Source organism: Ambystoma mexicanum, chromosome 3q, assembly GCF_040938575.1.
Source record: "Ambystoma mexicanum isolate Mex_15411 chromosome 3q, UKY_AmexF1_1, whole genome shotgun sequence".
Taxonomy (NCBI): Eukaryota; Metazoa; Chordata; class Amphibia; order Caudata; family Ambystomatidae; genus Ambystoma; species Ambystoma mexicanum.
Genome location: NC_090926.1, coordinates 244,535,342 through 244,607,430, shown reverse-complemented (window position 1 = coordinate 244,607,430; position 72,089 = coordinate 244,535,342). Strand labels below are relative to the sequence as shown.

Here is a 72,089-nt window from a genome sequence, read left to right as displayed (position 1 = left end):
ATTAGACTACATCCCGGGAATGCAAGGTATATCTTTTAGTGATTTCCAAGTCAAACTGGCAACCTATGCCAATGATATTCGTCTATTTTTTAAGAGTCCTGGGATAAGTTTGCAGATTTTGCTCGACATTATATCTTGTTTTTCTTCAGCATCGGGTTATATATTGAATATGGACAAATCGGAAATCTTACCACTAAATATTTAATGTACTAAACATCTTGTTCAACCATATGGCATAAGATGGTGTCCTAAGAACATCAAATATTTACGATTACAAATGTATGCATCTGTCAAGGATATTATTAAAGAAAATACTAATATTACATTAACCAAAAATGTTATAGATTCCTAGTACCTATTGTTTTTATCCTGGTGGAGTCGTCTTCAAGCCATTAACATGATGATCTCCCCAATCATCTTATATATTGTATTCATGCTTACTGTGTCAATGTGTCAATTCCCAATAAATTCTTTAATAATAATTCTTTAATGTGATATAGATTGAAAATAAATTCAAACTTTACACATAATACACAAATTATATACATTAATGACAAATCAAACAAAGAACAAGCCATCAACAAATGTAATACACAGGAAAGAAAGAAAAACAAAAATATAAGAATATTTAAATAAACATGAAAATGAATCATATATTGCATTAGAAATGGGTATATATTAATTTCTTTTCCCAAAGATCTGTACAGACTTATAGGCACAAAGTATTAATAGAGCATCTTTCCAAAAGACTACTCATAACGAGGTCATATGTAGCAGGAATTGGCGGTAAACCTACACCAAGTCCAAATGAGACATGTCTTTTCTTGACACCACAATTCTCCGATTACTCAGATCAGAGAGCCCAGACTTACTTCACTTTGTTTCCAGACGTTATAAAGTGCAATAAACAAATGCATATTGCAGGTATTTGTGCAATAAAGCCAAAGTGGTGTTTCACAGATGGTTAAAGGATTGTGTGTAAATTCGCTGAGGTGTAATAAAATTGTGCAATTTAATGTCTGACATTCAGTTAAGAGATGTTTGGCTGTCTCCAGGCATTCTGATGATTTGCACAGGCAACAGACTCGCTCTTTAGCAGGGATATTTTCCCTGGCTCCCAAGTTACTCAGGGTGGGCAGTTGTTCCAATCTGAACAAGATGATAAAATGTCTGAGCCTTTTAGTGGGACAGAAATTCAAGCACGCTTCGGGTTTCATAAAGGTGTATAATCTGTATTTTATAAATTGATAAGTCTTTAGGGTGCTCAGATGTGCAAATTCTTTAAAGATGCTGATTCATGTCTTGCCAAATGCTTGTGGGGAAGAAAGAACATAGGATTTCCCTTGGTAGATTAAAGGAGAAAGTCACACGGGTAGGGGCAGACTTCCCAGATTTTATTAAATATAATTCTACCTTTATATTAAAGCAAGCACAGTGCTGGTTTCTCCAAGCTGAATATTTCTTTTTACCTGTCATGGGTTTGGTCAGAGAGAAATCTGTTTTGGTCTGTTTCTCTGTCAGACTATTAACATTTTTGATACTAAAAATAGATTTATTAAATGTAAGTATGTTCACATTATGGCCAAAAAGATTAGAAGGTATTTTACTTCTACAAATCCCTCCAAGTTCATATCATCGTTCATATGGTTTCACTGCCCTCCTGTGCCTGCACACGTAATCAGGCTCCCAAGGCCCTCTGCAAATAATAACAGTCATGATGGAAGCACCGCCACAGCGCGCCCCCAGAGAAATGGTACCAGTGTAACTGTCCCCCAGTGTTTCTATGTTTATGAAACCAGACTCATGCGTGTTTCCTATTCTCAATTACGGAGGCGAATGTGGCAAGGGGCTCCCCGCACTGTAAACTACTAAGCAGTGGACTAAACCTCACATAGAGGACAAGGGCTTGAGCGTGACTGTGCTTGTACATACAGTGGCCCCAGTTTTGAATGTCAATGATGTCCTCACTCCACACCTGAAGAGAATCCAAATAAAGGTCCTGTCATGACATATGCCATTGTTAGATGTGCTTTGCTCTTAAGAAGGCTGGGTTGATGGTTTACAATTGACCACAAAGACGAAACTCGAGTTGGCAGCCTGGCTAAAGTTTAGATATTAAACATTCAATAAGTAGACTTAGCCACAAAAATGGTTTAAACTTTGGCCAGTTGAATAATATGGCACCCTATGGGGAATTTGGGTCCAGGGCTGACATTCAGCACAGCCCACTAATGTTGAACTGGGTCAAAACTGCTATCTTGCACATTTTATTGTCAATTGTTTGAATGTGTATTTAGTGTTTGTTCAATGTCTGTGTCAGGTGTATGAGTGGGTATATGTGTCAGGTACGATGTTAGTTTGTAGCTAACATTGAGTGTATTTGTTTTTTCAAAATCGTGATGTATTACTGTTAAAAAAACTGATGACATTCTTTGTTTATTTTGTTTTCATTTGTCTTCCATCATCACAAATTTGTTGTTTGTTGACGTTATTATTATTGTATCTTACTGCTGGTTTTTTCAATAACATGATTAACTGATAACAACATTGAAATGAAATAATTTTCTAATTTCCAGCATAGACAGTTGCTTTTGTTTCTAAACATGACTCAGCAGGTCTAAGGGGACCGGGTCGGACATAGCCTCATGGTGAGGAATGATGTTAGAGCTGAAGAAGCAAGTGAATGGGCTGAGGAATTAGTGAGCCAGCACAAGGTATGGGGTCATGAAAGAGGGAGAATGAGGACTCTCAGCTGGGAGAGGAGAAAGTGATTGCCAAAGGGTATGGTGCCGACCAGCCAACCTTGTAGAAGATTGCGCAAGTGTGGACTTTAAAAATGCAATTCAGAGATATACTGTACAGGTGATAGATATAGGATGTCCTCAGAGGGGAGACCAAGGCTCCAGTGGCAAAGTTAAGGAGATAGTAATGCAGTTTTAAACCTCTCGTCATTTTGCTAATCTGCAGAGACGTTGCACGAGTGGGGGTCAACAGGAACTCATGAAATCAGAATCCACATTGTCATGGTGGTCGGTAGACAGATGGCCAGCAGGATTGTTGTGTATTCTAGTTATCTCCAGCTGTGTAGTCATTTTGCTTGAAAGCATGTAACTTGGGGCATGTATGAACAATTATAAAAAAAGTCTTTACCATCTACTGTGCAAGTCTGAGCTTTGAGCCAGGCTTATCAGTTGTTTTGGAACACCAAGGTACATTGCCAGTGTCATAGCTTCTGGGCTGTAATGCAGTGGTGTGGGATGTGTTCCAATAGTTCTTTTTTATATGTAAATAGTACCCTATGTTCTAGTAAGCAATTGTTACGCTCACCTGGTCTCTGCTGGGATGTTGGCCCACGGTTCGAGCCCTCCCTGGACTTGGAACCCTTGGATCGGCTCTCTCCCCAAGCTGCTGTGAAATCAACTGCTCTGGATTCTGGTACTGCCCCTGAGAGAAGATGAGAGGCAATGAGAATGGCGTGGTGGTGTCGTGATTCCCCTCGACCCTTTTGTGTCAGAATGAAGCGAGCAAGCATTTGCCCATGCAAGCTCACCTGTTTTTTCGTAATGATGAGCTCTCCGTCCTGCTTCTTGTAGCAGGGGCGCTTTGGGTGGACCTAGTTGCTTCACTGGTCTGTGGAAGTGGCGACCCAGACCGGCTGCGACCAACCACTTAGAAGGTGAATATTCTTAGCAATGATTATTGTTCGTATTCTTATTATAATGTCTTTTGCCGTCATTATAGTTCGTAATTCTTGCAATGTGTTTTCCCTCCTCTATAGGTGTGAAGATGGCTGCCCAGAGACATGGTGTTTGCAGCGAATCCAGTGATTCCCCAGAGGATGATGAAGCCTTAGAATTAGATGGTTGTTGGCTTTCAGGGTAGAGCGCTAGGCTCAGATATGGCGCAGCCGAGCGTTATTTATGTGACTTCTAACCTGTTGTGTTATTTTCTCTTGCAGGTGAAGTCTGGTGACGTCGAGCCGAGGATGACTGTTCGGAGGCCCGTCCGCGGCTGCAGGATGGAGGGTACCGCGAAGATGAAGAATGGAAGATAAGCTCCCGCATAGTGGGACATCGGACCAGGTGAGGAAGCGCTCCAATGACTATGGGAGTCAGGTAAAATGCGATGCGCTGCAGACTATGGAGTGCAGGAGACGGGTAAAATGCTCGTACAGCGGTGGTATAGCTGGAGTCAGGTAAGGTGCGCTTTCAGTGATGGTGTAGCTGGAGTCAGCTAAGGTGCGCTTTCAGCGATGGTGTAGCTGGAGTCAGGTAAGATGCGCCTTCAGCGATGGTGTAGCTGGAGTCAGGTAAGGTGCGCTTTCAGCGATGGTGCAGCTGGAGTCAGGTAAGATGCAGCTTCAGCGATGGAGTAGCTGGAGTCTGGAAGATGCGCAATGAGGTGGTGAGGTGGAAAACAGGTAAGGACGGCGGTAACATTACGCTGCAGAATGGAGACTAACGTGAAGTGCCAGTATGTGGGCGGGTTGGCCTTAAACAGGCTGGCCCCAGCCCCTCCCTTGGGCTCCACCTTGCCACTCCCAGAGGTTCTTGCATGTGCTCCTCAATGATCCTCTATGGCCACGCCCAGCCCTGATGCACGTGCCTTAGGCACAGAGTGTGCAAAGCACACTTTTTTATAAGCATGGTGCCAGAGGCACCAGGACTGAGTCCATTTGCACCCTGTAGGTGATAAAGACATGGGCCCTTGCCCAGTGGCCATGACAGCACTCCCCCTCAAGGCCCCCCTCACGGACGTTCTTCTCTCTGGTCCTGGTTTGGCACGGTTATTACGGTGGAACCGTCTGATTAATGGAGGTGCATGGACAAATTCAACAGGTTCCCAAGTGCGATCTTGAGGTCCGTAACCCTCCCAGTTGATTAAGTAGTACAGTTTTGATCGTACTATTTTGGAGTCCAGAATGTCTTTAACCTTGTACTCAGGTTCTCCTTCGATAATTTCAGGATCAGGTGATTTTTTAATCCTAGTGTCTGGTTTCACTGGTTTCAGGAGGGAACCGTGGAACATATTGGTGGGTAGATCTAATTTTACAGCGGCAGGATTGATGACGGCCTTGATGGGGTAAGGTCCGAGATATCTTGGACGCAAGACCCGAGATCCTTTTAATGGTATGGTCCTGGATGCCAACCATACTTTATTGCCAATTTGGTAATGCAAAGCTTCCCTTCTATGCCTGTCAGCAAACCTCTTCTGTTTTTCCTTGGCTTTGATTAGGTTCTTGGTTGCTTCCTTAAGAGTTTGAGTAATGGTCTTATGTAGAGAAGTGATCACCGGCATTTCTAGTTCATCAAGTGGATCAAAGGAGGATGTCCGAGGATGTCGACCATTCATGATATAAAATGAAGTTTGTCCAGTACTAGTGTGGATGAGAGATTGTAGGCAAATTCAGTGAGCCAGAGAATGTTTTTCCAGGATCCTTCCATCTGCTGCAGCATGCATCTCAGCTACTGCTCTAGCGTCTGATTGGTCCTTTCAGTTTGACCATCGGTTTGGGGGATGGTGACTGGTGGATAGGTGAAGATCGATTTGCGCTATATTACAACAACTCCTCCAGAAGGCTGAGACAAATTGCGTTCCCCAATCTGAAATCAGTACCGAGGGGCAACCATGTAGTTTGATTATTTGTTCTAAGAATACAGTAGCCAGAGTTCCAGTAGTAGGTAGCCCCTTTAGTGGAATGAAATGCGCCATTTAAATCTACCACGACTAGAATTGTGTTGAAGCCATCAGAGGGTGGAAAATCTGTAAGGAAGTCCATGGATAGCATATGCCATGGTGCTGGTGGTATAGCCAACGGATGAAATAATCCTGTGGGACTTGACTTTAGAGATTTTTGTTGCATGCAAACACCGCAGGTTGCAATAAACTAGACCACGTCCCTTCTCCAGGTTGGCCACCAATAGGTCTTCTGGATTTTGGCATGTGTTGTAGTAATTCCGGGTTGTCCCTCCATTAATGACTCGTGGTAATTTGCTATAATTTTGTTTTGTATTTCTTTGTCTTTAATGTATAGTCTTCCCTGAAAATAGGGTAAATTATCCTTGATGGAGAACTGGTCCCCTTTGTTCAACCATTCTTGTTGGGCTGTTTGGTCCATTTGAGACTGGAAGTCGGCCTTCAAGTCTTCCCAGCAGGCGGTTACTGCGATCTGGTTTTGAATTCGCCCCTCAGGAATGATGGGTGCTGGTTCCGAAGGTATAAATGCGTACTTGTCCTCTCCCATTCACGACAGAACATCTACTTTTCCGTTACGCACTCCTGGTCTGTATGTGATAACAAAATCGTACTCTGCGAAGAAAAGAGTCCAGCGAAGCTGACGTGAAGATTGGGCCTTGGCAGTTTTTAAATATTGCAGATTACGGTGGTCTGTAATAACTGTGACATTATGCCTAGCTCCTAGAAGGTAGTGTCTCCAGGTTTTAAGAGCTCCTTTAATAGATAGTAACTCTTTGTCAGTTATGGCATAGTTCATCTCTGGTGCAGTAAACGTATGGGACCAAAATGCACTGGGGTATAATTGCCCCGTGTCCGGGACCTTTTGTGATAAAACTGCCCCCATGGCCACGCTGGAGGCATCTGTTACAACTACATAGGGCAGGTCAGGTTGGGGATGCCGAAGAACGGGTGCTGAGGTGAAAGCCAATTTTAATTCATGGAAGGCTTATCCGGCTTCGGGAGACCAGGAAAACTTTTTAGTCTTTCTTAGTAAAGAGGTGATAGGATGAACGATCTGAGAAAATCCCAGGATGAACCGCTGGTAAAAATTGGCAAATCCGAGAACGCTCTGCACTCCCTTGGTCAATGTTGGGGATGGCCATTGAAGAATAGCTTCACCTTATCGGTATGTTGTGTTACTGGACTGGAAGACAACTGAGAGCCATCCACGGCAGTGACGTTTTCTGATTGTGGTTTTTGCTGAAGCGAAAGGCCTATCCGTGCAGCCAAATTCTGATCGATGTAATTTCCCACTGCTCCACTATCACTGTAGGCTTCTAGAGCATGTACTTTTGAGGGTTGTTGGTGGTGGATTAATAGTACCGGGATGACCAGGTGTGAGGTCTGTACAACTTTCTTTATTCCGCTCAACAACAGGACCCCTACACTTGCCGGGCGTCTGAGTTTTCCAACCTCTGTTCCTTTACTTTGTTGCCATTATCTGTGGCACCTACCATCTTCTAAGGGGGTTTTATAGGGCAATCTCGGAGGAAATGTCCAGCTTTTCCGCAATATAAACAGAGTTGTTGTTGTCTCCTTTTTTCCCTTTCAGCCATGGAAATAGGAGCTCATAATCCCCCAATTTGCATGGGCTCAGCAGGTTCATGAGTTCTGGTTTGGTTGTTCCGAGGTCGAATGTAAACTGACCTCCCTTCAGTCCTCGTGCGGTCCATTTTTTGGTCCTGTAATCTATGGTCCAATTGCACCGTCAGATTGATATATTCCGCACAACACTCGGGCAGGTTGACCACTTCAGCTAGCACATCTTTTAACTCACCACGTAGCCCCCGGTAAAAAAGTGTGGTCCTTTTTCTCCTCAGGCCAATTAGTCTGTGCAACAAGATGGTTGAAGGTGGCAATATAAGTCAAGAATTCGTGGCTTCCTTGTCCGAGAGACAATAATTTGTTATCTAAGGCTTGTCCTTGTGTGTGTCTGGCAAACAATTTTTCCAATTCCCGTTGGAATTACCCAAAAATGTCGAAGTATTGGATCATCCTGGGTTACTAATGGTATGGACCAGTCAGCTGCACTGCCTCCCAAATATGAAAGTACAAAGGCAACTCTTGCGCTAGCCTTAGGGAAAGCCCCAGGTCGACACAAAAAGTGGAGGCGGCACCGGTTCATGAATATGGCATATTTGTTCGGGTCGCCATTGAAACACTATGGCGGGGCCAGTGGGACTGCCCCTGGAAGTACCACTTGCACTGGTAGTGATGATTGTGACAAAGGAGTTGGTGCAATCCCAGGTAACGGAATCTGCTCTGGATGCTGGTACTGCCCCTGAGAGAAGATAAGAGGCAATGAGAATGGTGTGGTGGTGTTGTGTTTCCCCTCGACCCTTTCGTATCAGAATGAAGCGAGCAAGCGTTTTGCCCATGCAAGCTCACCTGTTTTTTCGCAATGATGAGCTCTCCGTCATGCTTCTTGTCGCAGGGGTGCTTTGGGTGGACCGAGTTGCTTCACTGGTCCGTGGAAGTGGCGACCCAGACTGGCTGCGACCAACCACTTAGAAGGTGAGTATTCTTAGCAATGATTATTGTTCATATTCTTATTATAATGTCTTTTGCCGTGATTATAGTTTGTAATTCTTGCAATGTCTTTTCCCTCCTCTATAGGTGTGAAGATGGCTGCCCGGAGTCCCAGTGTTTGAAGTGAGTCCAGTGATTCTCCAGTGATTCTCCAGAGGATGATGAAGCCTTAGAATTAAATTGTAGTTGGCTTTCAGTGTAGAACGCTAGTCTCAAATATTGGCGCAGCCGAGCGTTAGTTATTTATTCGACTTGTAACCTGTTGTGTTATTTTCTCTTGCAGGAGAAGTCTGGCGATGTAGAGCGGAGGATGACTGTTTGGAGGCCAGTCCACGAAGATGAAGAATGGAAGATAAGCTCCCACGTAGCTGGATGTCCGGAACAGGTGAGGAAGCACTCCAACTCCGATGATTATGGGAGTCAGGTAAGATGCGATGCACTGCAGACTATGGAGTGCAGGAGACAGGTAAGATGCGCGTACAGCGGTGGTATAGCTGGAGTCAGGTAAGGTGCGCTTTCAGTGATGGTGTAGCTGGAGTCGGGTAAGGTCCGCTTTCAGTGATGTTGTAATTGGAGTTAGGTAAGATGTGACTTCAGCAAGGGTGTAGCTAGAGTCAGGTAAGGTGCGGTTTCAGCGATGGTGCAGCTGGAGTCAGGTAAGATGTGCCTTCAGCGATGGAGTAGCTGGAGTTTGTAAGATGCGCGACGAGGTGGTGAGCAGGTAAGGATGGCGGTAAGCGTTATGATGCAGAAGGCACACTAATGCGAAGCCCCAGTATGTGGGCGGTTTGGCCTTAAATAGGCTGGCCCCAGCCCCTCCCTTTGGCTCCTCCTTGTGGGTCCACCTTGCCACTCCCAGAGGTTCTTGCACATGCTCCCAAATGATCCTTTATGGCCACGCCCAGCGCTGATGCACGTGCCTTAGGCACAAAGTGTGCAAAGCACACTTTTTTATGAGCCTGGTGCCAGAGGCGCCAGGTTTGGGTCCATTTGGACCCTGTAGGTGATAAAGACATGGGGCCTCTACTTTGGAGGTAGCCATGGCGCTACTGGGGAATTACCGGGCCATTCCGAGTTTGGAGGGCCAGGTAATTCCTCCTTCAGGGAACCCGGGCCCGGTCCTCCACCATTCCCATTTGAGCCCCCATAGGGCTCAATGGGAATGGGGAGGGAGCTAACAACGGGCCCACTCATAATAGGCCCGTTGTTAGCTCCCTGGTTCCCTCAAGGAACCTGATATGGACGTCTGGATAAACCACGTAATAGTGCAGAATGGGTTTAATGGTGCAGGCACCATTACTGGCGCCGTTAAACCCATTCCGCACATCTCATAATGAGGCCCATGGGCCCTTGCCCAGTGGCCATTACAGCAATAGCAATAGCTAAGCCTTAAAGACTACAATGGACTATAAGGGAAGATTGATGTGGCTTTCAGGCTAGGCCAGATGTGAGGGAGATTGTTGATTTATGGGCATGGAGATAAATAATCCAGGAGTGCTTGCAGTTAAATAATCACCTGGAGCCTGCAAGCTCAAATTTCTTCTGCAAATATAGCAAAACAAGTTGTTTACCAGAATCCTAGGGATTCTGGTAAACAAATGTGCTAAAAACTATAAAAGGCTAGTTTCTACTAGGGGGAGTCAGAGCTGTTCAAGCAATCCTGGAGATATGCTATCAGACTGGAGAGCAGATCTGGAAATACTCTCCCTATTATGGCCTATGGAGAGAGTAGGGGCTAATCTGTTCCTTTTTTCTGCATGGATTTTGAAGCATTAAAATTGCACTTAGGGCTCCAGAAGCTGGGAATGCCGTTCTGTTTGCTTTTTGAGAGAACTGCTATTTTTGAATGAGTTGCATAAGGTACCACTTCCACCCATTTTGTTCAGATTTAGCTCATGTTGGCATCATGATCAATTCCAATTGGCACCACAACTTTGTAAGGCTTTTCTTTTAATCTTTTTGTTGCTTTTTGCTAAGAGACCATGGGTTTTCCAATTGGATTTGATATTTTTGGATTTTCCTGGATTGCACAGAGAGCAAGCCTTCCTCCAGACTCGGGCTCACGACATGCAATTTCAGCTTGTTTCTCCCTACTATCAGAGGTTTGTAGTGAGTATGAGAGTCAGTTTTACCCATTTTTGATATCACATTAGGAAAGCAGAAAGGTATTAAGAAGCCTGTTCTTTTCATGAGGCTGTTTAGTGAGAAGTGGTGAGGTATTGACAAGGCGGTTCTTTTTGTGAAGCTGTTTAGTGAGAATTGATGCCCCCATAATTGCTTTTAAGGAGCTATTATGTTTTTAGATGGTTGACTCTTCTTGTGTAGACATATAGGCTAATAAAATGATAGCAGTGTGTTCATGTATAACCTTGTTCATATTGAGTGTGTTGTGTGCAGTTACAATAATAGTGCCAATGATTTTCTACTACTTATTTTTCTTACTAAGAATGAATGCACTTTGAAAGAGATTATTTGGGATTTGTTTAAATAACTATATACCCTGTGAAGGCATCATGACGTAAGACACAGAAAACAGACTTCAAATTCAAAGTAAAATACTTTATTAAATCAAATATCAGGATGTAGAAGGCCTAACGTGCCCTATACTAAGGTGGGATTTCCCGACCTGAACTAAACTAAAGAGTCAAAGAGTTCAACGTAAAAGTCTGTCTGTGTCCAAAACCTATGCTTACACTCAAATCTAAAGCTAACCAATGTTTAGAAGTGTCACAATCAACAAATATAGTGTTTCACTCAAAGTTCTGAGTCTCTTCCAATTCAGAGTTTTCTCTCAGCTCCCCCCAAGTATAACACAGTTCCATGAAAATGTTTCAGAGTTTACCTTCCTCTGGTTCAAGACAATATAGTTCAGAACCAATCCTTGGGGTTCCCTTCCACAAGTTTCAATTTACACAATCCAAAGCAAAAGAGTCTTGAGACTCCTTTCTCAAGAAAACAAGTGTGGTCCTTCAGGTCTCATGATTCCCATCCCCAAGACATCAACTTTGCCACATACACTTGTTTCAGACTTTCAAAAGGTCTTAACAAAACACTAGGTCACCTTGACCCTTGTCTGGCCTACCTTACCATATCATTTGCATTGGTTTCACTGGGCTGTTTAAAGGTGTCCTTATCTGTCAACATTCAGGACTCTCTGGTCTAGGCGCAGTTGTCAGATGGCATGGTCCTCCCATCACAGGTCAAGCAACCAGGATCCCTGGGCTCCTCAGCCCACACAGGTTCCTTGGCACTTGCTCCTGTGCACCAAGTCACATTCACTTAATTCCTTTTATTGGCCTCTTGGCTTAATGTTTAATCTTGCGCTCCTCTGGCTTCTCCCGGATAGCCCTGTGGCTCTGCCACCACGTGTCACACACCTCTTGCCAAACTGTTGCCTTGCTGCACTGCATTTACTCATTAAAGTTCACTGTTTGGCTCCCTTCAACCTTTAATGTACTTGACTTCAAGGCTTGAGTTAAATCCTTGTTTAAAATGTATTTAACATGGTTTACTTTCAGTTCAGTGTTCTATGTATTCCTATGTTACTCAATTATATTCCGTATTCAATATGCACTTGTTTGCTTCAATGTTAAGGTTCCATTTAGTTTGGTATTCAATATGCATTTATTTGCCTTAATGATAAGTTTTCATTTAGTTCGGTATTCGACATGCATTTGTTTGGATAAATGTTAAGTTTCCACCTGGTTCGGTATTCAATAAGTATTTGTTTGCTTATTTTCTCAGGCAGTTACTCCCTTGCGGTCTGTGCCCGGTACTGGAGCACCTTCAAGACACTCTCCAGCAGTCTTTGCCTCTCCCAAGTTGTTCCTCCGCCTTCCTCTTTGCTTTTGAAGCCAGGACATCCACCAGCATGAGCTCTGCTTGGTTGCTGTGTTTTTCCTTCCTCACACCACCACCTTTGATGCTCCTTGATGGACGGGGACAGCGTCCTCTGTGCTCCGGGCTCCCCAGCAGCTCCTGCTGCTCACACTAGACTATGGAGGCTTCCAGGCTTGTGGGAAGTACACGGCCCACTCAGTTCAGGACCCACAAGTCTTCTGGGATAACAGCCGGCGTCCTGGTTCTTTCCCCGGTCCAACCATGGCCTGCTGTTCTCCCAGACACCGGTCTTCCTTTTACTTTCCTGGTCGCTCTCTCACTTGTTGAGCTGGTCTATTTTAACACCTGCAGCACCTTGACAGGCTGCAGGTGTGCATGCTTCATTAGCCCTGTCTGACCACAATTAAAGGTGCATGCCTGACTCTCACTGCTCCTTGCAGGCATCGTTCTGGTTCCAGTACCAAAGTGGTGAAAAGGTATAATCTCCATCACTCTTAGTTGCCTCTTCTTCCTCCCAGTACTGTCAAGTGTCACATGTGGGAAAATTAGGGGAGATGGCTTATAATAGCCATAAAGGTTGGGAGAAGGTTAGGTTGGTTGTCAATAGGAAAAGGGGGATATCTTGTGAATCTCCCTTGCGTTTCCACCCCCAGTGTCAGGATCCAAGAGTGATGGCATTTCCCTTACCACCTGCACAGAGGACCAAAGGGGAGTAGGAGTGAAAATACCCTCCAGTTTCTCACAACACTCAATAAATTACATGACATTTGAAAATCAGTCCTGTGTGGAAGACTGACGGTGGCTAGCCCACTGCAGGTGCGCATTGCCTATTCTCTATTTTAATGCACAGTGACAGGTGTATACTTATCTCTACCTCTGTTCCTGTCACTACTGGGGAGGTTTAGCACACTAGCCCTGTGAGGTAGAGGTGATATGAATCACATCATTTTGGTGCCCGTGAAGTGGCCCAACAACTTAAACAACAATCATACACCCTAATATATTCTCCCTACATAGTTACTGAAGAGGGGCTGAAGGGGTTGCTACAGGCCTGGCAATACAACACATGTCTTTTAAACGTCTTAAAAACATACTCTAGTGAAGAGCAGCAATCTTGAAGCTATGTAGCTAAGAGACACTAGAAAGGCTAACCCATGTGTTGATGTTTCTATACCTGTAATTTGCCGCCAAGCAGTAACCAGATGGTTACATGAAGGAGGTGTTACGGTTGTTGACACCAGTTTCACAGTAGCAGTGGATGTGCCTGAAGGATTGCCTTGGGAAACCCTTTTTACATATATGAAGACACCTGCAGCAAGCCAGGCGACAGGTTTGACATTCTATACATTAGGAAGGACTTAGACCAAATACAGTATGCACCTTATAGGTATTCTGAGTTAGATTTGGGTTTGACATATCCCACCACCAGGGCTAGGCCTGGTCCTTTAGCTATGGGAGGGTTACCCTTAGAACTCATCCTTAGGTACCAACCAAATAGGGATGCCAATTACCCCTACTCCAGAGAACACTATCAAATTCTAAGGAGGCACTTTGACACTGGTCGTGCTCAGGCTGAAGAGTCACGATTGTGGGGGGCTGCACCCGCAATGCCTAGACCGGTATCAGAAGAGGAGGAAGGGCACTACCATTCAGACCCTGAAAGCCTTGTTGGGCACCTGCCCCACAAAACAAGAGGAAATCCCTAAATGGTATTCCACTAAATTGGATATAAGGTTTGGAGTGCACTGCTATTTGTTTTTTTTTAAAGTTTTTTAACATGCAATTCTTTTCAGTCAACATCAGGTGCTCATGGGTAAAGTTCTTGGCTACCCAGAAAGACCTACAAATACTCAAACAAGAAATGCCCATCATTGCTAATGTGGAACCCATTGGCACACCATTGGCACACCACCCGGGTTAACTTTCTGCACAATTACATCAAAGATGCAAGTTTCAATAATCACATGTAATCAAATTATAATTGTGCGTTTTAAATTTCATTAAGTGTCACTCATTATAAAAGTATGTTCACCAAAATATAATTTTTACATATAATTCAAGTGATGCATTTCAATGGGCCTCATTACACGGTAGGCGGTAACCATGGCGCTATTAGCGCCATGGTTGCCGCCTGTATTTTACCGTGTCCGCCTTGGTGGATGGCGGAATTACCGCCCTACTCCAAGGTGAGCGGGGGCGGTAATTCCCCATTCACCAAGGCCCTTCCCCATTCCCATTTTTGCCCCCATAGGTCATAATGGGAATGGGAAAGGCGCTAATTACGGTACCGCAAATTGCGGTACCGTAATTAGCACCAAGGTCCCTTTGCGGGTTGCTTTTTTAACGCCTGCTAAAAGCATGCGTTAAAGTACCAACCCGCAAAGGGACCTCGTAATAAGGCAGTAAGGGTTAACGGTCACCGGTACCCTTACCGGTGACCGTTAACCCTTATCGCCTACCGTGTAATGAGGCCCAATGACATTTATTATCAACAGTTTTCTCCTTTTTAAGAGCAACTCAATTTGATGAGAGATGTAAAACATATCCTTCTTCAGAGAACTAACAAAAATGGACTTCCTAAAAATAATCGCAAAGCAATAAACAATTTAGCAATAATGGCCATTTCTTATTCCACTAAATTGGGCCAGTTTAAGGATGCCTACTGTTAGGTTACTCCTCATCAGAGGCACAGGGCATTAGCCAGCAGGATGTAATCCACCTATAGAACACTGTGATAGTTGGGTTTCAGTGTATAGTTGGCTATACCTTCATCTAATAGGTTCTTCTTCAATGACAGCATTAACCCCCATTCTAGGAGAGTTAGTGAGTACCCAGGGAGAGGAAGCAGCAATGAGTTTAGGCGAAGCAATAGCTGGGGGCAGTTATCCCATAATAGAGGGGGTAATCATGACACTAATAAAAGTAGAATCAGTGAAACTAGAGGTCTTCAAGCACTTTGACACGTTGGCCGGTGAATAAGAAAAGAAAATACAGTTTGATAAAATTGTGACAGTTACCTATAGGTCCGTAGGTAAGGATCACCTGGGTAGTGTGAGAAACCTGATGGTATCCTCACACCTATTCCCCTTGGATACTCTTCTCAGGTGGCCAGGGAAGGGCCATCACTATTCGATCCTGCCCTTGGGGTTGGAGATGCGAGAGAGGAACACCTGGGTGAAGGGTCCTTGGGTATTGCGTGGAGGATATCTGCAGGCGAGACAGAGTACCGCCCTTACCCTCCCCCTACCTTGATAGGCTGTTGTATACCATCTCCCCTCATTTTTCCTCATTTAAACCATTATCGTACTGGAATGAAGAAGAGGCAACTAAGAGTAGTGGACACTATCAGGGAATTTCACCACTCTGGTACTGAGAGGAGGAGGGTGCCTGGGCACTGCTGTGAGGGACAGGCATTTCCCAATAACTATGGTCAGGCAAGTGAACCTAAGTGTTCACACCTGCAACCTGTTAAATGGTTGCAGGTGTATAAAAGATGTCAGAATCAGGAGATAAGAGAACCATTTGAGCCGGAGAGCGCAGCCATCCGACGTCGAGCGGGTGGAATATGGGCTGGTGAAAAGCACCCCGGCCACAGAGAAGCCAGGAAGATGCTTAGACCATTGCGGGCCACGAGAGGGTCTATAGCTGTGCAATGCCTGTTTCCCTGTGTTCCTCGTTGGGAGTGGGGAACACAGATACAGTGCTAAATATTGCCGTAAGAGCTGGAGAGGCTGATCACTGCTCGCCAGAGCTCATTAAGAGTGAGAGAGGAACGAGCGAGAACCCAGGAGCAAAACCAGAAGACCCGGAGGAGCGGATGCCCATCGCTGAGTGCAGGGAAGGTTCACTCAGGCTGGGGCGCTCTAGGAGCATGGTGTGGGTTACGGCAAATGCTGAACAAGCAATAATATACGGAAAAGGGGTCTGGAGACCAAAAAGTGAATTATTGAATACCAAACGAATCGCCAAGCAACTAATGGGTTTTTGAATACTGATAAATGGGTCCGATGACCAAATATGAACTATTGAAAAATGAACACTTTGAAAAGCACTGAATAAATTTTGAATGCAGAAGAAAAGTATATGAGAATATCGCACAAATGAAACTGGAAGTGAAATGCATTTGCGAATGAGAGGAATTTAAAGAAACTGTATTAATCTTGGGGAAGGGAACCCTGAGACCCTTTTGTTGGAACTGTCTTGAACTTGACGACGGGAGACAAGGGCAAGAATGGATCTGGAAGAAGCTCAGGACTTTAGTTTTAACATTGTTACTTTCGCTGCTGACATCCCTACACATTGTTTAGCTTTAGATGTGAGGGCAAATATAGGTTTTGGACACAGACAGCATTTTAAGTTGAACTTACTGACTTGGGCTATGCTTCGTTTATTTAGGTAGGGAAATCCTACCTTAGAATAGGGCAGGTTAGGCCTTACACCATCCTGACATTTAAGAAAATAAAGACCTTTTATTTGAACTTTGAATCTGTTGTCTGTGTCTTGCTTCCTGATGCCTTCACAGGAGAGGCCCCTGGGAGAGGACACATAAGGAATTAAGTGAAAATAAGCACACTAAAAGGATGCCACCTACTGGCACTGATGCTACCAGGCAGACACACCTTCTCCAGCCTGCCCCGTATAGGAGAGGAAGAGAGTGAGATCTTTCATAGCAGAGCAGTATCTGTAGCGAGGGATGGTACCGGGCCCAAAGCAGGAAGCTGGTTGGGGTAGTAGATCACATGAGGGCAGAAGTGGTGTGAGAAGTAACTATCACCACAGGGATAGGGCACAGCTTAGGTAACCACAAAGATAGAGATGAAGTCTATTCTGCTTCTACTTCACAGAAAGAGAAGAAACAGGGTTCAGCACCCAAGGGAGAACAGACTACTGCCAAAAGGGAGGAGAAGAAAGGGCAAAGGAAGCAAACTGCAGCTTTAACAGTGGACAATGATAATAGAACTAAACTAGACTCACAGGATAATACCTGTGTCTAATGTACCAGAAGACTGTCTAGTAGTACTGTTAGATTCTGGCACACAAGTCTCTATATTCAGAGAAAGACACAAGAAGCTCTTACAACACATCCTACTGATCAGAAAGGAGACTTTATTACTCCCATTGGAGAAGTAGTTGAGGACAATGAAGTGTACTTGGTTACCATACGGTAAGACGTTGTTACATCGGCAGGCCTTTTTTTGCAAAGATTTTTGCTGAAGGGTTTAGTCCTAAAGACTCCTATAAAATATTAGGGCTTGGGGGCTGTAAGGGGTAGGGGGGTGGGGAATAGGGACAAGATAATTGGCAAGGGGATTTTGAGGGGAACCCCACAAACATAAACACATGTATGAGTTTTATTGGCCAGAAATATTGAGCAACAAACTCTGTGAAAAGAAACCTGCCGATCTAAGAACATAGAGCATACATTACAACTTAAATAAGAACACCCAAACAAAATAAAGCTACTATTTTGGTCTCAGTTGCACATATCACAAGATGACTTTTTAGCAGAAAAAAACTGGCCCAGGCTTTAAGTTTTGGAACGCCCTAGGGGAGAACAGAAAATTAAGCAAGCCGTTTCAGAAGAGGTTGAATAACACTTTGTGAACATGGGCTGTTCTAGGTGCAGCACATTTTTTCAAGAATCATGTCATGTTTGTTTGTTTGTTTGTTTATTTATAATGCGCACCAGACCCGGGGTTATCAGGGCACAGGGTACAGAGAGGGTTACAAGATTACTTTCAGCTTAAAGATGATTAGGTTACAAGGATACCGAACAGCAGTAAGCACCACTCCCTAATAAAGAGCAATTTTAGGGATTGTAAACATAGTATACATGCAGGCAAATTACAATAACAATAATTACAAGCGAGCAGATATATTAGTATATAAAGTCAAGTAGTAATTACGTATTTACAGAGGTCAAAGGTGACTAAAAGCATTAATCAGTAAGTGGTAATGCGAGCCAGTCAGATTTGTGCAAGAGTCATAATGAGTCCTCGTTCGGGTTGGCAGTTGGATGGTTAGTGGTCATTTTCCCTAAGCCAGTTGATGGTATTGTATCTTAGTTTAAGAAAAGGTAGGGCAGAATATTGATTGCCCTCCGCATAGAATGCTGGTCTTTGCAACACCAAATCTTCAGAGACAGTATCCAATCAAAGCAAAGGCTAGTCCACATTTAAAGATAATAGTGGATATATTAGTAGACCTAGGGGTTGTGACAAAACAGTCAAGCCCACATAACACAGCACTGCAGTTCATATCCTCTGGTAATTGACTTTAGGATTCTCAATGCAATCAAACGCACAAAGTCTGCTCAGATCATACATAGTTCAGGCCTTTTGAGTAAAATACACAGATGTAAGTATGAGAGTATGTTGGATCTGGGTAATGGATTGTTTGCACAACCTTTGGATCCAGAGAGCAATAAATACACACCGATAACATTCAGAAGAAAACAGATTTGTTTCACAAGACTCCCACAAGGGTACAAAATAAACAGAATATAATCACTTTTAGAAGGCATTCAGAATTGCTGGACATATGTGGATGACATATACTGTCCAGATGATTTAAATGAACACTTAACAAAGGAGAATTTGAGCACAAGAACACTAGCAGCTGACGGCTACATTTTCAAATTTAAGAAATCTAAGATAGGACATAGAGAAATCATATTTCTGGGGGTTTCATTATCTGATGAAGGACGGGGACTTGCACCTCAATTCCAGGTGAAATATGCACACTTGCCGAGCCCACGCATACTTAAACCGTAAAAGGCCTTGCTGTTTGGGCGTTCATGTGTTGCAGAACATGCATCTTTAGTGACACCACTATATGACCCTTTGAACCCAAATCCTGTCCATCAGACTGGTAGGGGGAGCACAGACACATTGTGCAACACATTTACCAGCAAATGACTCAGAGTAGTCCTCTTCAGGACAGAAACATAGAAAAAGAATTGGAAGTTACATTGTTTTCTGATTTGAATGAAATTACATATGTAGTATGTAATCATGGTGCAACAAAACATCATAGCATACCATTCACATGATTATACAATTCCGGAGTAGAGGTTTTCTCCACAGGAGAATATTCTGGCTGCAGTACACATAATAGTGCAGAAGGAACAGACACTAAGTGCAAACATAAACACACCATTAGTGTAGTTAGAAGCAACTACATACTCTAGTATCTTAACAGCAAGGACACCACACTCGAGGTGGGTCCAATGGGCATCCATCCAAACAGCACCAGATATAAAATATAATTACAAGTCGGAACCACAAAAGATGCATGAACTGGAATGGTTTTTAAAAATAGCAGCAGATGCAGCAGCTCCAGACATCCTACTTTGGATGTGTTCAAATGTGATGTACTGTGATAGGAGTGTTGTTCCAGTAGTTGGAACATGCTCTAAATATTCTGCTGCCTGTGCTGATATAAAAGGTTGTTTCAACCATAAGAATGAGTTTGAACACCAGGACACACAAACAAAACATTTAAGTGATGCATCAGCTCAGGTGGGTGAGTACATTGCTTCCTCCTTACACTGCGACAAGTTGGCCCACATAAGCCCACATTCTTTTTGTGTGATTAGTACTATATGGCCTCATCACGGTTGGGAGAAGCAGTAAAAAATGTGACGGTAAAGCTATTACCGCTGCATTACCGCTCTGCTCAATCCCCAGTTTGGGTGGAAAGTTGGAAATTTACCTCCAGCTCTGAGCTGGAGGTATACCTTGCCACTTTCCACCCATTTACAGAGCTATAACTGTGGCACTATTAGCACTGCGGTAATAGCACCCAAAATGCCCCATTGTGTCCAATGGATCCAATGGGAATGGGTACTTACCTGTCCCCCGCAACTCAGCCATCAGCGCTAATACCACCGGACCGAGTTGCAGTAAAGTGCGTTGGGCGGTTTCCTGGCAGATTAACCGCTGGGATACTGCCCAACTTGTGATGAGGCCCTATGTAGGAAGAGGTTACACTTTGGCCTACAATGGTGACAAGCAAACTCATTCAGAGATTCCAATGGCAAACAAATATTGTCAAACCAACTTTGGACATCAAAGGAGCTAACCCTCTCACCTGGGTTATGCCTACAAATGCACACAGAAAGTATTCTGTGCACAGTGTAGGCAATGTGCTTGCTGATCATTCTGAAAAATGGTGGTGGCAGGGTTCACACACTCCCCTACATACATAGATGAGGACATTAAAGAATGTTTGGATGCAAATAGTCGGAGCCTAAAAGGGTTCCCCAATACTTATACATACACTGTAAAAGAGAACAGAGTGATAGTCACTATCCCTAGGTTAAAAGGAGACCCTGTTAACAGAGCACTTTTACATAAGCAGGATAGGTTGAAACTATCTCTTCATCACATGTAAGTGTATCCACAACCCACTTTGGGGTCCCGGCTATTACACAGCTCTTGCGAGACAGATATTGGTATACAGGGCTAAGTAAAAAAGTACAGCAGTACATAGCAAATTGTTCCATATGCTTGAAAAAACTGTGGACAATTCCAGAAAACCACAAGCGAGCACACTAACAAAGGTGACAGTGCCATCTGAATGCATTTATATGGATCACATAGGTCCACTGACATCTGTCAACAAATAGAAATACGTGTTAGTCGTGGTAGACTTGTGCACCAGATTTATCTTTTTAACTCAACAGAAGAAACCTAATAATTGTGAAGGGGGTCATAAAAGGATTGCTTGCTGTCCTTGGTAACTCTTCAGGGGCCTAGGGCCAAAATACCTTCAATTCTCTCTTCCTAAATATCTTCCTTCTCAAGCACTTCGCTCATCCGCCTCCAACTCCCTCAGGGTCAGCCGCTTGCACCTCCTCAGAGGTATCCTTCCTTTCCTCTCCTTCCCCCAGAAGCTCACTGTCTCCAGAGCCCTGGTTCTCTCGAAGCTGGACTACTGCAACAGCCTCTTTCTAAATCTGCCTGCCTCTACTCTCCGTCCTCTGCAACTCATCCAGAACAGGACTGCGAGACTTGTCCTTGGCCTCAAGCCCAGGGACCGTATCTCTCCAGGACTGAAATCGCTACACTGGCTCCCTGTGGCTGCGAGGATTAAGTTCAAAACCCTCTGCATTGTCCACAAGGCCTTCTGGGGCCTTGGGCCAAAATACCTTCAACTCTCTCTTCCTAAATATCTTCCTTCTTGAGCCCTTCGCTCATCCGCCTCCAACTCCCTCAGGGTCAGCCGCTTCTCCAAGCAACGAGTTGGGGGGGAGATCTCTCTCCGCAGCAGGGGCCTCCCTCTGGAACAGCCTTCCTGCCTCCCTGAAACTTGAGGAGAACCATCTCTGGTTCCGGAAGCACCTCAAAACATTCCTCTTTGCTTCTGCTTTCTCTCCCCCTCTCCCCTGCTAAATCACTGAAACTGTACTGAATCAGCAACTGGGCCACTCACCAATCTCGGTCCTTGGCCCAGCCACTCTCCCCTGTACTGCCTTCCTGGCAACCCCTGCACTGCGGGACTGTCTCTGTATCCCTACAGCCCCCCTTCCCAGCACTTGTCTGCACTTATCTTGCACTTTCCACCAGCTGGCCCTTATTATTTATCTTGTATGTTACTAACCCTGTACTGCATTTTCCCCTCTCCCTTTCCCCCTGCACTTTTCCCGATCCCCTACCCATGCACTTGCGCGATCTGAATGACAACTGGCCTAGTAGGATCGCTGTCTGTCTCCCCTTGTTCCCCCCTCCCTGCCTTGTTGCGCCTTGAAACACTTGTGTATAGGCGCGTTACAAATGCCATATCATATCATATCATGACAGCACATACATCACTCCAAACTTACAAATGGGCCAGCCTTTTCTGGCAAAGCCTTAAGAGATGCCCTGTCAAGGCGGGGTTGTAATTTGCATTTCTTAAACCCATTTTGGCCACACTCAAATGGGTTGGTTGAGAGAGCCAATGGGATAATCAAGCAGGCCGTCACTAAATGCACCCTGTCTTCTAGAGGTAATTGGGTAAATCATGTACCATGTACTAGTGCAGCATAGCATAAATACCCAACATCACCTTTCTCAGTGTGAGGGAGGGTAAAACCCCTTATGAGTTGCTATTTGGCACTCCCATGTACATGCCTGACTTATACAATCCTTGTAGTTCTCTCAGCAGGCGTGACCAGCTGCTGCTAACACATTTCATGAAGGACTCCATCCATGGTGAAGAAGTCTTAACACAGCACCAAGACAAAGACAAGTCACACAGCACCTGGAATCCTGAACATCCCTGCGCCAACAAGACCAACTCTATTGTGTGATAAATTGCCGTCCTGGGGTACCATGCATCAAGTGAAGCATCACTGGGTAAAAACCATCCATGAGGTACCCTACACCCATTCTTGTGTGATGCATGGGGATTCCACTGTTCACCATTATTCCCTGAAAGACTGTGTGGGAACACTTCATGTAAGATGCCAGGAGCTCGCAAATGTCTGCCCTTGTGAACAGAATTCAAACTCTACAATGTTTATATTGAATGCTATCCGAATGGGAACTTCCAGCAGCAAAACCCTGTTACTACCTAATGGTTCGTACATTGTGCAGTTCAACTCTTCCTGCTATGTTGCACCTGTGGGAGTTGCAGCCTGATCACTGTCTCAGAGGTGGTAAAATACTGAAGACTAAACTTGTACTAGTGAAGCCTCTTCAGTTCCCACAGTTATCGTTGAAGCTGGCATACCTCCTGAACATGATGATTATGTGGGATGTTTTTACCCATGCATCCAAGCCCTACCATACAACTGTGCATTACTGGCATTGAAAACATCATGATGGCCAGAACTCCCCAGAGAGTGCACAGGGAAAACATGAAGAATAGGCTGCCACCCATTTTTGCCTATGTTGTGAGCACAGGAGGGCACTGCCTAAAACCACCATTGGGCTACACACACAGTAGCCTGAAACCTTTGGGAATGGCAATGCTGATTGCCAAAAGCAACCCAGAACTGTGGGGAATTAATTTTCTTAATGTCAAAAACAGATGCAATACTGGTGCTCATCACTATCAGAAAGCCGGCGTTTTAAAACCACCAGACTTTTGTGCAAAACTGAACAAATGAACCCAAACCAGGCCAAAGAAAGACTTGCTAAGAGGTGGATACAATGTAAAACTATATTCTGAAATGACTTGAAGGAAGTAATTATTTAATGTATATATAAAAAATAGCTGGGGATGTCAGCAGCTTAAGTGAATTCGGGTTTAAAGCCACTAAAATTGAAATGTTTAGAATAAATGAGTGAGCTACTTGTGAGTGCCACATAGGTTGCAATTGTTAAATGTCATAGTTTTGAACTTCGAATCAGCATTCTAGCTGCATGTGTAAAAATTGTCAGTGTGATTTGAATGTAGAAAACTGGGAACTAAAGTGACATTTAGCTGAATTCTGCCTGACAACTACCCCCGACAGGAGAGGGAATTCAGCAGCTGTGTTCCCAGGCCTGGCTGCATCCTGCTGCCCCTGCCAAAAGGAGATGACACCTCTCTGATTGAATTAGGGGAGTGGCACCTGGGGACTACAGGAAACTAAACAAAGCCCTGTCCTGGACTCAGGCAAATGTTATATTGTGGGGGGTCGTAAATGGCTTCCTCTTGGGAGAAACTGGGAGGGGCAGTGCCTGTGAGAGCCAGCTGAGCTTGGGGGAAGTGGATAAACCAGAAATTCCACCATGTGCTTTGGAAGACCACACCCCTTTGGGGCCAGAGCATGATTTTAAAAAGATGGATGATTCACAGTGCGGACTTGTCAAAATTATATAAATAACATTATCATTCTTGTGATTTTTCTGTGCACATTTTAAGAGGTGTTAGGACCCTGTGGTATGTTCTTGTGGATCATGAGTGCACAACATACGGCCCACGGGCCAGTTGCGGCCCGCCATGCTCTTTTGTCCGGCCCGCGAGGCACAAAGACTTTCCTAATGGAGGACGGCCCGCGGCCGCCCTCCATTAGGAAAGTCTTTGTTGTCTTCCGGGCCGGACAAAATACTGGCCCTCATTGGCTCAGCACACACACACGCACCACGTCGCTCCTACGAGCCACGTAATGCGTGTGTGCTGCACCAATGGCGGGCCAGCACTAAGGCTGGCGTGGTCCATAAGGCTTGATGCCGGAAGGCATTTCAGCCTTGGACCACACCAGCCGTGGTACGATTCCAGCGTTCCAGCTTACCTGCCTTCCAGCCTTCCAGCACATCTCCGGTAAGTGCTCTGTTTGTGTTTGTGTGTCGGGTTTGTTTTGCTTTATGTTTGTGTGTGTATGTTGAGATGCGGGGGTGGGGGGGTGTGTCGGATGTGTATGAATGTTTGTATTTGAATGTATTTTGAGTGTATGTTGAGATGTGGGGGCGGGGGGTGTGTCGGATGTGTATGAATGTTTGTATTTGAATGTATTTTGTGTGTATGTTGAGATGCGGGGGTGGAGGGGGTGTCGGATGTGTATGAATGTTTGTATTTGAATGTATTTTGTGTGTATGTTGAGATGCGGGGGTGGGGAGGGGTGTCGGATGTGTGTGAATGTTTGTATTTGAATGTATTTTGTGTGTATGTTGAGATGTGGGGGTGGGGGAGGTGTGTCGGATGTGTATGAATGTTTGTATTTGAATGTATTTTGTGTGTATGTTGAGATGCGGGGGTGGGGGGGTGTGTCAGATGTGTATGAATGTTTGTATTTGAATGTATTTTGTGTGTATGTTGAGATGCGGGGGTGGGGGGGTGTGTCGGATGTGTATGAATGTTTGTATTTGAATGTATTTTGTGTGTATGTTGAGATGCTGGGGTGGGGGGGGTGTCAGATGTGTATGAATGTTTGGATTTGAATGTTTTTTGTGTGCTGAGTTGGGGGGTGGGGGTTCGGGTCTGTATGAGTGCATGTTTGTGTGTGTGCTGAGTTGGGGGGTGGGGGGTTCGGGTCTGCATGGGTGCATGCTTGAGAGTGTGTGCTGAGTTGGGGGGTTTGGAGTTGGGGGGGTTCGGGTCTTTATGGGTGCATGTTTGTGTGTGTGCTGAGTTGGGGGGTGGGGGTTTGGGTCTGTATGGGTGCTTGTTTGAGAGTGTGCTGATTTGTGAGGGTGGGGGGTTCGGGTCTGTATGGGTGCATGTTTGTGTGTGTGCTGAGTTGAGGGGTGGGGGGTTTGGGTCTGTATGGGTGCATGCTTGAGAGTGTGTGTGCTGAGTTGGGGGGTGGGGGGTTTGGAGTTGGGGGGGTTTGGGTCTTTATGGGTGCATGTTTGTGTGTGTGCTGAGTTGGGGGGTGGGGGTTCGGGTCTGTATGGGTGCTTGTTTGAAAGTGTGCTGATTTGGGGGGTTGGGGGGTTCAGGTCTGTATGGGTGCATGTTTGTGTGTGCTGAGTTGGGGGTGGGGGGTTCGGGTCTGTATGGGTGCATGCTTGAGAGTGTGTGTGCTGAGTTGGGCGGTGGGGGGTTTGGAGTTGGGGGCGTGGGGGGTTCGGGTCTTTATGGGTGCATGTTTGTGTGTGTGCTGAGTTGGAGGGTTGGGGTTCGGGTCTCTATTGGTGCTGGTTTGTGTGTGCTGATTTGGGGGGTGGGGGTTTGGTTGAGTGTGAGGGGGCCATGGGGTGGGGGGTTTGGTTGGGGGTGAGGAGGCCATGGGGCATAGTGTTTGGTTGGGGTGAGGGGGCCATGGGGTGGGGGGTTTGGTTGGGGGTGAGGAGGCCATGGGGCATAGTGTTTGGTTGGGGGTGAGGGGGACATGGGGCATAGTGTTTGGTTGGGGGTGAGGGACATGGGGCATAGTGTTTGGTTGGGGGTGAGGGGGCCATGGGGCATAGTGTTTGGTTGGGGGTGAGGGGGGCATAGGGCATTGTGTTTGGTTGGGGAGTAAGGGGGCCATGGGGCATAGTGTTTGGTTAGGGGTGAGGGACATGGGGCATTGTGCTTGGTTGGGTGTAAGGGGGCCATGGGACATAGTGTTTGGTTGGGGGTGAGGGACATGGGGCATAGTGTTTGGTTGGGGATGAGGGGGACATGGTGCATAGTGTTTGGTTGGGGGTGAGGGGGACATGGGGCATAGTGTTTGGTTGGGGGTGAGTGACATGGGGCATAGTGTTTGGTTGGGGTTGAGGGGGACATGGGGCATAGTGTTTGGTTGGGGGCGAGTGACATGGGGCATAGTGTTTGGTTGGGGTGAGGGGGCCATGGGGCATAGAGTTTGGTTGGGGGTAAGGGGGCCCTGGGGCATAGTGTTTGGTTGGGGGTGAGGGGGCCATGGGGCATAGTGTTGCACTCCAAGAGTGAACCCAATAATAAAGCTAAAACAGGCACAGTTAGGAGATGTTCATCTTTGGCTTTTTGAGGAAACCTGACTCAACGAAGGCCATACTCCTCTTGGGCAACCCAAATAGCAAACTGTAGCAGTCCAAAATAACGGCATGTCCAATCTAGGGTCAATAAAATATATATAAGTTAATTAAACAGGCGAGATACAATAACTAAATAGAAATAAATTATAACAATGGAAAATGTGTAGTACAAAATGTAAGTTTGAAATACAAATAAAAATCGTTACCCCTTAAAAACATTCTTTTCCCAAGTGTTTAGTACAACTTGGGGGTTTAAAAAGCCTCCTGCCACGCCCCGCCTACCGCCCCACCTACATTTACTTTTCGGCCCACTATAGCCCTCATGTAAGGTACTTTCGGCCCTCTGTCAAAATCAGTTGTGCACCCCTGTTGTGGATAGTAGCGGAAAAAAGGTTGTTACTCCAAATGTATGCATGTTAAAAATCTGACACTTTATCATCTGAAACCCATATCCCTGGTGCACATTTGTGTAAAATCTGGAAAGATTTAGAGGTCGTTATCTGGATGAAAAGGGGAGAATTCTGTCATAAGTGGACACGACATCGTACAAAGACAGGGATCGGATGGTTTGGTGCTACAGAAAATATGTTAACTGGACCTATAATATTACAAAAATGGTACATAGATAAATATGTATTTGGGTCAGAAATAGATGTGTGTGCAATTTGACAAGGGGAGGTTCCTCTGACCATAAAACCTACAGCATCACTCTGACACTCCATTTCTTTCCCCCAATCAAGGGAGAGAGGAAAGCTTGGCAAATGATAAGTGAGAGGGGCAAGCTTAGCTAGGCCCAGGCACACACCCATTTTCTAAACACATAAAAAAGAACATTGAAACCCAGGTAGAGACAGTCCCTTTCCACTTTCTTGTGGGACGCTTTGCCGGGAGACTTCAGACTTCACATCCAGAGATCCAGACTTCAAATCCATCAATCTCCAGAGACCAGAAATTAACTCCAGAATTTGTAGCAGAGAGGCCTGAATCCACAAGCTGAATCCTCTTCAGCAGGCCTCAAAACCAACCAAACTATTCAACAGCCGGGCGAGCTGTTTGAATTCTTTGCCAAGAACTTTTGCAAGAACCTGTAGCAGTATCCAGAAAGCAGTGCTGTATACGGAACCAGAGAGAACCAGAGACCAGATCGCTGTGAAGAACTGCTAGCAGAAGTCCAGCCAATCCTGACCCTATCGGTGATGAAGTCGCATTCCTGTCCAAAATCTAGTGTGAGTACCCAGCTAGCACTGTGCCAAAACCAATCTCTTAGTTTAAAATAATCTAATCCAAACTATTTTAGCCTATTAGAACTGCCTCCTAAAATCGTGTCTTTCGGTCATCTTTAAAACTGAAAACTGTCATCTGTCAAATTTCGAATCCGAAAAACGACCTTTACTAAATTGGCCATATCTCCGGAACCGTTTGTGCTAGGAGCGAGTTTTAACTGTCATCTTAAAGCTAAGATTCTAAGCTTTCCAACAAACCTAAAACCGACTTGCCCTTATAGTGCCTCCATAATTATGCTCGACGCACGCGACTAAATTTGCCGCAATTTGACATTTTGCTTAATTCCAGCCACGTGTGAAAATATTTGTCCTTGCTTTCCTTTGCTAAAATTCGTTTGCAACCTGACAATCATTCATAGAGCATTGCTAAAGTGATCCTGAACTAATACAAAGTAGCTGTCACCCACCCTGAACCTCTAGAGGGAATTAAAATCATTTTAGCATATTTTTCACTTCTTTGCATACCACATTTAAAGTACTTTGCCTGTGTTTAAAATCATCCCTGTTGCTCTAAGCTTGCTAGGGGGGTAACTGAATTATATCTGTTTGCATTCCTGAGAACTGTGTGCTTTCTTCCATCTCTTTACATTGCATAAGGGGGGTGGGTGAATTGCTACCAGGGGGAAAAGTGATTGCATTGTTTTGGTTGAAATCATATCAAGTTTATTTTCTGTACTGCATTTTCATTCATCATTGCATTGTCCTTGAAGCCATAAAAGCATTCTCAGCTACTTTATCCTCTCTATATCACTTCTAAGCCATTAAAAAGAGTGTACCACTATAACATTGTCCATTGTTGATCAACATCATATTCTCAAGTGTGATATCAAATATTAATTTACTATAAAAGTGTGATAGATATATATTGTTTAATTTTCAAATAAACCTTTTAATTTGCAAAACAAACCTACTTCTTGGCTCAGTGGGGTCAGGGGGATTCTAAGAGAGGGGTGTTATATAAGGGTTGTCATCCAGAGTAAACGAACTGGACATAAAAATATATCGATAAGGGCTTCCATCAGCATCCCAGACTAGGCATTGACTTAGCTGTAGTATTGAATTGAAGTCGCTTACAATTACCATGGCCAGCACCACGGAAACCTTTGCAGAAGCATCCAATGGAGCATTGCACTTGGCCAAAGCCCTGCTATAAAAAGCACATTCTTGACCAAAATGAGTTCAATCCCTACTGGACGTTCCACCCCATCAACCGGGAGCACCATTTTAGGGTCCATTATGGACTGGCTGATGCATTCAGTCTTTTCCTTCAATCCAGTGACAAGCATTATGGTCTTCATTGGGAAAATAGGCAAAGGGTTCTCCTATTTTCTGTATCCGCCCAGCTGGATTCATCCTGAACCTGATCATCTTTTTATTTCATTGTGGTCTATAACAAAGGATACCCTTAATGCACAAGAGCTCGATCTTGACTGACAAATGAGAACTATTTGCAACAACTTGTGCAAAGAAAATCTACCCATCTCTGTCAACATGTATGACTATTCTTAAATGGTTTTGCAGTGGCTACAATAGTGAACGGGCTTGCATCATGAACTAAAAGCGGTCTACAGTCCTCCCTCTGCCAGAGCCACTCTTCTCAATAATATATGTGTTTTAGATTTAATCATATTTTATTTCTAGGAAACAGTGCAGATCCTGAGAGAACCTCATCAGCGACTTGTCAAATGTTGAATACTTTGTTCTTTTGTGTCTTCACTCTTATTTCCATGATACCTAGACATCCTCCACAGCTTGTTCTATTTCTCATTGGAGGGACGGTGGTGTTTTGAATTCTAGTCAAACAGGAGATTGAGCATTATCTCAAACCATGTAGTCAATCAATCAATATTAGCCTTATTTCAGCCGTGCACCATAAAAACAGATCAAGCATACATGCATACAAAAGAGTAAAGTCACATTTCCTAGGTTTTTACATAACAATAATAATAAAATAATCAGAGCAAGTCTCAGCTCTCCATTATATTGTTAACACTTTCGCTCATCATAGTTCACGGTTGAGATGTGGCATAAATCAACATTTCTAATACTGTGAAATACCCTAGACTAATCTTTAAAAATTATTGCGGAAACTCTGCCTCTTTTTAAAGGCAGCAAATAGGAACATTGATACTGCATTGAAAATATTAACGGACAAGCATAATTTCTTGACAATGAGAGCCTCTCTCATGGAATTGGTCACCTGCGAGCTGAGTAGTGACTTCAACCATCTAGCTCTGGGATTTTTGTACAATGGGCAAAAGAATATGAAATCCGACTCGTCTTCGACTAGGGTGGGACATACTAGACGTTAAAGAGACAATCCCTTTCCCCAATATCTTGTGAATTTTGCAAGCGGGAGGATAACCAGTGGAGGTTTTGTGAGCAAGCATTTCTTATTTTTCTCTGCTGGATAATCAAGATAAAGCCCAAGGACCATGGCAGGTTTAACCACCATATACATGACAGATACTCTACCTGTATAGTGGCTATCCAGTCTTGTCCCTAGTACCCAATCAAGAAATGTCATCTTTAAAAAAAAAATTCTATTGGGAATTTATATGTAGGCGATCATGCCACAGGGAATCAAGATCTAAGATAGTAAGAAGCTGCTTGACATGTTTTAACCAAACGTTTTGCACCTTCCATTGATAAGACATCTACTAGGCCATCTCTGTATGGCAGAGTTTCCACAGTGTTCCAGATCCCATTTCAGTACAACAGAGGTTCCAGCATTACCTCATATTTAATGTCAATATAGCCAAATTCTAAGGGCACTGGGGTAGATGGGGCACTGGCTGGCAGGCCTAAGAGACACATCATGAATGTGTTTTTCCCTGTCTGAAGGGAAGCAGTTGGCATGTGGCCCCACAATTCTGTTCCGTAGGTGATGGCTGGGACCGTCTGGGTCCTGTATACCACCATTGCTGAGGACACAGACCTCCCTCTAAATCGCACTGAAAAGCTGGCACTGCGCAGGTTTGTCTGGCCGCTACTAGATTGCTTTTTTTCAAACTGTTTGTCCCACTTTAGGTTTTTTGCAAGAGTTATTTCCAAATGCTCAAAACTCTCCACCAAAATAAGCAGAGAGTTATTCAGGTCAAAACGGGCCAGATGTGGGAGTGAAGTTATGATGCGTTTATGGTCAAACTGTTGGCTGAGCGCAGCAAACCAAAGGTCATCAGCTGTTGTTGTAAACCCATGGGGGTCTTGGAGAGAAGTACTGCATCATTCACAAATAGCAGAAGACTCCATTTTGGCTGCACCCAGTTTAGCCTTGACATATCAGCAACAAAGCTATTTATATAGGGAGACATGAAAGAGGAGCCAGGCCACAGTCTGGTCTTACCCCTATATTAACCTTGAATGGATTTGTTAAATCCCTCCCTTCATCCCATCTTACCCTTGCATGATTGCCAGAGTTTGGAGCCATAATAGGTTTAATGAGCGTCACAGGGACCTGGAGGTCGATCAAAGCCGCCCCTCAGCTATCGGGAGGATAGCTCAGGGGCAACATGCTTGCCTTGGAAGCAAGACAACACAGAGCAACACAGATTCGATCCCTGGCTTCGCGCTTAGACACCTCTGGTTATTAAGCACGTTATAAATAACCAGTCATATCATATCATTGTTTTTTCCTAGGAACAGTGCTGAATGCTGTCTGGAGGCCGCTTGATAGGTTGGGATCAGAGTGTAACACATTTTAAGAGGAGAGGCACAGCCAGAAAGCCTGGTTGATAGTCGATCTTCCTTTTCAAAAACCTGCCTGAGCATTGCACAAGATGTTATGTTCTTCCACCCAACTTTCAACAAAGTGAAGTAGGACTTTTTCAGACAGATGGCCAACAGGATTGTGTATTCTAGTGATACAGGAGATTGAGCATTATCTCAAGCCATGTAGTCATGTAGCGCTTGGGGATAAATAATCCTCTGGAACTTGCAAATGTACTAGAAGGTCAGTTTTGGGATGGGGAAGGCAGACGTGTTCAAAAAATACAGGATCAATGCAGTCAGAAGCAGGCTGGAAATATTCTCTCTATTATGGAGAGCGGAGGGGGTTATCTGCACCTTTTTTTCTGCTTGGATTTTTAATCATTGAAATTGTATTTTGAGCTCTGGAAGCTCAAAAGACGTTCTTTTTGCTTTTTGAGAGAACTACTGTATTTGATTTAGCTACATAAGGAGGCACTCCTACCTATGGCAATCCGATCACTACCCATGGAAATATTTTATTCATATTTGTCTTTTGTTTGGCACCAAATCTTTTCTAAGGATTTTTTGTTCACCTTTTTGCTGCTTTTGCTAAGAGATCATGGTGGTTTTGTTAGGGTTCTAATTGGATTTGATAGTTTTGTATTTTCCTTGATTGTACAGACAGCAAGCCTTCCTCCAGACAGCAAGCCTTCCTCCAGACCCAGGCTTCTAGCCTTCATCTCTTTTCTCCCTACTGTCAGAGGACTTTAGTGAGTATGAGAGTCCATTTTGCCCATTTTGAATATCACATTGGGAAAGAAGAGAGGTATTGAGAAGGCAGTTCATTTTATGAGGCTGATTGAGCATTGATGAGGTATTGAGGAGGAAGTTCATTTCATGAGGCTGTTTGGTGAGAATTGATGAGCATACAATTGTGCTTTTAAGGAGCTATTATGTTTTGTAGACGTTGACTCATCTTGAGTAGACATATAGGCTAAGAAAATTATAGCAGTATTTTAATGTATATCCTTTTCTGTATTGAGTGTATTATGTGTAGTTCCAATAATAGTGGCAATACTTTTGTATTACTTATTTATTTTAATAAAAAATAAATTCACTTTGCAAGAGAGTGTGAGAGCTTTCATTTAGTGTTCATTATTGACAATCAATATAAAGCATGTGTGCATATGTGTTAAGTGTTGGACATCTATTTGAAGTAGTGTACATTGTTCCACTGTGTGTGGTGCAGGTTTTTGATAAGGAAAGGTTTATTAGAAGGTTTAACAGTAGACTCTCAATAACTTACATGACATTAGTTCATCAGTCCTATGTGGATGAGTGAGGGTGGCTAGCCCACTGCAGGGGTTAATTGCCTACTCTCTCTTTTGATGCATAGTGACAGGTATATGCTTTTCTCTGCTGCTTTTCCTGCCACAGCCCCTACTGGGGTGGTCTAGCACACTCCTCTTGGGGTGGAGGAAATGATCTGTGAGGTAGAGGTGATAAGAATCATGCCCGGATAATTGATATTGCACACACCTCCTAGGCTTGACCAGTCCAATCTGACCTCAGGTGTCACCTATCAGCTAAATGCACTTCCAGAAGAGGGGAGGACAGCCGTTGGCACTATGACTAGTTTACCATGACACCACCATTGTGAGTATGTTAGCGGCCTACAGTGGGGAGAAAGAGGAGAATATCCCTTAATGGAGGTCTCGGAATGGAATGCTTACACATCTGCCATCGTTATTTATTTGTTCACGGTAAAGTGGCCACAGTTATTTGCTTGATGATTACATACTGTAGAAATGTACTGCTCAGTATTTTATTTAAAGAAAAATGACTAACATGACTACGAGCCATATCGCTAAGGAACACGCATAATAATACATTTGCAATCAGGGGAAATTATTTTTTTTTGCATGCCAAGGAATTATTAAGTACGTAGTGTGCACTATGTTGTTTAAAATAATATTGTGGTTAGAGCTAGAGGCATGGACCACATCTACGGCTGGCTAGGATAAGACTTGCGTGCAGATTGTCAACCAGAATTAAAAAAAAAAAAAGAAAACACAAAGCACTTTCTCCGGGGCAACGCGCACGTCTTGGAAGCAAGACAAGGTGGAGCAACACAGGTTCGATCTCCGGATCCGCGCTTAGAAACCTCTGGGTATTAAGCGCATTATAAATAACACATTACATTACATTACTTCACACCGTTTACCCTCTTTCCAGCTGCTGCCAATGCCACACCAGTCATGCATTGCACACATTGCACTACAACAGAATCAATGTGATTCTTTATTTTAAATTCTGCATTCTTTATGAGTGAAATGTGAAGCATGAAAAATAACAAATAACCAGGTCCAGCAAACGTTTTCATTTCTCAAAGATCAATATAAAACAATTCTTAAATGTGTTGTCCTGAGGAAAGAGCAGTAGAACCATTTATTCACTTAATAATCGGAGCAAAAAGAAAATCTGCAGCCCTGAGCTGTCACCGCTCCCTTCATAACTATTTAATCATAAAGCCCTAGCGCGAGGAAAGACGCAGAGCGGGATTTAGACAAAGGGATGAACGAGACGTGGATCATCAAACATCCGATGCACACGGAAGTGATCCTTCATTTTGGGTTCCTGAAGTGTCAGAAAACAAGAACAAAGTGTCAGCATCAGCTCATATGGCCTGGCAACAGGAGGCATCTTAGTGCCCGCATCAGCTCATATGGCCTGGCAACAGAAGGCATCTTAGTGCCAGCATCAGCTCATATGGCCTGGCAACAGAAGGCATCTTAGTGTCCGCATCAGCTCATATGGCCTGGCAACAGGAGGCATCTTAGTGCCCGCATCAGCTCATATGGCCTGGCAACAGAAGGCATCTTAGTGCCAGCATCAGCTCATATGGCCTGGCAACAGGAGGCATCTTAGTGCCCGCATCAGCTCATATGGCCTGGCAACAGAAGGCATCTTAGTGCCCGCATCAGCTCATATGGCCTGGCAACATGAGGCATCTTAGTGCCAGCATCAGCTCATATGGCCTGGCAACAGAAGGCATCTTAGTGCCCGCATCAGCTCATATGGCCTGGCAACAGAAGGCATCTTAGTGCCCGCATCAGCTCATATGGCCTGGCAACAGAAGGCATCTCAGTGCCCGCATCAGCTCATATGGCCTGGCAACAGGAGGCATCTCAGTGCCAGCATCAGCTCATATGGCCTGGCAACAGAAGGCATCTCAGTGCCCGCATCAGCTCATATGGCCTGGCAACAGAAGGCATCTCAGTGCCCGCATCAGCTCATATGGCCTGGCAACATGAGGCATCTCAGTGCCCGCATCAGCTCATATGGCCTGGCAACATGAGGCATCTCAGTGCCAGCATCAGCTCATATGGCCTGGCAACAGAAGGCATCTCAGTGCCCGCATCAGCTCATATGGCCTGGCAACAGAAGGCATCTCCTGGCAACAGAAGGCATCTCGGTGCCCGCGTCAGCTCATATGGCCTGGCAACAGAAGGCATCTTAGTGCCCGCATCAGCTCATATGGCCTGGCAACAGAAGGCATCTTAGTGCCCGCATCAGCTCATATGGCCTGGCAACAGAAGGCATCTTAGTGCCCGCATCAGCTCATATGGCCTGGCAACAGAAGGCATCTTAGTGCCCGCATCAGCTCATATGGCCTGGCAACATGAGGCATCTTAGTGCCCGCATCAGCTCATATAGCCTGGCAACAGAAGGCATCTTAGTGCCCGCATCAGCTCATATGGCCTGGCAACAGAAGGCATCTTAGTGCCCGCATCAGCTCATATGGCCTGGCAACAGAAGGCATCTTAGTGCCCGCATCAGCTCATATGGCCTGGCAACAGAAGGCATCTTAGTGCCCGCATCAGCTCATATGGCCTGGCAACATGAGGCATCTTAGTGCCCGCATCAGCTCATATGGCCTGGCAACAGAAGGCATCTTAGTGCCAGCATCAGCTCATATGGCCTGGCAACAGAAGGCATCTTAGTGCCCGCATCAGCTCATATGGCCTGGCAACATGAGGCATCTCAGTGAAAGCATCAGCTCATATGGCCTGGCAACATGAGGCATCTTAGTGCCCGCATCAGCTCATATGGCCTGGCAACAGAAGGCATCTTAGTGCCCGCATCAGCTCATATGGTCTGGCAACAGAAGGCATCTTAGTGCCCGCATCAGCTCATATGGCCTGGCAACAGAAGGCATCTTAGTGCCCGCATCAGCTCATATGGCCTGGCAACAGAAGGCCTCTTAGTGTCAGTATTAATTAATATGGTCTGGCTACAGGAGGCCTCTTGGTGCCGTCCTCAGCTCATGTTGCCTAGCAACAGGAGACATCTTAGTGTCAGCATCAGCCCATATGGGTTGATAATAGGAGGCCCAGTAGTGCTCATATGGCCTGGCAACAGCAGTGCCCTTGGTGCCAGCTTCGCTTCATATGGTCTGGCTACAGGAGGCCTCTTGGTGCAAGCATCAGTTGGTACTTGGTATGTTATTGTATTTTTATACCGCTTTGCACCAAAGCTCTGAACACATGTATAAAACATTCGAAAGTGTTTCCGAGTGCCCGCATCAGCTGATATGGTCTGGCAACAGGAGGCCCCCTGGTTTCCGCATCTTCTCCTGCTGGCTGCTAATGGGAGGCCCCTTGGTTTCCGCATCTTCTCCTGCTGGCTGCTAATGGGAGGCCCCTTGGTTTCCGCATCTTCTCCTGCTGGCTGCTAATGGGAGGCCCCCTGGTTTCCGCATCTTCTCCTGCTGGCTGCTAATGGGAGGCCCCTTGGTTTCCGCATCTTCTCCTGCTGGCTGCTAATGGGAGGCCCCTTGGTTTCCGCATCTTCTCCTGCTGGCTGCTAATGGGAGGCCCCTTGGTTTCCGCATCTTCTCCTGCTGGCTGCTAATGGGAGGCCCCTGGTTTCCGCATCTTCTCCTGCTGGCTGCTAATGGGAGGCCCCTTGGTTTCCGCATCTTCTCCTGCTGGCTGCTAATGGGAGGCCCCTTGGTTTCCGCATCTTCTCCTGCTGGCTGCTAATGGGAGGCCCCTTGGTTTCCGCATCTTCTCCTGCTGGCTGCTAATGGGAGGCCCCTTGGTTTCCGCATCTTCTCCTGCTGGCTGCTAATGGGAGGCCCCTTGGTTTCCGCATCTTCTCCTGCTGGCTGCTAATGGGAGGCCCCTTAATGCCCGCATCAGCTCAGATGGGCCGGAGCCAGGAGGCGCCTCAATATCAGGATGAGCTCGTATGGGCTGGAAACAGGCATCCGCGTCAGCTCATATTGACTTGCAATAGGGCGCCCCTTTCCAGAGAGAGGCAAAGGGTTCCCGGGTGGCCCTTTATCTCAGTAAGGCAAAGATCTGCCATTGAGGTGTTTCTGACACTTGGGCGCAGTGCTTGGGTTGCCATCTTTCCTGCTCAGGGAGAGTTCAATGGAAGCCGGGCCTGGAAGTTGCATTGTCCTTCCTCCTGCCTGCAGGACTTTTATTAAACTGCTGGTTGACCCACTCTGTGCTCAACCTGGAACTTCAAATTGTAATGCAAACACATCTGAAAAAAATAAGGACTTCATATTGAGTGTGGCAGGGCTTGTTAAAATGTGCTTTCCTGCAAATGGGGTTTTTATCTTCAACTCTTCTGAGTGCCAATGAAGAAGCAAATAGACATGTCCTTAATTTGTTCTTGATTTTGATATACATTTTAGGATACGCGTATCAAAACGTGCTTCTAAAGATATGCTGGGTGGCAGAGAAAGGGGGACCTCTGCGCTGCAGCAGTCGAAGACTCTCTTTTTGGCTGCATGGACTCTGCAGTACATTTCCCCCCTCTCTGCAGGCTACAGTGCAGGTATGAAAAGAGTGAAGGACACCCTGTGCTTTGTTGTTGCTGTTTGATACTCGGATTTCATTAGAACATAGCATTTCGTCACACAGGATAGACACCTTGATTGTCTGTGCATGAATGTTTATTCAACTATGTTTTCAAAAATGTCATATGTCAATACGGTAAGCCTAGAGCTATAGGGAGTCCTTGGTCTGTAGAAAACTTTAGCGTCCGTAATGAGGTGGGTGCGGAAGAAACTACTCCCTTCCTTTTCTATGTCCTGAAGGACACTTTAGGCCACTGTTATGAGTTGGGCGGTTTCAGGAGCTAATTGAGCCGGGATATGGCCAACACAATTAGCGTTACCGCAACTCGGTCTGGCGGAATGTGTGCTGGATCCCTAGCTGCGATGGGGAGGTAAATACCAACTCCTGTTGGACCCAATGGGGGTTTGTCTGCACTAACAGCGCAGAAAATGGGGGGAAAGTGGTGATTTTTACCTCCAGGAAAAAGTTGGAGGTAAAACTCACATTTTCTGCCCAATTCAAGATTGGGCGGAGCGGAAAATGCGGCGGTACCGGCGCATTTTATCGCTCCGCCCAACTCGTAATTAAAGGAATGGAGAAACTTTGGAGAACATTTTTTTTTAATAACTATCCATGCCGACAAAAACATCGGAGTTTATTTTAAATAAAAGACTAATTGCTGTGCAATTGTGCCCCTCTGTGCCATTTTAAAGATTTGTAACACATACTAGCAACATAAAAGGTCAAAACACCATAGCACTTTTTCCATTGCCTGGTGCAAAGGGGTAAATGTCTCGATTGCAGGAGGAATCTAGATTGGATTCCTATGGAATTCGCCCACTTTTAGCAGCTGCTATAAATAGACAGATTCCGTCGGTACCCAATGGCTTTGCGGCAGCATAAACAGGTGGATTTGGCTGGCGGACAGGCAGGAGGGGATGAGTTATGTGTTAAGTCTGGCCCCTGCCAGTCCAATCATTGAAAATCAGGCACTGTGCAACAACAGGTGCACAACCTGATCTAAAAGGTTCGCGCGAATGAATGCTGAACTGGAATCACATGGGACGAACACATACTAACAACAGGGAACATGTGAGATTGTATCCAATGTTAGAATGGCAGAGATTTACAAAACGTGCTCAAAGAATGTCTGGTTGATGAGAACATCATGGCCAGCTAAAACCTTACAAAAACGAACATTAGTTTCATTTCATGTGAATCCGACAGAGTTATCAACGCGAAGAAAACATGATTTCACTTTAGGCATGTTTAATGGCTTAAAAGGTGATGTATAGTTGCACTAAACACGCCTTGTATTTTCTAAATTTGCAAATAAAAGCTTGATACAATGTTGCATGCCACAGATTGAAGCTACGGCTTACAAGGGTATTCGACGAGTGCTTGTACAAATAAATAAATACATAAATAAATAAATAAATACACTACACAAAAAGAAAATGGAAAAGTAATAAACAAAGACCTTAACATTGTTCCCAATATATTGCAGATGGCAGCTGCTTGCAGGTTCTGCTTTGTGGGTCCGCCTATGAATCTGTGTTAAGGTTTCTTTATGGAGGCAAACACTAAACTGTGACTTTCTGCGGGAAGACATACAAACATATGCACCGCTGCAACATATAAAAATACACGCATGCATGTGGGTACAGAGATCATGGGATACAATTTGAGGCATGACCATTTTACATGTGTAATCACACAACACATCGTGAAATGGCGATGATTTGTAGAAACATATGTGTCTAGGTTCTCATGTACTTAATTATTTCAGTACGTGAAAACACCTAAGACAGCGAGAACACTTTCTGGATGTTTTTCTGTATAGTTGAAACCGTGGCCCACTTTTCTCCCCTGTGTTGGTCATGACTTTACCATTGCTTTGCCTCAGACAGACAAAGAATGCTTAATTCCCCATTCAAGAAGGCCCTTGCATCTCCATTGCTCTGATCCAGAAAAGACACATGCTGCCCCAATCCCCCCAGATCCCCGCAGCTCTATTAGTTTGAACCAGGAAGAGATACATGCTGCACCCCCCCCCACCCCCTGCCCCGGGCCCCGCCCCTGCAGCTCCATTGGTTTGAACCAGGAAAGTACACATGCTGCCCCAACCTCCCCCAAACCCCCGCAGCTGCATTGGTTTGAACCAGGAAAAGACACGTGCTGCCCCCAACCCCCGCAGCTCCACTTCTTTGAACCAGAAAAAGACTCATGCTGCCCCAACCTCCCCCAAACCCCCGCAGCTGCATTGGTTTGAACCAGGAAAAGACACGTGCTATCCTCAACCCCCGCAGCTCCACTGCTTTGAACCAGAAAAAGACACATGCTGCCTTCTGGATCCCAAACCCACCCCCACAGCTCCTTTGCTTTGAACCAGTGAAGAAAGCACTGAATCTCCCCGAAGCCCCCTTGGTCCCTCAGGGAGATAGAGATGGAGGCTGCAGTATCTCCATTGCTTGCAGGCACCGCGACTGCAATGGATGCACCCATGGCTTCCTCTTTGCCTTGAATCAGCTGCAGAACCATAGAGGCCCATCCACGTAGCTTTGAATCAGGGAGCTCGTTCCTTATGACTCAATGAGTGAGGCTTGGAGGATGTGCTATCACCATGCTCCCGGGCCAATGAGCCAATGTGGGCTGTGGGAGTCCCAAATATACCGGCTCGTGGTGCGATTGACTTTCTCCTGCGTGCCTCTGGCTCCCGGAGACCGCGGCTTCTCTGCCCCTTTGCATCGGGAAGGTGGACCGAGTGATGGATGGCGCACTCGCTCCATGGTCTACCCATTCAGAACCCCGGCCTGCAGGCAGAGGCTGAGGAGAGAGGGGGCGGTCTTTGACTCCTCATTCTCTTGCCTGCAAGGAGAGGATGAGACGCATTCTTCCTGGGGCCCATCTTCCTAACCCGGCGCCATTAGGCTGATGGGTCCCCTTCTTAATGGTTCAATGCAAGACAAGGGGGGAGGCTGGATGGAAGTGAGGGTTCGCAAATGCTGCTGCATTACCCTGTGAGAATCAGGGAGATCATGCAATCCCCACTCCCCTACCAATAGACCCAGAAGCAGAGTCAATGTATACCACATTTCTCGGGCTCAGGAATAGACTTCAGGGGGCCGAGAGAAAGAGACAGGCGGGTAGAAGCAGAAATAGCTAGAGACTGAGCGAAACCTAAGAAACACATAGCTTGCGCTTCCGGGCCAGACAAGAGGGTACAGAATACCATTTCTTCTGTCTCAAAGGGAAAGATGAGGGGTGGCAGGGATGACATAGACTTTGCATTCCTCCCCAGCAGAAAGGCTTTTTCACTCATGATCCAGCGGGCCTCACTTGGCCGCTGCCTAGCATTGCAACACTGCACTCTTAAAGTGAGCACAGAGCAGCATAGAAGAGTTTTGGGTCCCTGGTTACAAGGGCACCGGTTCCATGGCTATACACCTCGGCTGTTCCTTCCTCTCTTCCCACTCTTCCGCGTCGTCAGCGGTCGTGGCGGCGCCTTTACAAATGGCGAGCTTTTCCTCCCAGCTTTGTGACAATGGGTACAGGATGTAGTTATACAGTAAAGATGCCAGAACGCCACCCAGCATAGGTCCGACCCAGAAGATCTGCAGACACAAGGAAGAAAAGAAAGTCTTATTAAATTGGCAAGGTGGAGGCCTAATTACTAATTAATTGAATCTATTAAAGCGTGAGTAATGTTAGCAGCCACAACACTTTGCCATTAAAGTACAGCTGAGTAGGCGTCTTTGCTGATAGTAGCACCCATGCTATTGTGGCCGATCTGCCAGGCACTACCACATCACAAGTTACCTGCAAACAGACAGTGGCAGCCCTTCGCACAGATCATGGAGCAGAGGCTGCTGACCAATGACAGACGACATGGTGGAGGTTTCCAAGGAGGTGAGATTGTTTTGTGTCGATTGCTTGTGGCTGCCAGTGTCTTGGGAGTCTGAATCTATGATGGGAAGGCCGCTGAGACCGACTCTATCTGATTGGATCTCGTTCGGCCTCATTACGAGTCCGGCGGTAGCCGGGCCAGAAAAAACGGCAGGCTGCCGCCGGACCTGGTATAAATTACCACCTCCGGACTTGATGAATTTACCGGGGCATTACAACTCCGGTGACCCGGTAATTCCGGAGGTGGAATTCCATTAATCCTCATTCCCATGGGTACCATGTAAACACTGGCACCGTAAATAACGGTGCTGGTGTTTCCATTTCCGTCTGCAGGCAGGTGGCGTTACTCCCATCAGGTCAGACTTGGCGGGAGTGACACCCCCCGCCTTCAGAACTCTTAATCTGCCGGTCTGGAGACAACGGGGGCAGCAGGTGTACCGCCACCGTTGTTTCCGGACCGGCAGGGTCATAATGAGGTCCTTTGGGGTTAGAAGCAGGGGTGTTGCTAGGTCTGGAAAAGATTGGGGGCTACGGTAACTTTGGGACTGTCGGGACTGGGGGCTAGCTAACCTTTTTGGTTGTAACCCCTGAGCTTCTATCCAGGGCTACAACCAGCAATGTCTCTGGTTAGAGGCCTGCGTCTATTGTTATGTTTACCTCATTGAGGCCAATTCGGAGCCTTGCTGTGTAATCAGACCTCATTTGACCCATGGAACCCCGGGTCCCAGTGTGTCTCTGTGTGCGCAATTCAGGAACTTCAAAGGCGAATGTGGCCCCATCTTCTGATGTTTACATAAAGCATATTTTGATATATTTCATGACATGTCGTCATTAAAGTGGAGATGCCTCAATATTATGACTGTATTCAGATCGGCACATTTCTGGAGTCAAAAAGCGCAAATGTGCTTGATTCTCCCCTAACGTATGCCATCAGAGAGAGAGAGAGAGAGAGAGAGAGAGAGAGAGAGAGAGAGAGAGAGAGAGAGAGAGAGAGAGAGAGAGAGAAACCCCTTGATAAAGGCCTTCAGCTGAATTATTGACTGCGTAGACTTCCATAGAGATGATCTGGCTACTGCTGCTGTCCTGTTGGAAGCAGGTCCTTTTCTATGATTCACCCATTCCTGCGTTTTTTCTAATCTATTCCCTTTCAGCAGAGACCCATAATGTGCTTCCAGTTGTTTGTAGAGGTTCTCACATAGAGAGGGAAAAGGTTTCCCACAAACATCTGCATGGAGCACCAGGTCTGAATACCCCCTAACAATCACCGACAAGCTTTCTGCTGACCTCCCATTTACCATCATCAGAGGGCGTTCATAGGAACTTCACTGCAATGTGTTTGCAACAATGTTCACATACTGGTGGCCTTGTTTTATATGTCTTTTGGGCATACATCGCCTGTGCTTGGTAAACCAATCACACTTCCACAGTGCAAATCCCACCACATCCTTTTCCTGCTAAAGTCCTTTGCTGAGTCCATGTGGAAAATCTTACCCATTGATAGGCGAACTTGCCCGTTATTACTGCAGGAGCGAAGGAGCGGGCAGGATTCATGGAACAGCCAGTATAATATATCTACAAGAATACCAAGAGAACATATTAATATAGGCATCTAGCTTTTCTGAATGTGTGGCATTTAATTACACATTTTACACTAAGCACATTTCACTGCTTTGGTGAGCGCAGCTGATTGCACAGGAGGTGTGCGAAACCACAGAGAACAGAAAGGAGAGACAGGCCGCGTGAGGGCTTGATCGGAGAATTCACCTCAAGGAGATCTGTAGCATTTCAATTCCTGCATGATTTTTACACTCTCGCCCAACCTGCATTCCTTAGCTATTCGCTGCTGCACTTCCTGTGGGAAGAGGCTTTGGGAGCGGAGCTTCATGATCCACCTGGAATATGGAATTCCCAAAGCTCTCTGAGTCTTGGATACCAAGGAGATGGCTCCCAAAGTTGCACTCTTATCCATACTCTGAATTACGGTCTGCTGCTAAACGGTTGGGGTGGGGCAAGTAGGGAGGTCCTGCCACAGCATGTGGAGGTCTGTGATACTGTGTGCTCAACCATAGTAACTGCTTTTAGTCCCCCCCACCCCCCAATAGTACCTCCCACTATAGGTGTATGCCTTCTGGTATCTTATCAATGTATGCATTTACTTGGATTAATGAAGTATGTACATTCAGGGGTGTTGCTAGGCCTGGAAAACATTTGGGACTTCGCTAATGTCAGGACTGTAAGGACTTGGGGCTAGCTAGCCTTTTGGTGGTAGCCCCTGAGCTTCTATCAGGGGCTACAATCAAAAGACCCGGGGCTATAGCCCCCGCAGCCTCCCTAGTAATGCCTCTGCCTGTACCTAAGTGCTGGAGATGATATAATAAGGATAGCACAGAAAATACATGAGGTCGAAGAAAGTTTGGTCGGTCTGATAGCAAAGCGAGTAGAGCGCTCGCTTTGACATCCATGCAGAGCCTGCTGAGGCAGGTTCGAATCCCGGCAGGGCCAAACGCAGCCTTTCATCCTTCCGAGGTTGATAAATGAGCACCACACACCGTGCGTAATAAGCAGCGCTCAGATACCTGAGGGTTTGTAGCGCTATATAAATGCACAAACAAACAAACAAGCAAAGTGCAACCATTAGGAAAAATCCCTAGGAACATGTGAAGGAGGAAAGAAGATGAGCGCTAAGAGCAAAGGGGAAAGAAGCAGGAGCAGAACTGGATGCAGAGACATGGGTAAGTAGCTCCAGATTGCAGATGCAAGAAGAGAGGAAGCCCAGAAGCAGAACCGGCAGTGGGCAAACAGTGGATATGGCAGAGTTAGTAAAAATAAGTAGGATGAGCGCAGGGAGCGATGAGGAGTATATAGAGAAATGAGAGATGGAAGATAGGAGGCAGCAAGATCATGCAGGCACTTAAAAACAATACCAAGGAAAAGAAACTGAAAATGAGCAGAACAAGTCATAGAGACGGCCCAGAGAGGCTAGACACAGTGCCACAGAAATCAAAGCTTCAGGCGACCACAGTGCCACTCTTAGAGGGGATGCGCAGCCACAGGCACGCAGTTGACTCCTTGGCTGGCCAATCTTCTCGCATTGCCTTGCAAGGTGACCGTGTGCCAAGTTGAGTAGGGAGCCTCGGCTCCGAGCCGTCGCCGGCTGCCATTCTCGCTGTAAAATTCGGCCTTGGTGCTGAATTTGTGGGGAAGCTTGGCAAGGTGGAATATGTGGAATGAAATACTGGTACCTACCGCCAACAAGTGCCCGAGGGCAACAGAAAGACCAATGGAAATGGCCGGGGATCCCACATTGTCCGTCCTGCGGGGGTCGGTTGAGGCAAAAATGCAGAGAAGCAGCTGCATTGTGCTGATGATCTCCACGCCCAGGCCTTGGCCTGCATTCACATTGTTCACGAGCTGCAAAGATTTGTTTGAAAACACATTAGACTCATCATTCCCACCCGAACTGTTTTAAGCTGCTACCTCCACACCCCACCTGTAACCCAAAATCCCCTTGGAGTGTCCCCTAAGAACAGCTCTTCTTACTTCCCAGCTAGACTTGAGCTGTAGAAATGTCATATATATATATACATACATATACACAGATGCGGAAGCTGCTTCAGCAGAAAGTCACTGGTCACATTACAATCCGGTTCCCCTGCCACATGTCTCGTTTCCTTTCCTGGGATTCCGTCGTTCCAATCAACCAGAGGGGAACCCGTTAATCACTGAAAGTGTGACGAGTTCTGCGACGAATTCCCCATGACTGAGTTTGGGAGACGCCGGTTGCACTGCATTCCCGATGTTACACAGGTGTGCGTGGCGCCAGGGTAATTGTGGCACATTTTTGACAGCATGCTCTCCTCGTCAGTGGCGCGGAAATCGTGCACTATGCGCTCACCAGGGCGGGAATATCCCGTGAACTGCGTCACAGATCGCAGGGCGCGCGAGAGAGCGCGGGCTTCTTTGCACGCGTGCGGGGGTGGTAAGTGAACCTTTCGCTGCATTTCGCTCTACTTTCCAAGGTTGTGGATTAGGCGGGAGCCATGGGGGATGTACGCCTTAATGTTCACGGTCTCTTTTCCTACCGTGTGCGCAGGGCCCTAGGCGTTAAAGGAGACTGAACTCGTACTTAAAGTAAAGAGTAACACTGTGGTGAACTTCCTTGCCATCTCCTGCAGAATAACATCTGACCAGCCCTGCACTGCACCACTTTTAAGGAAGCCTCATACAATATTGCGCTATCAGGAACATTGCAATACTCATCACATTATGAAAGGTGAAGTTGAACTCTATATGATGACCTTTTCATAGATGACACCACCAGTAGTGGGGACATGCATCTAAGGCAGTACATCACATGAAGAGCATAGCTGGGTGCCACTGGGGCAGCTGAGGTGAAAATTGGCTGTGCTTCACATTTCGATTGTTGCTGCCTTGCGGTTGTTCCTTAGTTCTAGCATTGTTCTATTAAAGCGTTTTGGTTGGATTGCTCTACGAACTGTAGTGTATTAGTGACAGGCATCAACTTTCTCTTTGAAAAGCTCCTGGAACCATTGGATTTTTGTCAGGGTCGGACCGGGGGCATGACATTGTCTCGGGCACCAATGATAAAGTGGGCCAAAGTTGTAAATGGAAATTCATTCCTTTTGTGACACTGTTTGAGTAGTGCCCAAGGGGAAGTTTTTGATAAAATGTGATGCAAATTGTGCAATTTAAAGATATTTATTCAGCAACACTGGTCAAAACTGCTAGCCGCGTAGTGGAGTAACTCATCAAACTAGCCCACATTGGCCAACGAAGTGGCGACATTGATCCAAAAAACTGGGCCACACCAGCATTTTGCATTTTAGGTTTGGGCATTGCTCTATTGCCCTATAGACTAGTCCGAGCCTGACTTTTGTACGCAAAACAAGAATGAGCCAGATGGGATCTTCCAATAAAAAACCCTCCATTACATGATGCTGATTATAACGATGTGGGGCCTAAGAGCGGCACACTCTTCCGAAGCTCCAAAGATGGTCCTAAGTGGGCTTTGCACAATGAATCCATTTTGCAACTGCTTTGCGCCATGGTCTTGTGCAACAGAGGTTGTAAAATGGAAACTTCTTCTCACCGTGCTGTTACATGCCCACCTCCAAATGCCTTTCATGCTTATCTGGGGACAAGGAACCCATGCCCTTGCCCCTTGCCTGTCACCTTAGCTGAGGAATCCTCCCTCCACCTCCCACCATCACCCAACTCCAACTCCCACCACTCCCTCCTCCTCCCTCAGACCTCCCCTTACGCCATCAACTCCCCACTCCACTGGCCCCCTTCCCAAACCCTTATCCCCTCACTCACCTCTCCTCCTCTTCACAGTTCACTAGCCCAGCCTGCCCCCCTACGTTTAGCACACTTTGCAGACAGGATGCTTTGCACTCGATTATGTGTGACATCCGAGTGGAAGGGGCCAGACTGATATGCAAATGAGTATTTCTCCTCTTTGAAAGGTGCAATGAGCTAAAACGTGGTTGTAGACCCCCCGAGTGGGCACCTTCCCAGAAAACAGGTCATCTGGCCATGTTTGTTCTCAGTAGAGAGGCTCCCAGGCCTTTTTTTTGAATTTTTAGGAACTTGGGGTTTCCCCCAGAGTTATTCTGGGTAATCCAGACTTGGACCCTTTGCTCACTGTGCCTTAGAGAGGCACAACTTAACCTCATTGGTGATGCATAACTAGACCGAAACACGTGTCCGAGGTTGCTAATGGTTCTCTTGTTCAGAGGAGATTTGCCTAGTATTTTGATGCTGGACTGCCCAAGTGGGTGGGACCAGATTGATATGGAAATGAGTATCTCTCCTCTCTAAAAGTTGCGGTAAGCTAAAACGTGGTTGTAGACCCTCCTGAGTGGGCACCTTTCCAGAGAACAGTTAATTTGTCTGTGTTCATTAGCGGAAGAGGGGCTCCCAGGACTTTTTTTCGGCATTGTTTTTTTTTTTAATTCTTTATTTTCAGTTTAAACATACAACTATATCTACATTCCATTATTAATTAATTGCAATGCATTTATAATGTTCATTTCATCTTCACAAATCACAAACAAATTAACTATATTTAACAACCAAGTCATTAGTACAACTATCCCACTATAATATCACAAGTTGCAGAGCTTCCCCCCTCCCTTTCAATTCCCCACCGCCACCCATCTTAAAATAATTATCTAAAAGGGCTAACACATATCCAGGAACGTCCCCCACATTTTATTAAATAATAATTGCTTTCTCTCCCGACCATAAATCACTCTCTCCATCTCTGCTAATTTTATCATCTCATCCGTCCAGTCCTCCACTTAGGGTTATGTTATGTTATATGCATTTGTACAGCGCACATACTCACAAGGGCATCATGGCGATAGTGGAGCAAAGAGGGACAGCGACACCCAAGGAGCCAAAAGCCTAGAACAATAGTGTTTTCAAAGAACGGCGGAACACAGAATGGTCATTCATGGCTCGCAGGGCCAATGGAAGGTAGTTCCATACCTTTGCAGCCATCGCTGAAAAAGGGCAACCCCTTTTATTTATGATTATTATTTTTATTATTATAATTTTTGTAAATATATATATATATATTTAGTTTTTTTTGTAATGAATTTTACTATTAATGTTTTTTTTTCTCAATATATTTTTCATTATTATTGTATGGATAATTGTCTATTGTATCTCTTTGTTACACTGATTTCTTCTGTTAATATTTAATAAATTGGTTTAAAATATAAAAAAAAAATAAAAAAAAATAATGAAAAGGGGCAACCCCGACTTCCAACCTCTCAGCATCATTTTCTTTGCAATTGATGCCCCCCTAAATACCAATTTCCGTTCCGTTCCGTAAGCTTCAGGTCCATTCATGTGCACAGTGTGTCACTGAGACGCAAAAGGCTTATGGGAGAATAAAGGGGGTTTTAGGCAGTCAGGATATAGTTTCCCCTTCCCCTTGCAGCAAGCTTTTACCTCCAACCCGAGTCTCACCTTCATTTGGTCAAGTCCTGCGTTCTGCTGAATGAGAGGGCAACGAGATCCTGGACATTTGTGGGGTGTTGGGTGACTTTGGGCATTGGATTGTGACTGCGATAGTTCAACTACACTCTTTTGGGAAAGTAGTGTGGCATGGTTCCCGCAGTCCTCCCATTGTGAAAGTCTCTGCACAGCTGCCTTTTGCTCACATGAGTGAGCTTGGGGTACAGGAGAGAGACTGTTAGATAACTTTCACTGGAACCCCCGATCCTTCTGTGCTCTCCATCCACCCACTTTCACAGACAGCAAGACCGTAGCTCCTAGACATTGTTCAGCTGACAGTGTGAGCTACAAAGTATAGGCTGTTGTCTGAATCTGTACTTCTAATGGTGTACAGCACTCCAACCCCTTTAGTTTCTTATATGTCTTTTGCAGAAATGAACAAAGAAGTACTTCCAAGGAATTATATCCACCAGAGATAGAGGAAGGGGCCTGAGCCCTCCCTCCCGGTGCTATCGATCTGGCATCAATTTTGGAAAGATAATCATTCATCTAACTTTCAGCATCCTTAAGGCCGTATTGTTAGCACTGGATGTTTTAGAACTGCACCAGAGCTTATTTTCAAAAAGTCCAGGGTGTGACTAGCAGGATGAATGAATCGAAAGAATTGACTTAGATCGCAAGACTGTGGACTGAGTCTCCTTAGGGCGTAGCCTCACTTTCAGTAGTGGCCACACAGAACATTCAGGAAAGGTGAATGTTACACGTTTTATGGGTTCCAAATAACGCATCACATAGACCACTCCACCACAGAGAACTCCAAAACAAGCTCCACCTCACTGATACGAGCAAAAGAAACACTACAACACTGACCCGCCAAAACAGTCTCTGCCTCCCGGATACCACCAAACAAGTTCATCATCGCTAACACCACCAAAGGAAGTTCGACAAGGCTGATAACACACGGACCAAGCTCTACATCACCAATGCTGCCAAAAGAAACTCTACACCACTGACACGCCAAACCAGTCTCCACTTCCCAATAACACTAAAATAAGCTCATCATCACTGATACCACCAAAGCAAGATCAACATAGCTGATACAATCAGAACAAGCTCTACATCACTGATCCTCTACATCATTGATCCACCAAACGAGACTCTGCCCTGTCGCTACTACCAAAAACAAGCTCAACATGGCTGATATGGCCAAAGCAAGTCTAACATAGCTGATGCCACAAAAACAATCTCTACATCACGGATATCACAAAATAATGCCTACATCAGCGACCCACCAAAATTCCTCCTCAATAGCACCAAATAGCAGCTCTCCAGCATGGATACCACCGAATCAAGGTTGACATCGTTGATGCCACTAAAACAAGCTCGACATTGCTGATATGAACAAAACAAGATCTGCATCCCTAGTGCAACCAAAACAAGCTCTAAAAGGCGGATACCACCAAGCCAAGGTCCCCCTCACCCACACCACCAAAACAAGGCCTTTACCACTAATATCATCACTGAAAGGAATTCACCAGTGATATGTGATAGTGAACAAGTTCTGCCTCACCACATCACTTTCACAGTTGCTCGATTACTGAAACTATGATCACGTTTTCTCCACCATTGAAAGCACAAAAGCCATTTGTCCCAGAGTGATAACAGATTCACACCTTCTGCATCACTGAAACCATCAGTGACCTGGCTTCTTATCCCTACTTGACGATACATCTTCCACTGATTTTAGTGTCCGCTATCACATTTCTTGCAAATTCTTTTTTTACTGGTAACACATCCCAAATACATCTGTTATTAAGGTGAAGCTTAATTGTCGAGATTTCCAGGACCAGTAGAACTGTTCCTCTGTGCTTAGTCTTAGCAAACATAAATGTCAATGAAGCGTCAACTTGTTAATAGCCGTGAAGAAACATGTGCTGACAATGTTAAGACGTAAAATCTGCGATCCAAATAAACCTCTTCACATAGTCTAAAATGAGGACATATTTTCATTTACACTCTTCAAAAAAAAATTTGCTGCATGTTTAAACAAAATACTGGAGAACTACATAAAAACGAAACCTGCCGACCACTACGTGCTGTATCGAATCAAAATATAAACCTAGCCGTGCAGGCTGTTGCTACCTTGCTCTTGTTATATATTACACCGTATGAGAGAGAGAGAGAGAGGGAATCTCTTGACAAGCCCAGCCGCTATGAGTTCTGGAGACATAAGCACATAGCTCTTCTCTTTCTATATGGGCAACGTTACCACTTCAGATCTATGATGGCACCATCATTGCCGCCTTGTAGAGCGAGACACCCATTACGACATCAGCTCTTCTTCTCACAGCATCACAACTGCCCCAGCAATGAGACCATTACCACAAATAGCGCCAGAACAGTAGAAACGGCAATAACTGAATGAGTGTGCGTGTAACAGGAGTCCCCCACTCTCTGAGATGTGATTGATTTATAGAACATATATTGAGTGAGGACTGAGTTTTCTTCACCCTGAAGGATGATACTACAGGGCAGCGGGCAAAGACTGGGGATGGGAACATGTAAACTCTCCTCTCGAACCATAGTGGTGGCCCCCACAGAAAGATCATGGGCAGAATGGGCATGCACCTGGAGCATAACCACCAGAGGTGGTCACAAGTGAAGTGGGCATAATGAAAGAGTGAACCCTACTCTGAGGTCAAGACATCCTTGGTACAGAGCAAGGAGGGCCAGCATCAAGGGAACATACAGATGGAACTCGCTTGGTTTTCTTCAAGGCGAACGCCCGATGGAAGGGTGATGCCATTAGAGATTAGAGTGAGCCGGACCAGTCAAGCACTTGTAGCTGAGATCCCATGTTAGTCCCTAGAGTTGAATGGCACAGACTGGTATCCAGGTTGGAATGGGCACAGGCCATGATGACCCTTCTCATATCTATTAGACTTTAACCGTTCCATTGATGTGGTCCATGTAACCATGGTCTATGATGGAAGCTGTGACAATAGCACAATAATGAACTATGGGAATGTACCCGTCCCAAGAGTGGTCAATAAATGCTGAGTTTTCCTCCCAACCCATAGAGGTGACTACTGCAGACAGTAATTAATGGAGGAATGGCAGTGACACGTATTACATGTGAATTGCCCATTTCCACGCCCCTCTGCTCTGCAGATGAGTTTCATTGGAAGTGTCTCATACATGTTGCCCATACCCAAAAGAACCTCTTGAAAGAATGGAGTATAACTTACCATATTAATACCCAAATTGCCCCGGAACTCTGCAGGAGTGAGCCCGTACAATATTCCAGCGCCCGCCACCGCTCCCACCAATTGGGCGCAGATGTAGACGTAGGCCCGCAGCAGGGAGATTTGAGATCCAACCAGAAAGGCCACTGTTACGGCTGGGTTGTAGTGAGCTCCGCTGATGTGCCCAAACATCTGAACCACAGTGGCGATGGCCAGGCCAAAGGTGAGTGCCACCTGCAGGATAGTCGGGGCATCTCTTGGCCAATGGAGGGTTGAGCCCAGTCCAAATAAAACGAAAATCAGTGTGCCCAAGAATTCTGCAAGGACTGCTCGTACCAGGGTCCATGAGCAGAGATCTCTCATTCTGAGGACTGCCATGAGCCTAGCAGAGGATCTTGGAAGCAGTGATCTTGGCTCACTCACTGACAGTAGCAGAGTAATTAGTGCAGAGAGATGACAAGATTATTTATACCATGTAAAATGCAAATAATTAATGATTAAAAGAAGAGGCGGTGCCAGAACCAGCAACCTCATTCCCTTTGACACAGCTAACAGAAATCCTGCCAGTGTGAAAGAGCGTGTACCAACGTCCGTCAGTCATTGCTAATTAGGAAACGCTTCACAATTATCTTGGATGTCTGTGAAGTGGACTTATGTAAGCGGTGGCAAGGAAGTGATTCTCCCTGCTGGCCTTCACTCTGCTATTTTTCACTTTCCTGGCATCTCCGATTCTGGAAAATGACAGCTGTCATTGGGATTTCCAGTTTCCTGATGACTGGTTCTTCTTTGCAAGAAGTTACATGTACCTGCAGAAACCATTGCCGTGCCTCCCCGCAGTGGTGGCAGGTCATGAGTTGTGAGACTGAAAGCTTTGCACTGTTTATTTTCCCCGAGCCAGGGCTGAATGAATCACCTGAAACCCCACCTGCCCCCAGTGTAGATTAAATCTGCAATTGCACTTGCTTGCATGCTCTTACTCGTTCGAGGCTTAGTGCCCCACCACTTGAAAATGTCGCCAACCGCCAGTGAGGACCGGAAAAATGATTGGCAGTTTGACCTTGCCCGTTGCCAATGCATTTCACAGCCTGTGGTGGGGCCAGCAGCCCAGATCTCACCCCAGCCTATGAGAGGCTTTAGGCAGTGGGCATGCTTAGAGCCAGTTTACAAACACAGAGGCGCACAAAGCTGTCGCCCCTCTGAGACCCATTCCGAGTAATTTAAAAAGTCTCCATAATCCCACACGCCCATCAGAACTGTACATATGTGGTGTGGGCTGTCTAGAAAAATCCCCCTCTACCCAGATATGCAATTCTAATCAAATATTTAGAGTCCTGGCTGCACCATATTGACAGTATGAGTGGCTCAAATTAAGGAGCGCACCACCCTCTTCGCCCCAATAGATGAGCCATTACTGAGTAGACGTATTAGCCATGTCAACCTGTTTTAGGGTGCTACGAGAAGGAGGGTTAATAATGTCAGATTGTTCATGGTCATCCTCTATTGTGGTACTCCAATCTAAGTCATTCAAATCCCATTTAATCTACACACTGCAAATTGCCCGGCATAGAAGCAGAAATGGAGTCGGTCAATTTTCTGTCAAGGCAGCCCAATGAGTGAGTTAAGTGATCCACGACACTGAAAGGTGTAGAGGAAGAAGGATCAATGGTAGCCGCAATCAAATGTTTAATAAATAAGTGATTTCAGGAGCGGTCTTGCACTCTGCCATGGGCATATGTTTTCAACGATTGATACCCTTTTTGCATCTGAACTGTGTATCGGTACTCGGAGGAAGCTTCAGTTTACCAGATTAGGACAAGGCCGTTGAGGAAAGTACAATGGTGCTGGTCTCATCAGTCAAATCTATGCAGCTGGAACCCACTTCACTGCGCAGTCAGTCATCGGAGACAGTGATGCCCTTTGTGAATTGTCGTGCCACTTAAGCACCCCTTCAGTTCACCTGCACCGATTATATGCAGGGGCGGTTCCAAGGGCACGTCGGCCCCGCAGTCACCACCATTTAGAGCTCTGTGTACTGAAGTCCTCAAAGCAGTTCCTCCGTTCAGCCAGCTGGTAGGTATGTAGAGATCAACAAATAAGCACTGCTTCAGTGCACCGCCACCGATTATATGCCGGGGAGGGGTGATTCCAAAAGCACGCCAGCCCCACAGTCACCACCGTTGAGAGTTATGGGTACTGAAGTCCTCCCAGGTGTGTTCCACCCTCCCTCACATGTTGTCTGTTACAGAGTTTTTGCGGGTGGAGAGCCCTCTGTGGTGTTAGGTAGTAATATCTTGTGTTCTTTTGTGTTTCTCATACAAATGCAATAGTAGGAAACGAGTTGAAGAGCACTGGTGGGACCGCACAGGGAGAGCAAGGCACGGACGATATGCTTCTGTAAGTCATTCTTTAGAGAAAGACGGGCATTTCACTGCAAGGGATTGGGACATCATTGGAGGTAGCAGGAAGCTCTGTATGCCCTGCGGGAGAAGGAGTGAGTGAACAATGCCATGGTGGCAGCCAAGAGAGGGCACTGTGTGTTGTCTCCTTCGGGGCTGTGGTAAGACACATTGGAATGTCAGACAGCCGCCCCTGCCTTGAGGTCATTAGTAGTCGTATGTTGGAGATTACAATGGCAAACCAGGCTCTGAGTGGTGTCAGCACAGAATGAGCTGGAACTGTGCTCGGGCAAGTTGGAATTTGTCTCTGGTTGGTGCTAATAAGGTGGTGGCAAACAGGAATGCAAGTAGCGATTGAAATGCACTGCTGCGTTGCCAGTTGTTGGTAGTATTCTGACAAACGTACAGTGAGACACACATATTTTAAATACACCATAGAGCCTTCAAGCTCTCTCTCATGCCTAAGTGAAAGTGAAAGAACTGCCAAAATTCCTCATGTTCACACATGTTGTCTACGTGTCCCCTGAGGGGAGTTGGGGACAGATTACCTCATGTTAATTTTCTCTGCAGGGGATACAGCGGTGTGTCTGAAACGGGCTTTTCTACTCATGCAGATTATTTTCATTCAATTTGTAGCACGTCAGAATATGGTTGGAGTTTGGTCTGGTTGAGGAACAATGTGCAATTCATACTTCTAAGACTAATTGCATTTACCCACAATGTGTCATTGAATTAGGGGCAGCTTGTATTCACAACATTGTTTTAACATTCCGATTGAATACTGAATAGCACAGCATTTGGTAAAGAACCAAGGTTTCAAACTCATCGGTCCTCATTACGAGTGCAGCGGTAAGGGGTTAACGGCACCGGTAAGGATGCCGGTGCCGTTAACCCCTTACCACCGCATTCCAAGGTCCCATAGCGGGTCCCACAAAGGCCCGCTGGTTTTACCAGCCGCCTTTAGCGGGAGACGCCAAGGGACCGGGGAGCTAATAACGGGCCCGCTATTTGCAGGCATGTTATTAGCTCCTTCCCCATTCCCATTGAGCCCTGTGGGGCTCAAGTGGGAATGGGGAATGGTTTTCAGAATGGGGACTTACCGGGTCCTCCAAGGTTGGAATGACCTGGTAAGTACCCATTCCGAGAACCCGGACACGACTTTGGAGGCAGCCATGGTGCTAATAGCAACATGGCTGCCTCCAAAGTCGTAATGAGGCGCATCGTCTAGCATCTGTAAGATCATTTGTAATTAGTAAAATCCTTATTTTAAGTTCCTATTTCAAATCAACAAGGATATCCTATAGTACAGATTCCCTAAGGACTGGACTTTCTGAGCTCAAATAAACTACTGTATAACCCGGGCCATGGAAAAGGTTGGCCTGTAAAGCTGATATTAAAATGATTCAGTTCTAATATAAGCCAACTTGGTAATGAGCGATTGTTAAAAAGCCATTGATAGGTACCATACTGTAATCCTTAAACAGTACTCAATGAGATCTATGATGTTTCCCTGCTGGCTGTTTTCACCAAAGCCTCCTTCCCTGCGCCTGGATTCAGTGCTGCGGGGAAACATCATTCCCTATGAGCGCCTCTTTCCCTGGCCTCTCCTAGTACAGGGAATACCTCTGCAACTCCCAATCTCTTAACCACCCTCCTCCACTCTCGATCTGCTGTGGGTTCAATGAGGTACACCTCTGCCACCCCCTACCCCAGGACCCCTGGCCGGCCCCACCCTCCCGTTTCCAACTCTAAAAACATTCATACACACACGCACACACACACATTCGCCCCTCCCCTGGAGCATGTTTTCTAAGTGACACTGTCAACTACTTAAGACTGCCTCATCGATGAGGCAATCATGGTCAGTAAAAATCTCAAAAAATCTCCAAAAATAAGGTTAACTTTTTATTTTGTTTGATTCTGACAGTGTGAAGCATAGACACAATGGTATGAGCCCGGTATTAGCAATATGTACAATATGATTACAGTAGGATTAACAGTATTAGGATGGCTGAAGTTGATGGCTGTCGCAAGCAGGCTCTTTATTGTCTTGTCTAACTATATTTGTCAATAAATGCTTGATAATGATAATTAAATATGGTATGGAACAGACTGACTGACATGGGAGAACACTTTACTGACACAAGTTGTAGCTAATTTAGGACATAAGTGATTGAAATATGCCTGGAGTTGGTTAAGTAGTAATATGGAAAGACTCACAAAATGGACTATGTGTTGCATCACATACTTGATTGGAGACTACGGTAAGCTCTTGTTAAGGAGAAACATACAACCATAATCAACAAAGACCTAAAAAGAAAAAAAGAATTGAAACATGCTGGGAAATACTAAATCTACGAAAAGCAAAATGAGTGTGGGCATTGTGGGCTGAATTTGAAACACAACCATTGTAGTTGCGTATTTTGCAAATTACTTCTCTCTAGGCACGTAATTACAGAATTGCATATGCACTTGTTAGTTTTAGTCTATTAAACAGTGTGTTTGAATTGGGGTTCATGTGCCACCCAAAGAGTAGCTGCTGTGAATTTTACACAGAAAACATTAAGAAATAGTTGTAATTTGTGCAAGTATTAAAAAACAAGTGCAACTATCCAGAGGTACATGTCAGTGCTCCTGATAAGATTTGGAAGTGGGAGTATTTTACTTCCTATTTTTGAAGTTGGGAGTAAATTGTTTTTTAGGGAGTAAAAATGTACATCCATGTCCCAATGAGGGTATTTTATAAGCAAGTAAAAATATGTTTTAACTGGAAAACAGAAATCATTTGTCCTATGTATTCCTTTGCACCCAGTTATACATGTACATTAAAAGATACCTGTCTACATCTTACAAACAGGCAGTTAAAATAGTTTCCTTCCTGTGGTACTAAGTTCACTTCTGGTCCAAACATATCCATGGAACAGTTCAGGTGAAAGCAGGGGTGTAAGATTCCACATGCCTTATTCGTAATTTTTTGTTGGCAGAATTTTTAATCCCTATTTTTATTTTTTGGGGGATATTTAAGTAAAAGTGGCCAATATACCCCTCATATGTAGGGCTGATACATGTTTTATATGTTCATGTATCACCCAAGCTAAGCATATTTAGGTTAGCATGAGGGTGGAATAAAACATAACTGCACTCATTTGGTCCAGGAGAGATCCATGCAGACCAAGGGATCTCAGTTGATTTTAATTAGTAAGAGGAGCAAGAAGTTCCTAATTTATCCATTGCATTGAACAAGTGAGAAAAGTAAGGGGGGCAATGATGCCACTGATTGTCCTGTGCTTTGATTCAGAGACAGAACCATGCAGAGTAGGACATTTCCATTGCTCTGACTCAAGGAGAGAACCAGGTGGGCTCTGGCTTCTCTGTTGCTCTGAATTAGCAAGAGAGTCAAGCTTCACTGTCCGTGGCTCGTGCCTCTGGGATCCCTCCCACTGGACATCCATTAATTACAAAATGTGTTGTGTTCCAGGAAGGCTATCAAAATACTTCCTTTAGATTAGTAGATTAGTTCTCTGATTCTGCATTTTATTAGCCCTGCAGTCCTTTTCAATACCCAGCTTTCTATCACATCTGGATAGAATGTTGTTTGTTATGAGACAGGTAAGCATGTATAAATCAAATCAAATCAAATCTATCAATCTTGGTTGCTTTGAATCTGGAAGAGAAACATGGAGGGCAGGACATCTCCTTTAATTTGAATCAGTGTGAAAATGATGATGGACATATAATTCCATGGATTTGAATGATTTGATGCCAGAAGCCAGTCTATTCAACTGCCATTATCTGGGGTGCGAGGGGGTGACAGACAGCTTAAGAAGAAACCAATCATAAATTCCAGAACCTTTGTGCTGGTAGTGGGCCGTTGTATAGTGCAGCATGTCCCGAAAGTGGCGCTCAAACATTTTCATGGGATGTAACAATTGAAAGTTTGGATTTTTCTGGGTTTAGTTTTAAATGATTGTTACTTATCTATTTATTAATCACCCGCAGGCAGGAAGGGGTGAGGAAGATGAGGTGACGTTGTATTTAAACAGAGGCTTGTTATTGACAGAATAACTATCTGATCTGGTTCAAAAGGGGAAGAATATACACAATGAAACGAATTTGGGGGAGTGTTGACCTCTGGATCCCCCACAATAATGCAAATCAAACTCTGATCCAGAAGGGGGAAGTAAGGTGGTTGAGGCTCGCTCTCTTAAAAAGGAAGGGATCCATATTAAATTGACACCCATGGCAACAGATCCTCCAGTACCTGGCAAAATTGGCTTTTTTGTAGGTCAGGTCACAGATAAATCTCGGAGGACGTTGGCTGTCATACTTGCAGAGGGCACACAGGTTTGATGGATAATCAAGGACTGAAAGTAGAACAGAGTCTGCACCACTCAAGGGTCTAAAACTTTGTTTATTTGGTCTAAGAGATTTTGGGGCCGATTCATGGAACAAACGTGCGCTGAAAATCCCAGCGCAAGCAGGCGCAAGGTGGCGCAAGCATGAGAAATCAAGGGCACGCGCATGCGTGCGATTCAAGGAAGGAGCTGCACTTGTTTCCCGCTGGTCGTGCGCCAAATCCATGCATGTCGCACATGGGCACACACACGTCATCAAACGGCGTGCGCTACGCGCACAGAAAAAGCGCACATAGCGTGGCGCACACAACAAAAGTGGGTGGAACAGTGGGCGTAACACGCAGAATGGGGAACAACGCGTGAAAAAGAAGGCGTAACTGGGGAAGTACTGCAGGGAACTACACGGAACGCCCACACGCACACGAACAACCCGTATTCATGGATTCGAATGCGGGAAACCCACACGCGGCAAAAGACGCGCACAGGCGTCAACGCGTCCGCCACACGAAGGCAGGCGGAAGCGTCCCCGCGCACAGTATAAAAGTGTGCGCAAACAACAAACACGTATATCTAGCTACGATGAATGCCCCATTTGTCGCAGCACTGATCGCGGGACACCGCAGGAGGAGGAGAATAGCCAGGGCACGTATTTTCTCACCACGGACAAGCCTTTTTGGGATGCCTGACGACCAGGTCTACGGCAGGTATAGGTTTCCACCCCATATCATCCTAGACCTGGTCAGGGAGTGGGAAGATGACCTTACATCCCCAACCCTTTGCTCCCAAGCATTGAGCCCCTTGGAGAAGGTGCTCAATGTCCTGCATTTTTTGGCCACTGGGTCATTTCAGCGGACTACTGCCATAGTGGGGTGGGGGGTCTCACAGGCCACGCAGTCACGCTGCCTACACCAGGTCTTGGCAATCATGACAGCACGCCCCTCAGTCCGCAGGCACATATACATGCCCAGAACACCCGCAGAAAGGCAGGCCGTAGTCCTGGATTTTTACAGGGTGGCACAATTCCCCAAAGTGCTCGGTGCCATAGATTGCACCCATGTGGCCCTACGTCCACCTAGGGCCACTGAGCACATCTACCGAAACCGCAATCACTGGCATTCCATCAGTGTACAGGTGGTATGCGATGCAAAGGGAATCATCACCTCTGTCTATGCAAACTACCCTGGCTCCACCCATGACAGTTTCATATACAGAATGTCCGCCCTGAGCCGGGCCCTGGAAGCTGGACAGCATGGTGACACATGGCTCCTAGGTGAGTACAAATGCCCTTGCACATGCATGCATGTCACACACACACACACACAAATAAACAAAACCCCAATAATCACAACCATTTTCACCTCCCCAGGGGACAGTGCCTACCCTCTGAGCAACCACATGATGACGGCAATCCGGAACACCACCATACCACCCCAGGTAAGATACAACGCGGCCCATATTGCAACCAGGGCCATAGTGGAGTGCACATTCGGAGTGCTCAAGACACGCTTCCGCTCCCTTGACCGCTCTGCCGGGCAGCTACTCTATGCACCCCCAGTAGTGTGCAGGATCATTGTGGCAGCATGTGTCCTGCACAATGTTCAACACGGCAGGGCATACCGGTGGACATTGTGGTGCCCCCACATCCACAACCACAGGCACAGGCGCTGCCCATGGGAGGGGATAGGGCATGTGGCGAGGAAGGCCGGACCCAGCTTGTGGCCACATTTTTCACCTAAGCTCCCACCCCTGCGGAGTGCACACAGGCCTGGCACATACCAGGTGACAATCGAAGATGACAAAGAGGCAGTCAACTGTCACAACCTTACCACCCTGAGATTGTTGCCATGGAAGTGCCACATTGTGTGCATCCCTAGCTACTTAAACACAAGCTACCCTGTGTGACCAAAAGGCACACATGTGATATATGACATGATATGATATGGCATTTGTAACGCGCCTTTACATGAGTGTTTCAAGGCAACGAGGCAGGGAGGGGGGAACAAGGGAAGACAGACAACGATCCTACTAGGCCAGGTGTCATTTAGATCGCGCAAGTGCAGGGGTAGGGGGAAGGGAAAAGTGCAAGGGGAAGGGGGGGAGTGCAGTACAGGGTAAGTAGAATAAAAAATAAATAAATAGTCCAGCTGGTGGCAAGTGCAAAGGTAAGTGCAGACAAGTGCTGGGAAGGGGGGGCTGTAGGGATACAGAGCCAGTCCTGCAGTGCAGGGGTTGCCAGGGAGGCAAGTGGAGAGTGGCTGGGCCAGGGACCGAGGTCGGTGAGAGTGGCCCAGTTGCAGATTCAGTGCAATTTCAGTGAAGAAATTAGCAAGGCAGAGGTAGAGAGAAAGCAGAAGCAAAGAGGAAGGTTTTAAGGTGCTTCCGGAACCGGAGATGGTTCTCCTCAAGTTTCATGGAGGCAGGAAGGCTGTTCCAGAGGGAGGCCCCTGCCGCGGAGAGAGATCTACCCCCAGCTCGTTGCTTCGAGAAGCGGCTGACCCTGACATGCAAGGTGTGAATCACACACACCTGCAAAAAAGGCCATGACCATCACTGTTATGTCACTCAAACCCTCCCAAACCACAATATGACATGGCAAGCAATAGCCATACACCAACACAGTACCAATAAGGTACACATTGCCATGTGAAAAATGTAAATTGGCATCAGACAATGATGCCTGACATGGAATCAGATGAAATGACTGACCAACAACCTCCCACCCAAAATAAGTAATTCCCAAATGCATTACAAAAGTTGTAGCTGTAACATAACAATGAATGCCTGTCTACATGCACATTGTGCATTGCAAAATCAACACTGCAGCTTCTGTGTGCTGTGTCCAACTCCTGCAACACACTGCTCAGCGCGCAGCACAGTGAACAGTCATTGTGTGTGATGCACACCCTGAGCATCACGTCTAAGCGACAAACCACATCAAAAAGCAAATTAGGCATGTACAGGATCCATAATTGGTCACAGAACATGTACTGCAGGGACACAGTGGGCAGCAGAAGGCAAACAGAGTGTACACGTGGATATCGAAGGGTGGTTGTACATGTAGTGCATCATAGTGCGAGTGTGTGGGTCAGTAAGGACATGCACTCAACATATGCATGTGCAATCAAGTGACCATCAGTGTCCTCTACACATCACATGTGAACATTCACCATGTGTACACACCAGCATGTCAAACCACAACTATCCCCTCACACCTGAAAGGTAAACACAACACATGAACAGGCATTGATCAGCAGAGCACATCATGTACATAGGATACCACAATTACAATGTCAGGGTTCCCATCACACTGCAGGGCAAGGCAACTATCAACAACAAAACACCCCCCCCACCCTCACAAATGACCATGACCCATTGAACAACTGCACCTGGGTCATGGAGCCTTCAACCCTCAATTTCACCTGGCCACAGGATCACCCTTCCCCTTCGTCACCATCTCCCACCTTGTGTGTAAAAAGTTGCCTGCACCCTCAGAGTCCACCTTCATTTGCAAAAACACAAAATCCAAGGCAGAAAAACGAACCAGAACAGCCTCCAGTAGATGACTTGAAGTAGCAGTGTGATGCTGGAAATGCGTCAGAGGGACAGGGCCTCTGAATCCTTGTCCTTTACTGTTTTTATCGTGTGTTCTGTCGTGTGTACTGCCCAGGAGTCCATGTGGGACTCCTGGCAGTGCAGCTCTCTCTTTTGGTTTGGTGAACAGACCCATGGGATACCCTTATGGCACCCATGGGTAGGGGTACAACCCTGTGCCCCTAGTGTATGTTCTTGGGCACCTGTGGGTGACCCACAGAGCAGGGTATGGGCTGCTGGCAGCTCCATGCTGAATTTGACAGGTGCTCTGGGTGTCCTCCATTTTGGGATACCCAGGCCCTGCCATTGGGATCAGTTGATTCCTGATAGGAAACAAGATGGCCCCTGTGGCCTCTTGCTTTCTATTGCCTGTTACCTTGTTTTCCCAAAGTCCTGGGAAGCCCTGACTCTATCCCTTCCCCCTGACTGGCTGTTGGGTGGAAGTTCCATATATGGTGTTGTTGTGAAGGTCTGGCTAGACTGACTGGAGCCTTCCCAGTGACTGTATGTTGTGGGTACCTCCTGTGGGTGGGACCTGGGTGAATGGAGTGTGTGACCAATATACACTCCTTGTTGTGGTTGTCTGGTTTCTGGCATGAGAGACAAAGACTGAGACAGCCCTGCCCGAAACTGGCCTGAATGCAGTGTGTAGTGATGAAGTGATGAATGGCTGGGTACTTGTCCCAATCCACATTCCTTGTTGTGAGTGTCTGAAAGGGAGGAGTGTGGCCTGAATGCACTGTGTGCCTGATTGGCTGACTGACTGCATGAATGCCCTTCTGTATGATTGGCTGCTGAGTGTGTGCCAGCAGTATGGATGAGAGACAGAATAGTATATCTGGGGACCTCTCACCACTGGTAATTGTTCAGAAGCGTTCAGGAGCTGAGTCTCCACTCTAAGAGTAACTGGAACTGCTGATCCTCGACGCCCAGCTGGAAGAAGAAGACTTGCTGTTGCACTTGCTTCGACCGATCTGAAAGCTGCCGAATTCGTCGAAGACTGACCCGAGAGAGGACCTGGTAAGGCGCCCTCTTCCCGTGCTCCGAGGGACCATCGAGCACCGCTCCATCTTCGCCGAAGCGCCCTGGAAGTCAGACCCTCGAAAGGCTGCCGACCCGAGACGGGACCGCCGAGGAGATCGAAGTGAAGCACCCTGGCATCGCCGCTGTCGAAGTCCATTGCCGTCGACCAGGGTTCGCAGGTTTGTGTAACCGCTGGAGGCCCGTCAAAGTTGTGTTGCCCAGCCGTGGGACCACTTGACACCGTGCCGCCGACGACCGGAGCCGCCCGCTCCTTTGCCTAAGAACATTCGAATCGAAGGACTCCCTCGCCCGCACCGTCGACCGCTTTATCCTGCCGGAGAAAGTCGAGGACGACCAACGCGCTGAGGAGAAACCTGTCAGTGGGTTTCCCGCCACCCGAAGACCACAAAGACTCGAACGACTCGACGCCCTTGCTGGGCACCCGTCTCCACAATCTTTGCGGTCCAGAACAATTGTCATCGAGGTGCCCCGCACGCCTCTGCCTTGCAGGACGCCAACGCTCCGTCGTCGACGAGCACCGCTTGGATCGAAGCTGCCGCCTCATCAACGCCGTTCTACCCTGTTTGTTGTCGGACGTTCGACGCCCCGTGTCTCAGGCTTGAAAGGGAAGGCATTCAATAAGGGCCGTCGATTCCCCGCTGCCGAACGCCGAGTTCCTCGACGCTTCTCGACGCCTCTCGACGATCCGTGACTCCCGCTTGAAAGGGGGTCGCTCAAGAAGGATCTGTCGACGCCTCTTCGAAGAACTCGACTCCACCAGGTACATTGGGGGGGGTAAAAACATTATAGGAGGGAATAAGACTTGCAGAACAATATATGGACTGGGCTTGTGCTATATCTTTATTTTACAGGTTGCCCAGGTGGGGGGATCTCCACACAGAACTGTGTCTAGTGGTAGGGGCCAGTATTCTGCCTATTGCTCAACCATCTTATTTTCTCTCCTCTCTCTATTGCTGGTTTCACTCTATTGATTCGTGTGACATTGTTACAGTATTGTTGATGCACTTTAATGAGATCTAATACAAAGGGTGGTACCACTTTAGAATTGTATATATTTGCCATTGTTGATTTTCCTAAGTACAAAGTGAGTTATTATGATAAGTGTACATAACCTTGAATATTGATTATATAAAGACTGTGTTCTAACCAATACAGTGTGTGGACATTCCTTTGTGGGGGCTTGGGGACTACACTGTACTTAAGAACCAGCCTGCATCACCTCCTGAGAAGCTAGGCCTTGATTGCTCGACCATAGCTACCGAATAGAGAATCTAGGCTGGGGTCCTCTGTGCCTCCCCTCTACCATATAGAGAACAGAAGTACAGACCACCCCCTACCAGTCTTTACAAGCAGTACCTAACAAAGGCCAAGTACTACCACAATGCTGTAACAACCAAGGTAGCACAGTAAAACAATGTCACAACAGGATGTGAACCATGTGTGGTACATAACATAGAATGATGCACCACGAACGGATGTGTACTGTCACAGCTCCCGTGTATAGGTGCAGGAGTGGCACGAACCAACCACCCCCACCGTGGCCTGGGTCCCTGCAAGGTCAAACTCACACAGGCCTCTGAGACCCTGGCAGGGAAGGAGGGTCAGGGATATGCAGTCGGGACAGGCGTTGGCATACTGGATAACTGGAATGTGGGGCAAGAGAGGGGAGTAGGAATGACACGTGAAAGTAGGAAATGCACTAAAATGTAGTACTTGCATTAACACATACACAATCATAACAAACTTGTACATCATTGTCAGGGCCTTCCGGAGTCCAGGTGCAGGAGTGGCATGAACCAACCACCCCCTCTAGGGTTTTGGCGCCTGCAAGCTTGGGGTTTACACAGGCATCCGCAACCCCAGCGGGGAAAGAGGGTTAGGGAACGTTGGTTGGATAGGTTTAGGAAGCAGGAACACCGGGTAGAGGGTACAGGGTTTAGAATTGGATAGGACTTGGGGTGATTAGGGAAAAAAAAACATACCAAATTGAATTACACATTCATCCATGCATTAGTGCACCCCCCCAGCAAGCCTATGCAGAGCAGTTTGAAAGAAAAACAACAAGACACTTAGCTCTGGTTTTGAGTGCTGGGCTCCTGCCTGCACACTCTTAGGTCCGGTTACAGGAGCACTTCAATGCTGCAAAGAGAGCCACACTTAATAATCTGTGTGTGCCCATAACACACAAACACACCCCCAAATATGCCCCATAGCAACAAACTACTCTACAAACAGACAATCTGGTGTGGATGCTTCGTACCCATACGTAACATTACCCCTGTGATGGTTCATACACAGTCAATGCAGTAAGTCAGGCGCCGGTGGGTGCGGGGCAAATGGAACACCAATGTGTCACGATTCACACAACATGCAATGTTCCCTGGGTAAGCAGACAGACGCATATAGGAAGGTATGACTTCAGAAAAAGTCGTGTTCCACCATGACCGAAACAAAGTAGGCAGTGCATGTTTCAAAATGTACATGGAAATGAAATGCACTGCACCCAAATCTGTCCCTTGCTGTATGTCCCTGTGAGCTGCTCCTTTCCATGTCTCGGAAGGCTACATGGGTGATACAAGTGCCTAAGTTCACCGTCAGTGCTGCTACTAAGCATGCATGTGCAACTGGCCTGGTGGAAGCTTTGCTGTGTTGTGGCCCCCCTGTGCTGCTCACCTTGCCTGGAGTCCCTTGAAACACGTCAGCAGTTCTAGGATGTATGTCTGCAATCCCTGTGTCCAGAATCCAGACGTCCAATGGGCCATGTCTGCTGGCAAAGGTGGTCTGGAGGCTCATCCCCCTGCAGAAAGGGCATGAAACACACGATTAATGCTTTAGAGTCATCTGTGTGTGTCTCTTCAGGTATCTCATTACTGGACCATGTCAGAGACGTACATCAGAAATCACACCATCAGTCCATCTTTCACATCCAAAGTGTGGAACACACTATCTATGGCATGAATTGCAACAAGCATGTGTACAGTAAAGATAAGAAAAATACTACACAATGCATAGCAATGAATGTACACATGAATCCTGAAACGCCCCATCTAACAAAAGCAGAACAGTGGTCAATAACACCGCAATCATCCCCACTAGGGGTGTTAACACAAGTTACACAGCACCAGACATGCCACAGATATGACAGTCCAAAGCCCTTGTGTAATAGGTTGTTATACCGAACCATCCTTGCGAGCCCATCGATAAGGGAAGCAGCAGTGGATGCTTTCAAAAGCCAAAAAGCACTGCACCGTCACATGAAAGCACAATAGACAAGCAATTTTAAACTATATTAAGTAATTACACTAACTATGAAAAACCTACATTACCTAATTAAACTAACTATCAAACAAAAACTTAACTAACTAAACTAAAAATCAAAAATGGCCACATACGACCCTGTGGGGGGAAACACACAGGAGGGGCAAGGGACAGGGTGCTGCTCAACACCCACATGCGATGATGCTGAGCCAAAAAAAAAAACTCAACGCCTGCACAGCCCGACCTATGTGGGAGATAGATTGTCGTCCGAGTTTGGCTCATCCTGGAAAGGAGGACGTGGCACAGTATCCTGGTCATGCCTAGCCGCAGCTTGCCCCTCGACGGCAGCAAGTCTGCCGGACGGGTGAGCCTGGTTCTGTGTGGCGATGTGACGTAGGTCTGCATGCAGAAACTCACGTGATACACGTGCTTCCTCTTGAAAGGTAGCACGTGTAACACAGAGTTCCTCCTGCAAGGCCTGGCTGGACAACCGCTGCACCTCCCGGCAAGCCTTTAGCTCAGCCGAGATGGTACGCTCAAGCTGTGCAAACCTCTCCTCTGCCCGCTGCCTCTGGGACATCAGAAGGACACCCAGAGTGGATTTGAGGGAAGCATACTCCTCCCTCAGGGCCTCCATGTGCGCCTCTGCATGAGCAGCAATTGCTTTACGCAGAGACGACATTTCAGCCTGGCGTGCCCTGTCGAGGCCGCCATGCCCAGCCTGAGCAAGCGGGCAGTGGACCGTGCCGCCTGCTGCTGGAGAAGCACCTGCCTAGCAGGGGGGAGCACAGATTGGGCCACACGCTCCATGCTCTCAGCGATGTTCTCTATTGCTGCCCCCTGCCGTTCAGAATTGGCAGAATTTCTCCCACTCAGTATACTGCGGTTGCGCGCGGCGACCGCTTTGCTTGGCTTGACCCCTGCGGGACCCAAGGACCGGGTGTCCTCGCTGTGTTGGCACCACCCACGGCTGCACGACTACATGCCCCTGTCGACGTGATGTCCCAGGCACATCAGTGACTGGTGTGGAGGGTGACCCTGCGTCCCGATCCACCACGGGCGGAGGAACCAAGACTGTCTGACCCCTCAGTGCAGGTGTCATGGACAGAGGAGTGTCCACATCAGAATCACTCACCCCTGACACATGGACTTGATGCTCATCCAACTCGACATGGATGTCAGAGTCGTCATCAGGCTGGACTCATAGGCAGCCAGAGACAAGATGGACTGTAGCAGTTGGGGGTTTTCGTGGCCTACCACCCCACGACCCCCACTTGTGCTGGGTTGATGTAGTGGTAACAACCCTGAGTCTGGCATGACAACACCATCCTCTGGCTCCATTGCGTCATCATCTGAAAAATATATAGAAAAAAGGTCACTACACATGTCAGAAGCACACAACACACACACACCAACAACAAACACATCAGGCAGACATGTGACACACAAAATAGAACCTGGCATGCATGCTGGGTCAACTTTGAATTGCTTCTGTGATCAGACCTGTTGAAAGGTGGCAGTTTGCATAGAAGTGGGTCTATGCAGTGCAGCAAATGTGTATGTCACTCACTACCTACATGTACAAGGACTTCATGGTGTGTGTCAGGAAATGTGAAGGCAGTGCAAGGTCAACTTCATGCATCACGTGCAATGTGCATTCAATGGGTAGCATATCTACAAGCAAAGCACCCCTCCACCCAAGTGCAAAAGCAGGGATGCCTAGCATGGTATCAAAAGGCTGACCATAGACCTGTGCATTGACAGGAAGTGTTGACTGGCATCAACAGCTTAATGTGATTCAAATGACAACACTGCAAATGATGATGGGACAGTAAGCAGGACACATGATGAAACCTCTGGAGGCCGCCCACGTGTGAAGAAGACACTACAACAGTCGGACAGAGTCATTGGCCATTAAACAGGCTGAGGCCTGTGACCCACACAGATTGTCAGACCCTAAACATGTGTGCAACGCAGTACTGAGCCACAGTTGACATGGGAAGGCTGATGAGATGCCATGCAATGTATGTCACCCAGGACTTGTATTACAGTGATCATCCAGTCAAGGACACATAGGGGCATGCGTGCAATGCAAATGGAGCATGAATGGGCACTCATGTCCCTGCGGGGCATCTGACCTCTGCACAGTACAAGTGAGATACCCTGCATCAAGTACTAAGAATGTACCACACAGCATATGTCTGGCAGATTGTCCGCTGGAAGTTAGCATGTACACAGGACGCATGAACAGGAAAGTACCCAATGGCAAGATTGAAGCAGACCAGTGCAAAGGTGGAACTGGGCTGCAGAGTGGCGGAGGAGGGGCAAGGGAGCACCCGCATGCAGGCAGAGGACACATGCACGTCAGTCATGCTATGACATTGTGCCTGGGCTGAGAGGAAGGTCACCACACGCTACATGCAGAAGGGCCAGTGAGCTGGAACATGGACCGGAGGGGTATACTGGTAACCAGCATGTGAGTAGGGTGCAATAGTGGTGATGCGGACACTCCCCATCTGCTCCACATATCCACCATCCAGCACAGCAGACATGCATCACGGAAGCATTGCATCACTTGCACATCAGAACCATGTACACGTCACATGTAGTGGCAATCATGCACAACACATCCCACAAGTATAACACACACGTCCTCAACAAACACGCATCAACACTCACTGGACTGGGCATCAAAGTCCAGAATCTCTCCCACTCCTTCGACCGATTCAGATGGTATGAACTCCGCAATGACTGACTCATGCGGAGTGAGCTCTTCCTCCTCTGGTGCAGGCCCACCGCCAGTCACCAGAGTCAAGTTGTAAGTTGAGGCACGCTTAGCCTTAGCGCTGCGTTTGAGGTCATTCCAACGCTTTTTGCACTCTTGCGCCATGCGCACCTCATGGCCGAATGAACTGACATGTTCCGCAACTTGCTTCCAGTGGGTGTCACGGTGGGTAGCCGTAGTCTGACTATTGGCACCCACTACCATGTCACGGCTGTGGCCCCGCACGTAATCCACGAGGAAGTCCAGTTCCTGCTTGCAGAAAGGCTTCTTCATCGACGTGCAGGAGGTCGTGGCTGTGTGTGGGGTCCCAGCCTGTGCTGCAGGTGCAACCTTCCTCCTCTTGGACTGTGGCGCAGACCCTGGCTGGCTAATGCCGCCCTGACCAGTGTGGCCAGTGGGTTCGGTGGATTGAGCCAAGGGAGTGGCAGGTGGAGGGACGACCAAAGGCCTGACTTGTGTCAGTGGCAGCTGGGTGCCCTCTAATGGACCCTGCGCAGCAACATCCGCTGTGGCAGGGTCATTGACCGCAACGGTCCTGGGTGGCAGACTCACAACCGGGGTGTTGTTGGGTGCATCTGCCCCTGCACTTGCCAACACCCGGCTGTTCGGGGCAGCAGATGACATAACTGCCCCAGGGACACGTGTCTTGGTCAGAGCAGCCCTGCGTGCCCCTACGGTTTCCCTCCTGGCCTGTTGGAAATCTTCCAAGGACTCCTCAAGTGCCAACGCAGCCTGCGCTGGCAGACCCTGAGCCTGGGTGGCGGTGTCCACAGCTGCACCTGCAGCTACCACTACCCTTGGGCCTGTGGCAGTCGATGGAACGGACTGCCGGGTCACACGGGCGCCAGTGCCAGATGCAGAAGCTGCATCTCCCGGAACCACAGGGGGTGGTGGCATGACTGCACCGACACATGGCACAACATTGTGCTCAAGTGGCGCACCCCTGCCTCTTCCCCCTCTGTGGTCACCCTGGACACCCTGGAGTCCCCCTACTCCCTGGTCACCACGGCCACGTCCCCGACCACGCCCGCCACGAGGAGTATGCCTAGCTGAGGCGCCCCTCACCTTTGGTGGCATCCCAACCATGGCACAGATGTAGTAGTGCCGGCACAGATGGAGTAGTGCCAATGGGAGGTGTACACCACAATTGACCTGGGCAATTGGGGTGAAGGGGGTGGGAAGCAAGATGTTAACAGCCCCCTGCACCTGCAAGGCTGTATGTGACCCCGGTGATGTAGTGACGCAACGCTCAGGCACCCCAAAACTGCAGTAAAACCGTGCACGCAACTCTGCAGCCTACTTACGTGGAATCAACCTCCCGCAGTATGCGGTGGCACCCAGTAACACGAATAACGCATACGCGTGGGACACGCAGGCTACTATGACCTCGAAAATGGGTGCGATACACAGGGGCACCCGCAGTGGGAAAAATAGCGTGTGCGACTCACCGTCTGACTAGCGCAATGCATAAAAACACTTGTAGCCAATACCCCCACCAAAAGAAGAGATACGTCCTTGATAGCTGTGAAGTTATGATGGCCCGCGTAACAACAGGAAGCAGCAACAAACGTCGATCTCCATGAAAGGCACGTACAGCGAACTGCTGCCCCCGCTCACCTTTAACCCGTGCTGAGGGAAAAGTCCTTGCGCGTCACGTCACTTACGCGCATAGGCCTTTTCCTCGGATTACACGCATTCACACGCGGACATGCAGTTTTTTCACACGTGCTGAACCACTATGCTAACGTCACGAGGGAAACACCCGCGCCCGCTGTTAGGAAAGATTTCATAATTGTAGGTAATTTTCCTTCCATGTGGCAACCCCTAAACTTTTTGCTGTTGTTTTCACCTTGTTATTGACTTTGCCAGAGAAGTGCAGCCTTCTGCCGCACTCCTCTGGGCTTTCGCTCCTTTTCTTATGGGGAAACTGACATGCCCTTAAGACAGTCAGTACCGGGGAACGCTGTTTCCCGTAGTTTCTTTTATCATGTTGCGGCTTTAGTGCAACATGACACAAGAGGGCACTGTAAGCTAAGTTACAGCTCTCTTGGGTCTCTAGCCTTCTACAGGCCCTAGATACTCTTTTAGGATGGTATTTTGATCGGTGCAAGTCATTCAGGGACTGGAATGGTGGCAGCGATCGTTTTGTTTATTTTGAGCTCCTTTTGGCGTTCTGAGCACGTTTTTCGCACTGAACCCAAAATGGTGGCCTGGCTCCCAAAATGGCCAGACCACGAGGCTCCTTTGTCCTGTCCACTGACCGTCTTGCTCCCTTCACCTTCCCCAGGTCGGGCGACCCAGGGCCTTCCTTATTTGGGCATGTACTTTCCCGCGAAACGTGGTTGCTTTCGCGGGCTTCTACATGTCGTTTGTGTGCCTCCAGGGTGTGGGCTGGGATGTCTGGTCCCAATACACATCCTGGGTGCCAGAGAGTCTGGGGTGGTGTGAATGCCTGGGACCACCGTGGTCCGTGATTGGTCCACGTATGGTGTGTGTGTTGATGAGCGGATCTCCCATTGGCTCCCCTCCATTTTGGCGCGAAGGGAACCGTGGATAAGAGGGAGCTGGAAACACCACTACCATGTCGATCTCCTGAGTTCTCACGAACGAAGGAATACAGGAGCCAAGTATCCTGCAACCAAGAGGCTGGACCGAGGAATCGCTGGTGACCCGCTGAAGGAATCCTCCTTTGCACTGCTGTCGTCCTGTGAAGCCCTTTCCTCCTTTGATCGAACCAGAAGGCCTGTACTGGTGCTTCGACCTTTGGAATAGCAGGAACAGCTATTCCCGGCGACTTCATCATCTCCTGCCAAGTAAGCCTTCGGAAGTGTCTCTGGGCCATCCAGTTGACTGACCAGCTTACAAGGGAGTCCTGCTCTGTAACTGCCGCCAGGTTGTGTTGTATTTCGAGTCCTTGTCACTCTCCCACGCTTCGTACGCTTGGCGTTCCCAAGTCTGAAGGGAGGAGTGTACATTTGGCTTGAATACACACGGTCACTCCGTTGTCCTGCTGCGGCAACAAACTGTGCTGGTTTCGTCGATTGGGACGTCTTTTTGCTCTACACGACTACGAGGCGTTCCCTGCTCTTCTGAACCTGCCAGCTGCTGAAACTAACATGGAGAAGCCTGGGTCTGCTTGCTTCGGGGACCGGTGAGTAGTTTAGCTAGGATCTGGTCGCCCTCCTGCAGTATCCCATTGCTTTTCCCTGCTGTGTAAAAACAGCACCCTTTTGGC

At 46.8% G+C, this 72,089-nt stretch overlaps 1 protein-coding gene across 1 annotated transcript; it reads right to left on the bottom strand.

Annotated features, from left to right (window-relative positions):
• Nucleotides 1–40,703: 40,703 nt before the first annotated feature.
• On the bottom strand, nucleotides 40,704–51,803 carry LOC138581836 (aquaporin-5-like). The gene is made up of 4 exons (XM_069652835.1): nucleotides 51,429–51,803; nucleotides 44,440–44,604; nucleotides 42,685–42,765; nucleotides 40,704–40,901 (listed from the first exon to the last, which is right to left on the bottom strand). The coding sequence occupies exons 1-4, from the start codon at nucleotides 51,801–51,803 to the stop codon at nucleotides 40,704–40,706; spliced, it is 819 nt and encodes a 272-aa protein (XP_069508936.1).
• Between the last annotated feature and the right edge of the window lie 20,286 nt (nucleotides 51,804–72,089).

Coding starts and splice junctions, on each gene's coding strand:
- LOC138581836 (XM_069652835.1), bottom strand. CDS start 51,803: ATGGCAGTCCTCAGAATGAGAGATCTCTGCTCATGGACCCTGGTACGA. Junction 44,605..51,428: donor GCAATTTGGGTATTAATATG/GTAAGTTATACT, acceptor AAATCTTTGCAG/CTCGTGAACAATGTGAATGC. Junction 40,902..42,684: donor GCAAGTTCGCCTATCAATGG/GTAAGATTTTCC, acceptor TTGTGTCTGCAG/ATCTTCTGGGTCGGACCTAT.